Raw genomic sequence first — 72,089 nt, 5'->3', positions numbered from 1 at the left:
TGTTCTCCTCCTCTAAGAGAATGTTGAGCATTGTTTTACAATTTTATGTTTTTATCAGACCACTGTATTCCATTGCCCTGCAATATATTTTTTATTGCTTTTCATCTGATTGCTTCAGTGGAACACCTGGCTAAGGTTCTGGCTCAGGGAATACATTTGACACCGACATGACTTTAAATGCATTCAGGTGTATGTCTGTTTTCTTGATATTGTATGTTGAATTCCCCTGGGGTGTGTTTTACCGACACCTTCCTTATGTAAGATTTTATAGTATACCTGGCTAATGCCATAGTTTGGGACATATGAGTGACACAGACATTGTTTCAAATGCATTTAGGTGTAGCTATTTTTTTCTTCCTATCATTGAGTTCCTTTCCCCTGAAACTGAATATTCTTATCATCAATGTATCTAGTCTGTCCTGAGATTTGACACCTTCTAACCAACAAATCTATTTCTGGATTCATATGTAGCATTCTTGAAGTAAGACATTAAGTGATATTCTTGGCAAAACATAGAGGAATACAACACACACACCAAATATCTTTCTTTGTTGCATGATGGTTGACAGAGAGCAACTTCAATTTCCAAATTTTATCACAAAAAAGGACAGTTCTCATTGCATGGCAAAAATGAAAAAAAATCCTTCAGACGCATTGAGATATTCTTATTCATCATTCATCGTGCAACTGAGCTGTAAATGTGCATCACCAAGCAGTACTAAATACAGTGAAGTTAATACTTTCACTGTAACAGCTTCCATTGATCATTGAAGTCCTGAAGTGATGCGTGCATTGTCAATAGAGTGGGTAGAGGTGTTGAGCCCCTCATGGTTGTATGTTATTTACAATGTTCAATTTTTAGTCTTCAACACGGTTCTAACATTCACTTGAAATGTGTCTTTTCTGACAACTTCACTGTAAGTACTGTTCATTCGCTAATGCACTACTCTAGAGAATATCAATTAGGGAGGTAGGGGATCAAATCCATATGATGTTTTATTCCTTACAATACAAATACATATACTACATATATGTAACAGTTTTGTTTACAAGTTGAAATGCTTTATTAACAAGTTATTAAACCCTACATCTATGGAAGTCCTCATTCACAGTGGCTTGCTTATTCCAGTGCCAGTTAATCTTTCAAATACTAACTTTTTAGACAATTTAATTCCCATAATTGATGACTAACTCAGCGTTTCTGGTTATATATGCAATAGTTTTGTACTGATAACTTACATAACTTGTAACTGGGTGGAGTGTTACAATCACCTGATATTTGTATGTTGTTTTATAATGTGCAGTAATCACTTAGTAACACTGTTCTAACATTTCCCTGAAATGTGTTTGTTAGAAAACTTTCCTATGAACTCTTATCTGGAATGACATGCTAACACACTAGTTTAGAGAATGCCAGTGATTAAGACAGGTGTTTATATACATTTTTGTCTATCCTGTGTTCCATTTTCTTGAAATGATGCATTCCTATCATCTCTTTGGAATTATGTCATTGGGGTTTGGCACTTTCTAAACAAATATATATATATATATATATATATATATATATATATATATATATATATATATATATATATATTCATTTACCACTCTTGAGCTAAGACATTGACAAATATGGGCCCCGATCCAACAGCCATGTTGCTCATTCCTTATTGGCTCACCTTCTAGTCTGCTCTAAACTTGCTTCCCTTTTTCATCTCTCTACTATACTGTGGCCAAAAATAGATGCACACAACACACACATGTCCAAAAAAGAGCTGCTAAAGAAAAATATCATTTGTTCTACAGCTTTGCAGTGCATGACTGTTCACCGAGAACAACATTAATTGTCAAACATTACCAGAAACAACACACATTTGTTTTGTCCCAGGGAAAAAATGAAGAAAATGCAGTATTACGCACTAATAAATCACCAGTGGTCATACAACTAAGCTAAGTGACAATGGGCATCAACAGCACTATGAAGCGGGATACAACTAATGTCTATAGTCTAAGTGCTTCCATGTCAGTGCGTTGGATGGATGATTTTAATCCCCGATGGTTGTATGCTATTTTACAATCTTACACCTTGTTGTGACATTCCCAGGAATGTATGTTTCCTGTTACATGCACTATAAGTATAAAAATACTTTTACCAGATAAAGTATTTTTTCTCTGCCTTTTCATTAGCGACTGCTTATTCTCACCAAAAAGCGAGTTTCTAACTGCTCTACTACCTTTAAAAGCTTGTTATTGCATTTTTACTGTACCTGCACTTTAAAAGTTGTTTTTGTGTTAATTTAACTGTTTAGGCTGCCCACTCAAGTGCGCTAGCCTGTGTAAAGTATTTACAGTGTTTTCCTATTAATTTCTGCTACTGTTTTTGCAAAAAAAAAAGAAAAAAAAAACATAAATATCCTTGTTTCCCACCTTTTCTGAGCTAGAATAGTCCAGATTTCAGCTTTTGCTGAATTCTGGGCTTTGGTATAAGTTCCTGTGTTGCCCATATCCTTACTTGGATAAGAGGAAGCTTCTCTGTTCACCAGTGAGAGTGGGGAGCTTTGAGCAGCCTATATGTCCGTGGAGGAATGGTCTCTGCCCAGAAACTAGTAGATTATTGGCCATTTTGGGCTAATTCCTAGCTCTTTCAAGTTCCCACCTTAAAACCTGCTTTTGTGCGGTTTTGCTCGATATTGCGCATAGCACAACATTGTGCAACGTAGTGCAGCATCGTTTTAACAGTTTTAAACTTCTCCCAGCTCCACAAAGTCTACTCTTCAAATTTTCCCTTAGAACTACTCAAACTCTCCAGGAAACCTCTCTACTTTCCTCTTACAGTTCACCACTTGCCCTAGCTTCACAGTAAATGCAGATAAACTACTAGCACTTACCCCTTCGTACAAAACAGTAGTAATAGGCTCTGGATTCTCCCATTAACCAATATTTAGAACTCTCCAGGCATGTATGTCCAAAGCACAGTTTCAGTCATACTCTCCAGTCCAGCTGGTGAACCTGGGAATCCTGAGGCAATGTTACAATTGCCTCATGTACACAGACAACCCCCTCCTCCTACCATCAACCTCTAATGTATATGAGAGATGCAACTATACAGCCAAACTGGAGTCTAAGCCCTCTCAACCCAAGACTGGTACCACCAGTCAGGAGGAGAAGGTAAACATGAGCACTCCAAAACCAGTCACACATAGACTGATCACACCTGAAAACATGACACATAAACCCACAAAGACATACTCGGAGGCTCTAAATAAAAACTTGCCAAAACAGCAGAGACTTCCTAAGCAGACACACAAGCACTCACTACCCAACATTAACCATACACATACCCCACATAGACAGTGTGCCACACAGTCCCAGCCCTTAAGGCCAAACGACACCCCTAATACACTAGTAATAGGTGACTCTATTGTCAGGCACACTGACGTCCCACTCACCATACTGAACTAAGAGAAGGTCACTGTAAGTTGCCTGTCGGGTGCCAGGATCCACCACATAACTCAAGCACTCAGGTCACTACACAGCAAGTACAAATACGACTCTGTCATTGTCCATGCTGGTGTAAACGGCTTGAGACGTACCTCCCTGGACTACATGAAAAGAGACATAGAGGAGCTCTCTGATCATGTGGCCCAGGCCGGTATGACCCTGACCCTGAGTAGCATCCTGCCCTCAGCTAGAATGATGCCACAGTATAGAGACAAAATGATTGACTTCAGCAATTGGCTAAGCTAATGGTGTCATTCAAAGGGGATCCAGTGTCTGTCAGCCTGGGACGATGTGCTAGACAAGCCACATTGCTTAGCCAGGGATGGCTTGCACCTGTCACCCCTGGGCTTTCGAATACTGACCAAGGCTCTTGCCACCCCCAAAGTGCCTTTTTTAGGCAAGGCTCAAAAGACAAACCCACCTCCTTAGACAATACAAAGAATAAAAAACTAAGGGTAATGCTACTCAATGCCAGAAGTCTAAATCTAAAGATGCACGCACTCGAGGCACTCCTCAGTATGGAGCAAATCGATATCTGTGCAGTGACAGAAACCTGGTTAAAGACTCCTGAGAGCACCCCAACATTACCAGGATTCAACTCATATCATACTTTTCGGCCACAAAACTCGGACAATAGCACCAAGGGAGGGGGTGTATCCATCTTCATCAAGGACATCCACATCTCCAGATTAGTGGCATTGCATGAAACATCGGAAACAATTCATGTGCAATTAACAGTGGGCAAAACTGCCTTCCAAGTCATAGCCTGCTATAGATCACCCTCTCTGTCTCAAGACCGACACATGACCTTTCTGAGAACACTAGAGAATATGAAGATCCTACCAAACACCATAATATTGGGGGACTTCAACTACCCAAACATCGACTGGGTAAACTGCTCGAGTCCAAACTCATTTGCCCAATGGTTTCTAGAATTCATCAACTCAAAACACTATGGAAAAACTAGACACTGTTCCTACAAGAGGGGAAAATACATTAGACCTAGTCATTACAAACACAGGGGATCAATGTTCCACACCAGAGGTAAATCCCTCGTTGGTGAGATCGGACCACAAACTGATCACAATGGACATCCACATCCCAACCCCACCCCCAGCCAAGGAAACCACAGTGAAGAACCTCTCAAAAACAAACTTCACTCTCCTCAAGACAGAAGTAGGAAGCTTCAAAGCCCCTGAGAAATTGGAAAATGTTACCCAAACCGCAGAATCCTATACGAACGCACTCTATATGCACCTACAGGAATACATGGATCGTGCCATCCCAAGTAAAACCAAGGCTCGCTCCTCCAAAAATAGGAGACCAGTCTGGTGGACCCCAGCCATAAACAAGCTATACAACAAAAGGAGGAGACTACTACATGTCAAGGCCAAAACTCTAAAAGGGAAGGTATCCTTGATCAGTATTAGCAAGAAACTTTTCTCCACCATAAAAGCCTCAAAGGCAAACTTCGAAAGAAAAATTGCCAAAGACTCCAAAGATAATCACAAGGCATTCTTCAGTTATGTCAGGAACCTGGGAGGAAACACCCAGATCTGCTCAGAGGTAATACAAAATGGCACAAAATACACGGAACTGACTGACATTGCCAACATTCTGGCTGACAGGTTCAGTGCAAATTTTACCCCCCCTTCCCCCCAAAAGGGCCTGTGTCTATCCCGGATGAATGTAGTCCCCCAGATATCTCAGACACACAGGTAAATGCAGCCCTCTCCAAAGCTAAAAACACAGCGTCTATGGGACCAGACGGAATACCGAGCTGTGTCCTGTATGAGCTCCAGGGAGAACTAAACCCCCACTTAAATTCACTATTCCAACTCAGCCTTAAAACAGGTTATGTACCCAAGGAATGGCGTATAGCAACAGTGATCCCTCTCCACAAGGATGGCCCCACAACGAATCCTGGGAACTATCGCCCCATACGTCTGACTAGCCTAATTTGCAAGGCTATGGAGTGTATCATTATGGATCTCATAAACAAAGATGTCAGGAACCTCCAGACATTGGACCCTACCCAGTTTGGTTTTGTTAAAGGCAGATCCTGCCTCCTAAACCTGGTTGTCTTTTTTGAAACAGTCACCAAAGCCATAGATGAGGGTAAGGCAGTCCACACTGCCTATCTGGACCTCGCTAAGGCTTTCGACACAATACCACACTCTGGAATCATAAACAAACTAACCAGCTTAAACATCAACCCGTATGTCACAAGATGGGTTGGAAACTGGCTTATGAATAGAACGCACGTGGTCAGGGTTGGAAGTGCCATGTCCAACTCTAAACCTGTTACAAGTGGAGTCCCACAGGGCTCAGTCCTGGGGCCCCTCTTGTTCGGTATATACTTCTCTGAAGTACAGGCCAGCACAAAAGGACTGTGGCTTACCAAGTTCGCTGATGATTGCAAACTAGGAGCCATAATAGACTCCCCGGCCAACACAAGCATTCTCCAAAAGGGTCTTACGGAGACAGATGCCTGGTGTCAGAGCCATGGCCTCAAGCTTAACACCAAAAAATGCATAGTTATCCCCTTTGGGACAAGCAAGGTGCCCACTAATTACCACATAGGAGGTAACCAACTAAGTACAGAAGAAGTAATTAGGGATCTGGGGACCCAGGTTGATAGTAACCTCTCCTTTGACAATCTCATTGCCAAAATAGTCAGAAAATCCTTCTATATTGCCCATCTTATAACTAAAGGGTTCTCCTCTAGATCTAGAGAGGTCATTGTGCCCCTATACTCATCACTCATCAGACTCATAATTGAGTACAATGCCCCATTTGGGATGTACCTTACCCGGCACCTGCAGCAGCTGGAGAGACCCCAAAAGTTCCTTACCAAAAGGATCATGGGCCTCAAACAGTTGCCCTATGCAACTAGGCTAAAAAAACTACAGCTCTACTCAGTTGCTTAACGCCTGCTCAGAGGCAACCTCTGCCTGACTTACAAGGCCATGTCCAACCCAGAATTAATGGACATGCTCCACCTTAAAAAAACAAATCCATTAGAGCCACACGCTCCTTGGATTTAAACTTCAGCACAGCGATAAATAGGGCATGCTGGAGGGATAGATTCATATCCCAAAGGCTTCCCACACTCTGGAATAAAATCCCAATTTACGTAAGACAAAGTCCCTTGCTGGCCCTCTTCAAGAGAAATCTTGATGAGTGGATGGGAAAGTGTAATTTTGCACCTGGGATCACTCCAGTGGCACTACTGGACAGACGCTCTAGAAGTTAAATTATAAGGGTGGAGAGAGCCAAACACATTTTTGGCTAGGCTTATAAATGTCCTAGGGCAGATAGCCTAGTATAAACCTATGAACCTATGAACCTAAATACGCTATTCTAGAGCGTATCACTAGCAAAGGTGGGTGGGTTCAAGTTAAAGAGGTGTAGCTTGTAGCAATCTGAAAAAAAAAACATATACTGCAGAAATACATTGCCAGTACTCATATAAATAAGCTGATTGTTGTTGCATGTCAATATGAAATGAAAAAAAAATGTTGATAGTCTAACTGCTTCCATGGCTCACTGCAATCATGCAGTGATGTGTACAGTTTCAATCCATGGGTGGAGGGTTTTAGTCCCCTCATAACTGTGCTATTTTACATTTTGCATTTTTCACTCTGACAAAATGTTGTTCCATTTCCCAGACACATTTTTCCTAGGTGTGTTCTGTGGCATGCCTTGCTAACATGCTGATACAGAGCCTGTCACTATCCAAGGCATGGTTTCTAATCCATTCAGGTGTTCTCATCCCTGAAATGTATTTTTTTCTGGTAGCTTCTCCATCAGTGAGTGTGTGTCATGGGTGAATTCCTCTCCTGGATTCCTATTGTCATTTTTTACTGGCATTCACATTATTGTGCAGGTACAATTCTCAAAGTGTTATGTTATCACGAGGGTTGTAGTTCGATATGTCTTGTTCTTTTACTGTTCCCCTCTTTTCGGGTGTAAGTTTTACCTGCATCCACACTTCAGTAATATCATACCCCCCTTTTTCAGTCAGGTTTTACTGCGGAACTCCCTTTGTAGTTTGTTGCCCATTTCTGCACTTTCCATTACTGTAGGGTTATATCTACAGTCTGCTGTTAGCCATCAATTACAGTTTACCATTCACAGTACATCTCTCTCCATATATATATATATATATATATACATATATATATACACACACACACACACACACACACACACACACACACACACACACACACACACACACACACACACACACACACACACACACACACACACACACACACACACACACACACACACACACACACACACACACACACACACACACACACATATTGCTTTAAGTTTTTAAGTTGCAGCAATACTGCAGCTGCTCATAATGCAAGCCGGTCTAACACTATTTGGCTGTAGACCATCTGTAGTGTGGCTCCAATGAGAAAATCCTCATTAAACATAATGCCGTGGCTGCATGTATACATAATGAGCCTCGGCCGTGATTTGTGTATGTGGCATTTAGGAATCCCGAGGATAATCTCTCCCACCTAAGTTTTAGTGAATATTTCCTAACTAGTATCAGTTATAGTCACACAGAAATGAAGTGACATATTTTGAAAAAAAAAAAAACATGGAGTTAGCATGTTTAATTTCCAGGGGTGAGGGGGCAAAGCCACCCCAACATAAAAGCAATGTTTTTGTTTTGTTTAAGCGATTACAGATTGAAGCAGCTTGTTTACATTTGCAATCACTTTAATTTTTAATTCTGTGATTTTTTTTTTGCTTTAGATCTTTGTGATATATATATATATATATATATATATATATATATATATATATATATATATATACATATACACACACACACACACACACACACACACACACACACACACACACACACACACACACACACACACACACACACAAAATGTGTCTCTTACAACATGTCATAATGTGAGATGATCAACTGCTTTGCAATATAGGGATTGCTGAAATGCTCAACTTTATTAAAACTGAGCATTTGTACAATGGGAATATTGCTTATGGGTGGGTTTAATAAGTGGTTTTGGTTGTAATGTTTATTAGTGTGGGTAGAGTTGTACTCTGTTACTGCTGATGTGATTTTTTTTTTTTTTTTGTGTACTGGCAGTTATTGTAGTCTGCAGGGAGATATTTCTCCTCTTCAAGTGGGGACGAATATGGAGTAGGTATATTTAAGTCTGGGTTGTGGGATGCAGGGGGCTTGCTTGCCTTCAAAAAAATGTTTGTTATTTTTTTTTTGATTTTGTGATTTGTTTTGATATTCATTATTCGATATTCTTACATTTGGAATTTGCTACAATTGCTCTTTTGAGATGCCAGTTTTTTTTACTTATTTTGCAATTTGTTGTTTTGTTTGGTTTCATAAACACACACACACACACACACACACACACACACACACACACACACACACACACATATATATATATATATATATATATATATATATATATATATAGTACAAGTTGGTTGTTGATCTCTGAAACCTCAGAAGAATGTACTCTTCAGAGTTAGTAAAGCTCTGAAGGGCTAGGCCCTCAAACTTGTCTTTTAGTCAGCTCAGCTCGAGCTGCTTGACAGTTTGGGCATGTGGAAGGCACCCTGAAGCTTTGGAAGCTGTCTAGCTGTTATATCCTTGGCAGGATATAACTCCATATAGCTATGTCATTGCAGCAGTGATCAATATGATGAACAGAATGTGGTATATTGATTGATTTTTGTGATGACCAGCTATATTTCAGCAAAAAAAGAAAGGAAAAAATACATCCTGCAAATAAGTACGGCATTAAAAATACTTCAGTAACTTGAGTGATAAACACATCACTAGGTCTTGATAAGATTATATCACTTAATTTTGGCACATTTTTGTGAAAACATTGCTGAATACTTAGCTATAATTTTAAGTCATTTAATGAAGCATAGGCAATTACTGTCTAGTAATTTGAAGATATTCATAAGTCTGAATCAAAAGTGATTGTAGCCACTATAAAGTAATAAGCATAACATCATATATCAATATGCTTGTTGAGGCATACATAGAACATTCACATGCAGAGTATAATACAAAAATCCAGAGTGAATTACCCAATAGTTTCCTAAAGAGTATCTCTTATCTAACAAATGCACTGTATTTTTAAAAACATTTTAGCATTGCTATGAATGATGGATAATCCATAGGCATATTACATTTTGATTAAGGAAAACTGTTTAATAATCTTGCTTGTGATAATTAATTATATAGACTTTTTATTTCTGTTTGAACAGCATTTTACTAAGATCTACTCAATAAATAGTTCTGTTTCAGCAGCCTTTTATTTGGAGCTACTCAATATTTTTTATTCATTTTGTTGGGCTGCCATTCTCTCCAAAGTTAGAAACCTGTGAGGTAGAAGTGAGATTCACGGACTTCAGCCATCATTGGTTGGGCAGTTAATAGGTTTCCTGATGCCCACAGTAGCCTTTACCCTTTTAGCCAGTATGTGGGTTGGAATACTTTGCCACTGAAGTACATGCTTCTGCACATGGGGTAGAATGCTGTGCCACTGTAAGTACATGCTTTTGCACATGGGGTGGAATGCTGTGCCACTGTAAGTACATGCTTCTGTACACGTTGGCATTTCCTGGTCAGAGTTGCATCCCCGCATCTCTGTACATGGAAGTGCACTCCTGGGTTACCCTATGTAACATACTTTCAGTCAGTTCTCTCCCCTTCAGATGTGTGTGTTTGTTTAATCTCAGGACCACATGCCATCCTTCCTTGGCTAGCTCCTGCATTATCCATGCTGCTAGGTGGACTCAAGTCGTGCACTTCTATGCTGTGGAACCAGCCACCTTCCTCAGTAGTTCCATTGCAAGTCCAGTATGTACAAGTACGTGCAAATCCTGCAAATTTGCTGAATGGGTTAACAGCTTTCAGTTGTTATCTTAAACATCTGTATTAGGATCTTTTTTTACCTTCTGCTTATATGCTTTCTGTGTGAGAAATGGAGTTTTTTAATTAAATATGCAGGTGATAATAAAATGGTATCAGCTGATAAGGACAGAAGTTGTGATGCATAAAGTTTATGTTTATTTAAGTACTTACAGCTAAATATTGTACTTATTTTATTTAAGTTTGCTGACCAGGATAATGGACTGATCCCAGAGAATCTATTTTAGCCACAGCTTGGGTTTACAAATAATCAAAGTGATAAACATTAGGGTTATCTTTGGACAATTAGCAAGCATACAGGTTATATAAAAGGCTGTTTTGAACCAATGTGATGAAATATAATAAATAAAGCTAAATGTGAACATCATTAAATGTATTGCAATACACAGATTAGAATCACCTAATCAAACAGATGACAAGATATATTGCTATTACTACTTAAATTATGCACACTATTTGCAACAGTTAAAATCTGCAGCAGATGAAAAGACTGCTATGGAAGCATAAGGTTAGGCTGGCTGGTGAGAATAGGACTGGAGGAAAAGAATCCAGTAATTAGTCTTTGGTGGGTACAAGCATAAGCTGCTCTAATGGCAGATGGTTCTAGAATTCAAGTTTAACTTCATCAGCTGGAGGACTTGAACACGTGTCAAGGGGAAGGGAGTCCCATAGCCTGGGGCCTACAGTAGAGAAGGCCTGTTCAGAGGCAGTTAGTGAACTGGGTGGGCAACGAAGGATGGTCAAATGTCTATAATGTGAAAGTAAGAGGTAACTATTTGTGATCATTAAGTCTGGATGAGAACTGTGGACAAGTATGGCCTTTTATGACATCATATATGAGTAGGCTAACAGGGATAGACCTTATTCTAGCTGGGGAAGAGGAGTCCTTTTCCAGTTGTGTTGCTGGCTTCTTTGACAAAGCATTTGAAGATGAAATAACAGACACTGATTTGTTGATTTTAAGTCTGAGCTGCTCAGTGTGAGGCATCATGGATAAAGGGTCACGTGAGATATATATGTGTGTATATATATATATATATATATATATATATATATATATATATATATATATATATATATATATATATATATGGGTCTATCTCTTTTGATTGAATCTCATTTGATTATAAATGTTCTCCAAAACAAATATACCATAAAAATGTTTTTGCAGGGGCAGGCCCCTCTGCACACAATATGTGGAGCTTTGCCCCTCTATATACCCCCTTACTTATATGTAACGACTTCATGGTGGCACAACCATGGAGAAAAGAAAAAGAAAACACCACATACAATGAATCAGTGCTCGAGAGTAAACAAGGACATCTAAAGATGCTGGGGTACAACGTGATACTGACCATTGTAATTTACACAAACTCTTCTAGACTGACTTCCTTAATAGCTCCTATGATAATAAGAAATGAAATCACCTCATACTTTGTATATACTTCTAGACTTTTCTATAAAGTAGTTGGTCAAATGAGTTTTCTGTCAAATGGGTTTGACCATTTGGGATTCAATCAATTTACATATGAGCCATTGACAATCTTTTTTTCTGCTCACTGTTTATCGAAAATTAAATATTAAAAATTATGAGCTGAAAAACCTAACAAAATTTTGCAGGGGGGGGGGGTCAATCTGCCCTGTACCCCCCCAAAAAGATTATATATACCAATTCAATGGTTGCACCATAGGGAAGAAAAGGGGGGAACCCCCAAAAGTGCACCATCGGCTTGAATAATATAATACATTTTGGCAAAATTCACAGTGACATTAAGTTCTTGCACTTAAGCTGCTTAACCATCATCAGCACAGTGAACATCAGTAAGTAAGCCTATATATATATATATATATATATATATATATATATATATATATATATATATATATATATATATATATATATATATCGAAAGTGTGATGAGAGACTTAGGGAGACAGGTGGACAGTGGTCTCACCTTCGATAACCTCATTGCCACAAGAGTCAGGAAATCCTTCTATGTGGCAAACCTCATCACTAAGGGCTTTTCATCCAGAAAACAGGAGGTCATTGTCCCACTGTACTCATCCCTCATTAGACCCATTATAGAGTACAAAGCTACATTTGGTATGTACCTCACAAGACATCTGCAACAGTTAGAAAGGCCACAGAAATACCTCACTAAAAGAATCACAGGCCTAAAGCAGATGCCCTATGCTGACCGTCTAAAAAAATTCCAGCTATACTCTGTGGCATATTGTCTACTCAGAGGCGATCTCTGCATAACATACAAGACCATGTCAAACCCTGAGCTGCTGGATATGCTCCACTTAAAGAAATCCCAATCCCTCAGAGCCACACACTCCAGAGATCTAAACTTTGTCATCACAATGAACAAAACATGCTGGAGGGATAGGTTCCTGACCCAGAGACTCCTCATACTCTGGAATAGACTGCCCATACATGTCAAGCAGAGCACCTCCTTGGTCCTCTTCTAAAGGAACCTTGATGATTGGGTGGAAGATAGGAAATTTACCCCAGGGATCACGTCAGTCATCCTGCTAGACAGGGGTCCAGGGAAGTAAATATTGTGGGAAGAAATATCCAGGGAATTGTTATGGCTAGGCTTGTATAGGCCCCTAGGGCTGATAGCCTAGTGCCAACCTATGAACCTATATATAAATATATATATATATATATATATATATATATATATATATATATATATATATATAATATGTATAGATATATATATAAACATAGATATATAGATATATCTTTGTTTATTTATTTATTTGTTTGTTTTTTATTTATTTTTACCAGTGTAGTAGACTGATCTATAGAAGATCCATTTCAGCCACAACCCATGAGTTACAAAAGACAGTTCATATGTACCATGAGAAGAGAAGACCAGCACAGAACTGCAGTGAATACATACACACAGAATATAAAGTAGCAGTGTGTGGTATTTACACATTTATACTGTAGTACTGATACCATATTGGGCTAAATGGTTACATTGTAGATGGGGGGTAAAGTTGAGTGCTATTTCAAAATCTGGGAAGGTGGTAAAGAATATTTGTTTTGTTAGGGTTTAATGCAAGGTCTTCTTTGAGCAGTATATGGTAAAGATAGTTTAGATTATTCTGAATGTCTTTTTAGGGTGGAGCTGTGGTTAGGAGCTGATTTACAAGTGACAATGGCAACACTGTACATTAGGATGTTTGGTGTTTTGATTAGCTAAGGGAGGTTACTCATGGAATATTGAAACCATTTGGGGTCAAGGGTGGGACCTTGATGTACACAAGGGTGTAAATTAAAAATAAGACAAAGATAAAATTAAACATATTACAATGCAAATATATTGAGTGAGGCAAACTAGAAACTGAAGGACTGGATAACAAGATAGAATAATGCACTTAAGAATGTAATTAAATTAATATGCTAATTTAAATAAATAAGCCTTAAGAAATCTTTTAAAACCACTAAGTGTTCAGGAATTTCAAAGCCCCCTTGGCAGTAGATTGCAAAGATGGGGAGCACAAATCCAGACAGATTCAGGCCATATCCCTTGGAACCACCTGCAGCCACTAGGTAGCACAGGGAATGGTATAGACAGACAGACTGCAAGAAGCAATCAGCTATTACAGGTCTAAGGTAGGATAAAATACAAAGGATTGTATAATGCACACACACATTAATGTAAAATAGTAGAAACCTGTGGACTGACAATGCAAAAAGCTGATTCACAAAATACAGTTTCAGAAAAATACAGCAAGATGAATGATGCAAAAGAGAAAAAGATTGTGTCATAGTATTGAAGTATAGTATAATATAAACTATTGTAATGTTGCATGCAGTTCTTTAATATAGAAGCTTGCAACTCTTAGCATGCCAAGAGGTTTTACACATTTAAAAAAATGTACTGCTCTTGTGAAAAAAAAGTTGACAATGGCTGAGTGCCAAAAATGCTACATACCTTGGCAGTGATGGACAGGAGGAGGACACCTGCTACAGAAATAGTATATTTATTCAAGCTCCACGGGTGTGAGCAGTTCAGTACTAGACAAAACATTTCCATGCTGACTTCTCAGTAGCTTCTGCACTGATATAGGATGGATAAATTATACTGGATGCCATCCTTGAAATGCACCATGTAGCACTGACACTGACTCCAACTAAACTGGGGGCTTGCCCATGCCAGTAAAGACCAGGTTTGTTTCAGCACTCTGTACCACAGTCACAGGTGCCTCATGGGATATAATCTTGTACTCATGGGAGAAGGCTGCATGGATGCTCCTGGCCTGTGTTATGCTATTCATTATGTGGCTGCAGAAGAGACCGACAGCTCATCAGCATATAGCAGGAAGCTGAATGTGATACTCAACAGGGTGGGGAAGAGGATGATGCAGAGGAAACACCACTATTGTCATGCACTGCAAAATCATTACAGTTTGTCTGTGCAATGACATTTAATCAGTTTCAGTGGCACAATAGGTATCACACTGACCTTTGTGAAGAAGGCTGTGGGTTCCATTCCCACACCAGATAGATCAAAGCTTAAAAACCTCAGCTTTGGCCGGCTAAGAACTTGCTATATTCAACTGGACGTATAAGAGAATTTAAGTACCTTTATCTGCTCTTTTTTTCCCAAAAAATACAGTATTTAAATTGATTTTAACTGTGTGGAAGGAATATTAGTTGAACTGGAAGTTAGTCAGTGTTTGCTGAATTTTGTTATTTGCTAGTAATTACAGGTGTGGGAGTAGTCACATTCTTTGATTTCCTGTCCTTGCCTATTTAAGTGGTACAGTGTGAAATATTTTCTGCTTAAATCCTCAGCTTTGGCCGGCTAAGAACTTGCTATATTCAACTGGACGTATAAGAGAATTTAAGTACCTTTATCTGCTTTTTTGTTTTCAAAAAATACAGTATTTAAATTGATTTTAACTGTGTGGAAGGAATATTAGCTGAACTGGAAGTTAGTCAGTGTTTGCTGAATTTTGTTATTTGCTAGTAATTACAGGTGTGGGGGTAGTCACATTCTTTGATTTCCTGTCCTTGCCTATTTAAGTGGTACAGTGTGAAATATTTTCTGCTTAAAAACCTCAGCTTTGGCCGGCTAAGAACTTGTTATATTCAACTGGACGTATAAGAGAATTTAAGTACCTTTATCTGCTCTTTTTTTTCAAAAAATACAGTATTTAAATTGATTTTAACTGTGTGGAAGGAATATTAGCTGAACTGGAAGTTAGTCAGTGTTTGCTGAATTTTGTTATTTGCTGGTAATTACAGGTGTGGGGGTAGTCACATTCTTTGATTTCCTGTCCTTGCCTATTTAAGTGGTACAGTGTGAAATATTGTCTGCTTAAAAACCTCAGCTTTGGCTGGCTAAGAACTTGCTATATTCAACTGGACGTATAAGAGAATTTAAGTACCTTTATCTGCTCTTTTTTTTTCAAAAAATACAGTATTTAAATTGATTTTAACTGTGTGGAAGGAATATTAGCTGAACTGGAAGTTAGTCAGTGTTTGCTGAATTTTGTTATTTGCTAGTAATTACAGGTGTGGGGGTAGTCACATTCTTTGATTTCCTGTCCTTGCCTATTTAAGTGGTACAGTGTGAAATATTTTCTGCTTAAAAACCTCAGCTTTGGCCGGCTAAGAACTTGCTATATTCAACTGGACGTATAAGAGAATTTAAGTACCTTTATCTGCTCTTTTTTTTCATAAAAATACAGTATTTAAATTGATTTTAACTGTGTGGAAGGAATATTAACTGAACTGGAAGTTTTCACTCTGCTCTTCAGTTAGTCTCACCCACCCTCCCTCTTTTTGTTTTGGTGTTAATCTTAGTGGCCTTGCAACTGCCTGCCCCTCTTGTAAATTTGTGTTTGGATATTCCTTCTGAGCCCATCTCATTTGCTCACTCAACTGAGTGCAGTGAGATCATATTCTGATTTCAGGCACTCCTACTGTGTACAAAGAGAGCATCTGGGAAACAGAAAAAAAATTTAAGCTTGTTTCCTGCCTTTCCTGTTAAGTGGTATAGACTATTTGTAGGCTTCTGAGCCCCCAAGCCCTTCTGTGTTGGAGGGAAGCCTTCTAGCTTAGTTTTTTTTCTTATAACTAGCCAGTTTTCTAGTTTCAGCACTCAAATCTGTTTCTTTGATCTCAACACTTGTTCAGAAAAAAAAAAAATAATTCATCTGCTTTTACTGTACTTGTGTTTCTACCTACTTTTTTTTTACTTTTGCATCATCTTAAAAGTACTCAATTGTATTTATTACTGCTTGGTGTAACTCATTCTAAGCCTTTTGGTTTAAACACTTGGGCTTTCTGACCAGTTGTTTTGCACTGAGAGGGTTTGTGGTCTGCACTGTAGTGGCAGAACAGGCAGCTTACATCCTTCTAGGTTGGGAACTGCTGATTGAGGGCTCAGTGTCTGTTATTCTAAAAGTGTATTAATTCTGGTTTAAGCACTTGGGCTTTCAGGCCAGTTATTTTACATTAAGAGGGTTCGTGGTCTGCACTCTTGTGGGAGGAGAGGCTGGACTCTGCCCTTCTGAGCTGGGAATTTCTGGTTGAAGGCTTATAGTGCATGCATATCTGAACTGCTTCTTACTGAAGTTGGTGCGCCTTGTTTGCTGTGGCATAGACTGGATTCGGGCCTGCAGGATCTAGCTTTGTTTGTGTAACTTGAGCACTAATCCAGGCATTCTCTAAAGTATTCAATTGTATTTATTACTGCTTGGTAGTAACTTGATTAAAGTGTAGCTATCATTCTAAGTCTTTTGGATTAAGCACTTGGGCTTCAGACCAGTTGTTTTACATTAGGAAGGTTTGTGGCATGCACTGTGGTGGCAGGACAGGTAGCTTTCATCCTTCTAAGTTGGGAACTGCTGATTGAGAGCCCAGTGTCTGTTATTCTTAAAGTGTATTAGTTCTGGTTTAGACACTTGGGCTTCAGGCCAGTTATTTTACATTAAGAAGGTTTGTGGTCTGCACTCTTGTGGGAGAAGAGGCTGGACTCTGCCCTTCTGAGCTGGGAATTTCTGGTTAAAGGTTTATAGTGCCTGAATATTTGAACTGTATCTTACTGAAATTGGTACACCTTGTCTGCTGTAGCATAGACTAGATCCAGGCCTGCTGAATCTAGCTTTGTTTATATGCTTGTTTGTTTGCTTGTTATTTCCCTGGAACACTAATTCCACCTAATACGCTGCTTCTCAGCGCTTCTGTGGATCACTAGTGATATCTGCATTGCTTACTGTACTTATTTCCTTGTTTCACTTGAAAGAAAGTTACTGTTTGTCGTTTTTGCATTTAAGTTACCTGTAACACATTGCACTTAACTTACCTGGCACTTGCTCACTAAAGCAATTATATAAGTCAGCACTAAAAATTAAAAGCACTACACCCTCACTCCCCACTGGCCCTGGTTTTCAATTATTAAGGAATTCCCAATATTATTCTAGCATGTCCAAAGGTCAGTTGTCAATCTCCTCTCTGGTCCAGCTGGTGAATCTGGGAATCTTGAGGCAATGTTACAACTGCCTCATGTACGAGACAACCCTCTCCTCCTCCCAACAAATTCCAACACATGTGAGAGATGCAACCATATAGCCAAACTGGAGGCTAAGCTCTCTCAACTCAGTACTGGCATAACCAGTCAGGAGGAGAAGGAAACCACACTCACTACAATTCCAGTCTCACATAGACCTACCACGACAGCAAACCAAACACATAATCACACAAAAACATACTCAGAGGCTCTAAATAAAGATCTGCGAAGCAGCAGAGACCTCCAAAGCAGACACCCAAGCAGCCGCTACCCCAAAACAAAACACGTGCAACACATATCTCACAAAGCCAGTGTGCCAAACAGTCACAGCCCTTAAGACTAAACAACACACCTGATACACTTGTAATAGGTGACTCTATCGTCAGGCACACTGGCGTCCGCTCACCAGGCTGAACAAGGAGAGGGTCACGGTGAGCAGCCTGTCGGGCGCTAGGATCCGCCACATAACACAAGCACTCAGGTCACTCCAAGGCAAGTACAAATATGACTCAGTCATTGTCCATGCTGGTGTGAATGACCTGAGGCGTACCTCCATGGACTACATGAAAAGAGACATAAAGGAGTTCTCTGAGCATGTAGCCCAGGCAGTATGACCCTGACCTTGAGTAGCATCTTACCCTCACCAAGAATGATGCCACAATATGAAGACAAGATGATCAATTTCAACAATTGGCTTAAGTACTGGTGTCATTCAAAGGGGATCCAATGCCTGTCAGCTTGGGATGATATGCTCGACAAGCCACGATGCTTCGCTAGGGACGGCTTGCACCTGTCACCCTGGGCTTTCGGATATTGGCAAAGGCTCTTGCTACCCCATAGTGCCTTTTTAGGCAAGGCTCAAAAGACAAACCCACCTCCATAGGTATCACAAGGGATAAGAAACTAAGAGTAATGCTACTCAACGCCAGAAGTCTAAACCTCAAGATGCATGCACTCAAAACTCTCCTTAGCATGGAGAACATCGATATCTGTGCAGTAACAGAAACCTGGTTCAGGGCTCCCGAGAGCACCCCAGCACTACCAGGTTATACCTCATACCATGCTTTTCGGCCCCAAAACTTGGACTGAACCACAAAAGGAGGGGAGTATCGATATTCATCAAAGATACCCACACCTCCAGGTTGGTGGCAAAGCACGAAGCATCAGAGACTATCCATGTGCAACTAACAGTGGGTAAAACTGCCTTCCAGTTTATAGCCTGCTACAGACCACCCTCCCAAACCCAGGAACCCCACTCAGCCTTCCTGAGAACACTGGAAAATATGAAGGTCTCTCCAAACACCATTATATTGGGCGACTTCAACTACCCAAACATAGACTGGGAGCATTACTCTAGCTCCGACACCCTAGCCCAAAGATTCCTAGAATTTATAAACTCAAATGCTATGGAACAACTTGTTACCACTCCCACAAGAGGGGAAACATACTGGACCTGATCATCACCAACATGGGGACTCTATGCTCTAGACCAGAAGTGTATCCCTCACTGGTAAGATCAGACCATAAACTAATCTCACTGGATATTCACATCCCGACCCCACCCCCTGCCCAGAAAACCACAGTGAAAAACTTCTCTAAAGCAAATTTCACACTCCTCAAAACTGAGGTGGAATCCTTCAAAGCCCCCGGGCCTGTGGAAAATATGGCCCAGACCGCAGAATCTTTTATAAACGCATTCTATGAACACCTTCAGGAATGCATGGATCATGCAATCCCAAATAAAACCAAGACCCAATCCTCCAAAGGCAGATGTCCTGTCTGGTGGACCCCAGCCATAAACAAACTATACAATAGAAGGAGGAAGCTACTAAATGATAGAGCGAAATCCCAAAAAGGGAAGGCATCACTGATCAGTATTAGCAAAAAACTACGGGCACACATAAAATTGTCTAAGGCCAGCTTCGAGAGAAAAATTGCACAGGACACTAAGGATAATCACAAGGCTTTCTTTAGTTATGTTAGGAACCTGGGTGGTAATTCCCAGATATGCTCAGAATTAGTCCAAAATGACAAAAAATTCACCAAACCCACAGACATTGCCAACATCCTAGCTGACAGGTTCAGCGCAAACTTCTCCCCCCCCTCCCCACCAGAAGGGCAAATATCTATCCCAGCAGAGTGCTGCCCCCCTGACATCTCAGATGCTCAGGTAAGAGCCGCCCTCTCAAAAGCAAAAAACACAGCATCAATGGGACCAGATGGTGTCCCGGGCTGCGTCCTACATGAACTCCAAGAAGAGCTAAACCCAACATAAAACTACTGTTCAATCTCAGCCTTACTACAGGATATGTGCCCAAAGAGTGGCGTACAGCAGCAGTGGTCCCTCTCCATAAAGGTGGTGCCTCAACGGATTCTGGAAACTATTGCCCCATAAGCCTGACTAGCTTGGTCTGCAAAGCTATGGAAAGGATCATCATGGACCTCATAAATAAAGATATTGGGGACCTACAGACACTGGATCCTACCCAGTTCAGCTTTGTTAAGGGCGGATCCTGTCTCTTAAACCTGGTTGATTTCTTTGAAACAGTCACCAAGGCCATTGACGAGGGGAAGGTGGTCCACACAGCCTACCTGGACCTGGCAAAAGCCTTCGATACAATACCCCACTCGGGCATTATAGATAAGCTCACCAGCTTAAATATAAACCCCTATGTCACTAGATGGATTGCAAACTGGCTCAAGGACAGAACCCACATGGTTAGAATTGCTGGAGCCATGTCAGACTCCAAACCAGTTACAAGTGGTGCCCCACAAGGCTCAGTCCTGGGACCTCTCTTGTTCGGTATATATTTCTCGGAGGTACAGGCCAACACGGAAGGACTGTGGCTGACAAAGTTCGCAGATGACTGCAAACTGGGCGCCATAATCGACTCTCCAGCCGACACAAGCATCCTCCAAAAGGGCCTCATAGAAACAGACAACTGGTGCCAGAGACATGGCCTCAAGCTAAATGCCAAAAAGTGTATAGTCATCCCCTTTGGCAAAAACAAAGTGCCCACAAATTACCACATAGGTGGTAATCCATTAAGTACAGAAGAAGTAATTAGGGACTTGGGGACCCAAGTTGATAGCAATCTCTCATTTGACAACCACGTGGCCAAAGTGGTTAGAAAAACATTTTATATAGCCCACCTAATCATGAAGGGATTCACATCTAGATCAGGGGAGGTCATCGTGCCTCTTTACTCATCCCTCATCAGGTCCATAATTGAGTACAATGCCCCTTTTGGGATGTACCTTACCAGACACCTGCAGCAACTGGAAAGACCCCAAAAGTACCTCACCAAGAGGATCAAAGGGCTCAAACAGATGCCATATGCTGCCCGGTTAAAGAAACTCCAGCTCTACTCAGTGGCATACTGCCTGTTCAGAGGCGATTTGTGCCTGACATATAAAGCCATGTCCAACCCGGAATTAATGGACATGCTGCACCTCAGAAAATCCAAATCCCATCGAGCTACTCGCTCGAGAGACTTGAACCTCAGCACTGAAATAAATAGGACATGCTGGAGGGACAGATTCATAACCCAGAGGCTCCCTTCACTCTGGAATAAAATCCCAGTCCAGGTTAGGCAGAGTCCCTCATTGACTCTCTTCAAGAGGAATCTTGATGAGTGGATGGGAGATCGTAGGTTTACCCCGGGTATCACTTCTGTGTCACTGTTAGACAGAGGCACAGTATACTAACCTCGAAAAAGGGCATAGCAAAATAAATTTAAAATGGGTGGCGAAAGTCAAACACATTCTGGCTAGGCTTATAAATGCCCTAGGGCAGATACCCTAGTATGAACCTATGAACCTAATTGCGGACAATGCACTGCAGCATAAGGGGTATGCTACACTTCTGAGTGTGTCATCCTTCAGATGAGTTGTGAAACCAAGGTCCTGTCTGTCTGAGTTGGTGGTAGCACAGGGTTATGACACCTATTGAAAAGAGTAGGTGAAGTTCCCCGATGCCCTGGCTAAATTTCACTTAATAGTATAAATCCTACCTTGAGTCCCCCCTGAAAGACACTACTTACCTAGTGGGACTAACCTGGTTGGATAAATAAATAAATAAATAAAATGTCTAGCAGATCCAAACTTAATGCGTCATTTGGATCTATGCTGTATGTAATAGCAGTACTCCTGTCACATGATGAACAGTACCGCCCTTAAAGTAAAATAATGCCGATAAGATATATGCATCGCAGATATGACTAAATTGTAATATAGTATAAGCTGCCTAGTACATATGCTTTGTAAAATGTACATCTCCAAGGGCTTCCTTTATAAATGGACACTCATATTATTGTATGCACACAATACAGTCCAAATACAACAGTGCTGGGCCTCCTTGCAGGCAGTTTATGATGTGCATAAGGACTAAAGCATACATCATCGATAGGTTTGTCTGCCTCTGCCATGTCTAAGGACATTAGATGTGGACTAACCATCATGTGACTACAAATGGCTAGCAGCTTTACCAGAGAGAAAATGCAGCTAAAGCTGGTTGTATAGGTGCCTGGTTTGTGCTAGCATGTTTTACATCAGCATGAAAAACTGGCCAGCAGCACCCTGAACATGTGTTAATGCACCCAGTGGTATAGTAATTGCTTGTTGTGTCATACACATTCACCTCATATACAATATCTACTAAGCCCTTTACTGCCCCATAGCCTGTGTGTATTCTAGTACAGTCTGTGTGTTGTACAATGTCTCCAGAAACACTGTCTGTAGCATTCTGCTGTGCATGAAGAACATATCTTAACCCCTCTACAGTGGTAGGTTGTTGTGCAATAACTAATGCTCCATCACCTTGCAACACACCTTCAGTCTTGCCCTAGTCACACAGGACTGCTACTAAGTGGCATTGGTGGTAGATGGCTGGCAGAACAGGCTACTGCAAACAGGGACATGTGTGTCTGGTGCAGTTGATGCAGATGACAGTCAAACTACACTGTGACTCTTCCCCACTCCCTGTATGCATGTAGTGCAAGTGACATGACATGTAACTATCTGCTTCTTTCTGCTGTATCCAAAACCAGAACTGTTCTGAGGCAACAAACAGTAGTGCTGTATGTTTGCAAGGACACCAAAACCAAGAATGTAGAAATCAGCAACCCTAGGGACATAGCCCTCTGCTCTCTGTATCCTTTCCATGGCTGATAATATCACTGGCAGCCTGTAACACAGGCAGTTTTGTGTGATCTCTGCTGGCTATGTTAGACTGTGTATGCCTCTCTGTAGCACAGCAGAACTTTCAGTATCACTGTTACCTACTTCATCAGGTAAAAGGTGTGACACCTGTTCTACCTATTTTAGCTCATCTGTCTTTGCAGAAATGTGTGTAAATGAGATGTATATATGTTAAAACAGCAGTCAGCCTCAGAACATATATTTCAAATACACAGTCAAGCAATAGGTTCATAGGTTCATAGGCATATAATAGTCTATTGGCCCTAGGGCCTATACAAGCCCAGTCAAAAAGGAACCCTGGCTTTTGCCACCCAAGAAAATTATTTTCTTGTGCCACTGTTGAGCAGAGCCACAGAAGTGATCCCCAGGGTGAATTTCCTATTCCTATCCAATCATCAAGATTTTTCTTGAAGAGTGCTAATGAAGAGCTTTGGTTGATATAGATAGGTAGTTTATTCCAGAGTATGGGAAGTCTCTGGGACAGGAATCTATCCCTCCAGCATGTTCTGTTTATTGTGGTGACAAGGTTTAGGTCCCTAGAGCGTGTAGCTCGGAGGGATTGGGACTTCTTTAAGTGGAGCATGTCCAACAGCTCTAGGTTTGACATAGCTTTGTAGATCACCTCTGAGTAGGCGATATGCGAAGGAGTAAAGCTGGAGTTTTTTGAGATGGTCTGCATAGGGCATCTGTTTGAGGCCAGTAATCCTCTTTGTGAGGTATTTCTGCAGCCTTTCCAATTGTTGTAGATGTCTTGTGAGGTACATACCAAAAGGGGCATTGTACTCTATAATGGGTCTAATGAGTGATGAGTAGAGGGGAACAATGACCTCTTTTTTGCTGGATGAGGAACCTTTTGTGATGAGGTGTGCCATGTAGAAGGATTTCCTGACTACTGTGGCGATGTGATTATCAAAGGAGAGACTACTGTCCACCTGTGTCCCAAGGTCTCTTATCACACTTTCAGTGTTAAGTATACTACCGCCTATGTTGTAGTTCATGGGTACAGAGTTTTTACCAAAGGGGATGACAATGCACTTTTTGGCATTGAGCTTGAGGCCATGGCTTTCAATCATGGTTTTCATGGCCATGGCAATCATGGTCTTATTTATTTATTTATGTTTGAGTTTCCTTTTCAGCTATGAGTCAAGCCAATAAAGCAACAGCTACTTACATAAAAACATGTTTTATATATACATATATATATATATATATATATATATATATATCCATATATGGATCTACCTGATAAGGCCGATAACCCAGAAGACCAACAATGCGATGAACGACACCAGAAGGCCGACAGTTGAAATAGCCGACAACTGGAAACCCCGACACGCAAAACACTGACAAGCAAGACAAGCATTTCCGCACTGTAGTGCAATCTCGGAGTTGGCATATTAAAGTTACGGGGGGGGGGGGGTGCTTCGTGAAATGAAGTTCATTTTCTTTTTGTTTTAGTTAGTTGCTGTGTTTTGATTCCGGAGTGACTGTAGATGTCCTTATATGTTGGTGTTGTGTTTTATCAGGGTTATGGTTTGTTGGGTTTGTGAATTGTCGGCCTTCTGCATCGTCGGTGTTTTGGTGTTGGGTATTTCGTTGTCGGCGTTCTCAGCTTTTGGCTTTCTCAGGTAGATCCATATATATATATATATATATATATATATATATATATATATATATATATACATACAAAGGCAATAATAAAAGTAATATGAAAATCATCATCAACATATCATCAGGTAAAATTAAGAAGTGACAGCATGTAGCAATCTAAAACAGCTAAGCCACATCAGAAAACAGTAACATTTATAATTTCCCTAATATGTCCTGAAAGTTTTCTTCTAAACTCCAAGTAGTTATTGATTATTTTAGTTCTAGTGGTGCACTGTTCCATGATGCAGGTACTGCCTTGGAAAAGGCCCTTTTGCCTATAGTCACATGGAATACATGATGGTGAAAGAATGATGCTCCCAGACTGCGTGATCTCAGAGAATAGTCAGTATTGCTATGACATTATCTCTTTGCTTAGGGAGAACAATATTTATTATTACAAATGACAAAAATGTCCGTGCAGAGTAAATGCTCTGTTGTAAACAGCGAAAATGAAGTAAACAAAAGTACATACACAGAGCAAAACAATGAAGGGGTGCCAAACGTTCCAGCAAAGTTCCATAAACCAGATGGCATCAATCCATGTAACAAATAATCCAACGTTGTCCAAAGATAAAAACAAGGTTTATTGCAATATGAAAAGGTTAGCGCTTTCGCTAAATAGCTTCTTCAGACCTCAATGCAAACAGACCAGCAAACTACATTTCTTAAATATGCAAAAAGGCGCCAAACTAGCAAATACTGCTTAAAGGTGTATGAGCCCTTTCCAAAACACAATGTCAAAACATGCCTAATAAAATGCAACTTCAGGACTCTATTTAAAAATACAGAAATCACAATAATAATAAAACAATAAACACTGACATCATTATACAAAAATAACAAAATAAAAAATATATATAGAAAAAAGTGTTACTAAATATATATGAGATCTAAAAAGTATTATACTTGTTAAATATCACCCTATAATTCATAAATATCTCATTTATAAGATCTCAACCTCCTCAACTTTAATAATGGACGTAATGGAACCTTGCCATTAAGTCCCGGTGACGCATCAGCTCTAAACTTATAGATGCTGCTGACAATATAGCTAATGGAGACATGGTAGTCATTGGTAATGACACAGCCACTGTACAAATCAATGTTAAAGACCAGACACAGGTCTCTCATTCTGAACCTGTGGTTCGGAGGAAAACTACCAGTACAACAGCAGTTATCACAGGCAACTGTTCCAATGCAGGTACTGATAATGACTTGACTGCACTCAGTCCTGCACATTCCTTTAACAGTAAACACCCTTTCCCCATCCGGTCGTTCACCAGGGAGGTGAGGACGCGTTCCATCAGCAGGGGGCATCAGAAACGGAAATTATCTCCGGACAGACAGCCCAATCGGAACATCAAGAAGATGTGGGAGGGGAAGAAACTGACTTAGTATTTAATCTATCCAGTTATGAGTTGAGTTGTGATGAACTACAAGTTCTATCGAAAGGTCTCACGTTTATTCCTACTACTTACAGTAAATATGAAGAAACATTGAGAGACTTTAAATTATTTGTTAGGAATCTGTCATTGAAAATACAGTTTAATGGGATGGATACTCTATCCACCCATACTCATAGGAAACCTAGCACATTTATACCACCAATACACCCCCTAGTTGCAGCTTACAGCAAATTAGTAGAGGATGATTTGTACAAAATGAAGGGACAATATTGTCCCCGCAACAGGAACAAATGCAATCTTACTTTCAGACAAAGAGAAGCCCTGGATTTGTTATGTAAGAACAGGGACATTATTATACGTCCAGCAGACAAAGGGGGAGGGATAGTCATTTTCGACAGAGCTAGGTATGAACATGATATGATGAATATGTTAGGAGAAGAGAAGTTTTATGTGCCTATATCAGAAGACAGAGTCGATAGCATCATAGATAGGGTGCAGGTGACGTTGACTGATTTGCTAACAAATGAGGTGATTGATCAAGCTTCATTTGAGTTTTTGCATGTTGTACATCCATTGTTACCAGTGATACAGGGCCTCCCCAAGGTGCATAAGGACCCTATTGTTCCTCCTATGAGACCAGTTGTGGCAGGCAGAGGGTGGTCTACTGAACCACCTTCCATTTATGTGGAGAGTAGATTAAGACCTGTTGTAGAAGCCAACCGTTATATTCTTAAGGATACCAAACAGTTTTTGTTAGATCTCTACCAATATATTAATTCTTGTACAATTATATAGAAGTAATCAAACCACATTAACAAGTTCACATTTACAACCATTATATATCACATATATTGTGATATATAATACACTCTAAGCAACGTTACATAACTTATTCAATTCCTGACTTCTCTTAAACCGCATTCCTCCTCCATAACATTTTTCTGCATGCTTTGCTCCCACAATTTCCATTTTTCTATGTAATTTACTCCTAACCTTTTCGAAAGATCCTACTTTTTTTCTTATGTTACAATATTCACTACTTCATGTATAGTTGGTTTAGATTTTGATTTCCATTTTTTAATAAATGCTTTTTTGGCAGCCACCAGATTTAAACTTAACAAGGCCTTACTATGTCTATGCAATTCAAATCCAGTATTCCATCTTAAAAATTCAAATATAATTTCCTTAGTTACTCTCATTTGCTCACCCTGTGTTCCTGACAGAGTACACTGTATATAATTTTTAAAGTCTGCTAACTCATTACACTCCCAAAACATATGTTCCCAGTTACCTATTCCTTTCTCATCATACCTCCAACATTTGCCACCTACCTGAAGAAAAATTCTTTTTGGGGTATAAAACTATCTATGCAAACACTTCAAGGCAAAAATCCTAAATCTTCTTGACTTTGTTGCATATTGAGTATTTCAGAACAGGACTTACTACCATAGAACAATGTAATATTAACTCATTCCCACCAATTGAGCTCTGTCATTTTGCATTGTAACTTCCAATGGGCGGAGCCTAAGCTTTTTGATAGAATTAAATGATGTCCTCACATTTCAAACAAATGTTCATATCTCTGGAACCATAGGGGTTACTAAAGAAGTGTAAACGTCAAAATCTTCAGGACAAACTATTTTTATAGTGATAATATTTTTTAGGTTCTATGTCTTCAACTGGATATTATAAGACACAGTAAACACAGTAACTACTATTAATACAAATATAAGCAAGCAATATTTGACTCCTAGAGATGTCAGCAGGATATAACTGCAGAGACAACTGGAGGTGTCACTCAGCCATAATGAGATAACAACGTGTGTGCCATCTTAAAAAATATAAAGCAGACTGGTACAGATGCAGTCAGAAAAGTACTACTACAATACCAAATGTTGCTTTCCAGAATAATTAAAAATACTATATGTTACTTTTCTGCTGTTATAAAGTGCAATGCAAAATGTGACAACAGTAGTAGGGTTCCCTCACCCAACAGCTCCAGTCAGAGAATTTCAGAGTAGCATTTATTATAATAGGACCAGCATTTCTACTAAATAACCAGCAACTTGAAACTTTCAATTTTTTTGAAATAAAGTTTCAGACAGGAATTCTGCAGCCTGTTGGGAGTAATGCAATATTTCATGATAAAGACTGTTGTGTTCTTTGTATTATAAGACATAATCAAGGAATGGAATTCATCCACTGTTTGTCTCATTGGGATTCTTACTTTCTGGTCATGACGGGCTTCCACCATGTTTTAGGGACAACTCTTGAGCAATTTATATAAGTACTGACCTCTTCAACATCAACAAATGAGATAGTATGTTGCTAAGGCACTATTTTTACTTACTGTGTTTCTTATATTATGACATATATGTATAGTTTTATTTTATCATGTTTTATGTAAGATTAAACACATATAAATATTATTTCATTTTAATGCAATATACTAGCACATATTATTGACAGCTAATCTGAAATAATAAAAAATCTAGAAAGCCGGGGGGGGCAAAAATTGTCCATCCCTGAAGAAATTAAGCAAAACACTGTCACTTTTCTATATGAGAAAGAAACGTCCAGTTTTGTTAAACTTAGCGCAGTCTTGGTGTCAATGGTTACAGTATCATTTTTATATTACGTTGCTTGGTCAGGAACCTATCAACGGATCAGTAACCTTATAAGCAAATGTTGATCCAACAAATTAATTTTGCAGAAACATTTTTCAGCAACAGTGGAGATTTCTCTTTTCTATGCTGTTGTGCAGTTGCAGATTAGGTATATATATCTATATATATATATATATATATATATATATATATATATATATATATATTTATAAGTTCAGGGGGTGTTCCATGCATGAGGGGGTGCCAGTGGTGCTTGCCCCCTGCAAAAAACAAGTCTTTGCTCTGAGGTTTGCCGTTAGTTGTTTTCATGAATTTTATTCAGATTATCATCATTCTCTCAGTGTGTCATCAATCTATCTACATGAATATGCGTTGCAAAGGTATGGAGCTGCACGATGCTCTTCCTGCTCAAACTTTAACATGGTATTCTTGACATCTGTCAAATGGTCAGCATGTTTGAAAGAAACCTGGAAGTTGGAAACACAGTTCTTTATTACTATTCAAATTGCAAATTCACTGCATCTTAAGTCCCAGGTCTCCATAGTCCTTTGCATTGTTACTTGGGCCAGGGATTCCTGGAGTACTTCTGTTACATTGCATTACTCATTTTGATTAGAATATATTTCCTGCTAACATAAATTTACACTGTATTAGTGCATTACTCATTTTTCAGTAAAGGTTTATGTTAGCAGGGAACTCACTGACAGCTTGTACTGGGGTACTTCTCGGTGCATGTTCCTGACTGTCTGTCTGTCTGGAAATGGCAGGCACTGTTCTGTACATATTGTTCTGCCAGACACACAGCTAACACATACATATTAAGTCTTCTGAACATGTGCAGCCTATATATCACCTGCTTTAATAGGAGACGCATACCTATCACCATTGAGTTACACACAGCCACATCATGTCCCACCTGAAAACACTGGATTGGGCTGCTTATGCCATCAGACAAAGGAATTATGTCACTGATAAGGAGGAAATTGTTGTTGTCATGTTAGTAGTAGCACAGTTTTCCTGGAGAAGATTGCAGGCATCTGGGGAATGTCTGCAAATGTAGGTCACAGCAAAGATCAGTACAAACAGTAGTCATGCCTTCACTGGCTCATCAGCTTGTATTACAGCATCAGAGAGAGCTGTGAGACTCTCATTTTAGACTGCAAAGCCACAGGTAGTGGACATAATCTTGCCCCCTTCCTCAGACCAGATAAAAATATATGAGGCAGGTGTTCTTTGTACTGTATCAGATAATGCCACATGATATGCTATGTGGCTTCATCAGTTTGCATACTGCAGGATCTAGCACTGTTAGTATACCAGATGTGAGTCATCCCATCCAACAGAGCTGAACTAGGCCTAGCAGCTGGCACTCACACAGGGGCATGTACAAAGTCCCAGACACAGATCAATGGCACATAACATACATGGTTCTCACTGTGTGGTTGCCTAAATGGGTATCTCTGGCATATAGCACGGTAGCCAGCTCCAGGGCTGCATTCTCCCACCACCATACCTGCACTGCCAGGTGAGGGTACCTCTGTAGATGCAGACTAACAGAATCATGAGGTCTCTGAATCCCAATAGTACATCTGCTGTTGCACTGGCAGTGGTGCCCCTCCCCCACATACACCAAAAACTTTTGCAGTCCTCTTACAAGCAGCAAACAACAACTTCTGTCAAAACAGCAAACTGCCTGTTCCCATTGCTCCTGCATCGATGGTCAGTTCTGGCAGTAGCTTTATTACTACCATTTTGCTTTATCACAAAGTCATTAGTACTGCTCCAGTCATTAAACAGTATCCTGGGTGCTGGTGTTGTGTTGTAACCTCTACTTGCTAAATACTAACATTTAACCAAGTACGTGTCAAACTGAGTGCACAACTCTCAATTCATTTCTCAAGAATCAGAAGCAAACCAAAAAGTAACTGGGGACAAAGGCCCAAAATCCGGGATAATTTTTAAGAATTATACTAACTCATTTAAAAAGTTAATAAAGGAACACTAAAAGTAGCTACTCACTGTTTTTTATGCTTTATATACCCAGACAGAGAATTCAATTAAGTTAAACGTTAATAAATCTTGCATCATATTAGTACAATCAATAAACACATTATCAGCTAATGAAGAAAGTTTATATTCTATACCCATGATTTTAAAATCATTCAACGACAAACTCTTCAAAGCTGTTGCCAAACATTTAGCAAAAGTGGAAAAGTAGTGTAGTGTGGACATCATTGCATAGTCCCCCTAACAAAGCCCATTAATTATCACAACTCACTGGTCACCTTCATTTTAACCAATGTAGCTTCATACAATTTAGATGACAGTTTCACTAATTGCTGTGGAAAGACAAACACTGTAAAAATAGTGAACAGAAGCCCCTATCAACTTTATAAAAAAAGTGTTTTTCTCATTTATGCTCACCATTTTGAAATGGGATTCCCACTTTTTGCCTCTTTAATAATCAATAAAGTTTTAATGATGAGATCAAAGGTTTATTTCTCCATTACAAACTTACATTGACAAAAATTTACAAAATTAGAATAATGAGTCCTCATTGTCAAAGTCTCAGTAAATATTTTGTAATCCATGCTAAGGACTGAAATGGATTTATAAGTATAGGGGCACACTGGGTCCTTGCCTCCTTTAAAAATTATTGAAACCACCAATGTCTTCCAAATAAGCCAGTCCCCTGGTTATCACCCTCTTTATTACCTTAACAGTCACTGAACTAATTACTCATCAGTAAGTCAGTAAATTCCCAATGGAAGGTTATTAGGTCTCGAAGACTAACTAGCTGGTTGTCTGATGTTTTATTACTTCTGCAGGTTCCCTTATAGTTACTGATTTCACTGAGTTGAGCCTAGCTTAAGGTTTGCCATGGGAGCTGTAGTATATTTAAATATAAGGCACTAACCACCCTCTGTTCAGATGGTCTCAAGAGGGCATAACTTTTCTCACAGAAATTACCATTTCCTGCTACAGTATCTGCAGGACCAAAAACAATGCCTCAGAAATAGGAGTGTGCTGCCTTAAAACAAATCTATCATCCTGAGATTGCATCAACCTTAATGGAAGAGAACATTGTCCTCTAGATTAATTTTCAGAGTATTTAATTTTCTGTGTTTAATCATTAGATATTGAATGGCCTCCTTTGTTGCATCTATCTGTTACAGAACTGCAGAACAGTCAGCTATCATTTGGCTCTACATTTCTTTCAACCAGTTCACCCAGGCAACACTTTCTACTACTTTTCCTGATCTCTTGTATTAAGATAGATTTAAGCACAGCTCATCCTCAGAAAGAACTAATTAATCAAAGGGTTCCATTATGCAGGGGTCCAGCTGCAAACAAAAGCCTTAACTTGCATAACTATAGCATAGTATGTACTAACTTTCACTGTCACCCCACTGTCACATCTTCTCTTATAAGTATGGCATGGCCTAATGGCACTGCTAAGTAAGTTTCCATGCCGTGAGCCATATCAAGATGTTCTCTGCATAGAATGGCCTTATCTGGCTTACAAAACAGACTGAACAATGGGAAGTTTTACTGAGTATTCTTGTAACTCAGCTCTGTAGACAGCTATAAGTGCCATCAATTTAAATTAGGTAGACAAGAATTTCCCCCTATAGAGAGATGTCTGTGTCTTCTGTGGTTACCGTAGCCAAGAATTCCCCCTGTAGAGAGATTTCTATGTCTTCTGCAGTCACCTGGACTTCAGTAATATTTGACACCATAAGTCCATTCTTCACAGAAAAGTAAAGCATCATTAAAATATGCTACCCTAGAAAGTTTCTTAGCTTTGTTTATCCAATCACTGGGGAATGAGGATGCTACCCAAGGTCAGGTCAAATGACTCAAAATAATGAGTGTTTGCTTGACTTGAAATGACAAACAGAGGGGTATCTCTGGGACAAAACATGACCAGCCCTCTTCACCTTTGTTCTTGCTATGATGAAATGTGAATGTGTCGGTAGCCTGTTTTTTTTTTGTTTTGTTTTAGTTTAAGATGTTTGTCATTACCCAGTTGTATTTCCTACAAGTGCAGTTGTGGGTAATATGTTTTAATATAGGCAAGCCCACAAGCCCCCTTGAGTGGAGTAGTCAGTCTTTTGAAGCTCCAAGATAATATTGTCAATTATATCACATTACAATAAATTTATACTAAAAGCCTAGTCTGATCTATACCATCATCACACACCATTATATTACTTAAGGACCTGGGTGAAAACATCTTCCCCTCCCCCGAACGAGCATGCACGTGGTTGACATAATCAGAAAAGGATATCATCTTTTTCATATAAGACACTTGAAAAGCAAAATCTTCTTGTTTTTTTTTGGCTTTTTTCCCGGTTAGGGGTCACCACAGCAGATCACCTGTCCGCTCATGATTGGCAATGGAGTTTTCACAGTGTTAAGTTGCCAGCCCAGCACCCACCCTTCCACAGAAGGTACACATACACACACACACACACACACACACACACACACACACACACACACACACACACACACACACACACACACACACACACACGCACTCACGCCTAGGGCCAATTTAGACTGTCCAATCCACCTACAGCATGTCTTTGGGATGTGGGAGGAAACCAGAGCACCCGGAGGAAACCCACGTGATCACAGGGAGAACATGCAGACTCCGCACAAAAGGCACCCCAGCCAAGGATCAAACCGGAGAGCCTCTTGCTGTGAGGCGGCAATGCTAACTGCTGTACCACTCAAAAAGCAAAATAAATAACTAAATAAAATAAAATAAAGTAACAAATAAGTAAGTAAGTAAATATAAAAGCGGGAAAGTAAGCCAATAAATAAATAAATAAACAAATTTACCCTGACAGCTTGCAACTCACAACTTTAATTTACAGCACTAACACTAGCCAACCATTTTAAATGAATACATTCAGATGGACAGGAACAGTGGCTAGTATCCCTGTAATGGAGCTTCATTACACAAGACTGTCACCTCACCCTTAATCGATTACTGTCCAAACTCCTTGTGCTTTTCCACATAGGTGATTGTAGATAGTAGACTGCACATCAGTTCAGATATAAGTAATCCAGGTTCCCTTTAAACAGTATCACAATATAATGGATTTTACTCAGTACTTTGCTGCTTGTGCTACTGGACTTAGTTTCACTGAATTCACCACTAATGGGAGAATTACTCTAAATTCATAAATAAATCCAATTAAACAGACCCCCTCTACCTATTAGAAAATAGAAACTACCTCATTTTGATGCTAAATGACACATTTTAGCTACCAAAATAGATACTTTGTGTGGTTCATTTTCAGCTTCAGTAAGTAACTCAGACTAGAGTTCCTTTTCTCATCTTATCAGTAGACAATCACAAAACACAGTATAATACTCCATACATTACAAGATTCATTAATGGAGCTCGCCAAGCATTAGAATAATCACATTTTCTTAATTATTTAACATTTCTTCAAGTACGCTATATTTTCAACCTCATTTAAATGTTCAAGTGACCAGCCAAAACTTGATTTGATTTCAGTTTCCTAACATCAAGCCCCATTCAATGTATTTATAATGGATCACCAGTTAAGCATAGAGGAATGGACAGAGAATAACCAAAAGAAACATACTGAATTTTCAACTCCATCAATATCTGTTTTTCAAAAATACCTAATCAGCAGGAAATGTAATTAATATTCAATGTTTTACATTTGTACTTCAGTTATTCCTTTATATGATGTTCACTGTGCTTTCATTTTGCCCCAGTCTCTCAAGAATCCCTCCCACAAGTAAATGTAATCTTGAACCATGTCACTGGAACATATAAAAATGCTCAAGACTGCAGTTAAGATTATATTCTACCTTCCCTGGCACGGATTCAAGCAGGTATCCTTGTCTCCCTGGCTAAAATACACAGAAACTTGGCCCTCAGTTCAATCTTTGCTGCTGCTGTTTCAGGACTACTATAATATTTTCATTCTACACTAAGGTGTGATTCAGATAAATGATTAATTAATAACCAAAATGTGTGGGGTGGAACCCACATTGTGTCCCAAGCTTCCAGGGACTTGAGCACCTATCATTTAAAAAAAAAATGCTGACGAATATTTCTGCAGTGGTGGAGCATAAGATTTTGTACCCACTTAAAAGGTACCTATTAAAATGCAGCCACCCAAACAGCACAAGATCCTGCTGCTTTCTAATATATCTAAATCCAAACCCACTTGTAGGCACTAGATGTAGCATATCAGGAGGAATGACCAGAGGAGGACTGTCCTTTCCAGAATCACATCAAGACAACAGATCATTTAGGTGACATCTCAAATGATCTTCCAGCACATCATTAAGAAAAAATAAATTCCCTTTCTATCATTGTTATTATAAGACTAAGTCTATGGATGAGAAGACATATAAACATGCTGGGTGATCATCTTCACTTGCTTATGTAACGTAGCTGCTTTTCATTGCAAATGACTGTTAACATTCTATACAAATAAATCTTACAAATAGCTTGTGGTATAGCAAAAGTAATTGCCACCTCTCAATAAGTCTCTTCAGCTTTGTTTCATTCCTAGCTGGAGTTGGGCCTCATATAACTTTATAAATTTGTGGTCCTTTAAAGCAATACTCTCTTTAGTTTTCCTTAAACTGCAAGCAGGCCATGTGTCTTAGATAGACGAAGCTCTGACTGTGTCCCAGGTGACTTGAGCTTGGTAAGTGGATTGGGCACTAGAAAGTTGAGGCAGAGAAGATGAGAGTAAGTGGCTGATACTAACTCATCCTTCCTGCGGAATGAGTGGTGACTAGCACTGCTGCACTACTGCCCCCTACTGGTGAAGTAGAGGAACATCAGGACACAGTTGTAAGAGACACGGGAAACATGCGCAGCATAAACTTGAAGGAAGTCTTGGATGGCAAAACGCCTGCCTTACAAATTTCTCTGGGCCAGTAACATTATGTGGAGCTTCGTGGTTACTACATGAATGGCATTAGGATTAACCCACATGACTTCCACACTGGCTGCAGCATGATACTCATCTGGTGCTGTAAAGGAAATAATAGACAGATATGACTCTGTTTCACAGTGGGAGGAAATGGGCTGTATAGTTCTCACCTAGCTTGGGAGTGAGCCCGTCTCTCAGTCTTGTAAGAAAATGTGTGAATTGGTTGCCTGGAGGTAGCAGAAACCATTGGTTTGGGGGTGTGAAGGTAAATAAAAATAAATACTTTTAATTTGTAGAACATGAGCATATTATTCATGATGCCCAAACAAGTTCATTAATATTTTTTAATGCTCAGAACCATAGTTCTAACCTCATTAAAGCTTAAAGAGCCAAGGTTCTGATTGCATACTTCCAACTATTCAATGTAAATTAACAATCTCCTGGCTTAGGAAATAAATCCATAGTTAATATTAAAAAAAAAACTCGGCAATTGAGTGAAAACTATAAAAGAAACCAGAACATTAAGAGTACTTTACATCTGATTATCAGAGTTACTTGTCATTTCCCAGATGTAATGCCTTACTTTCTTTAGTCTTTATTCAGAGGTAGAACAAAGTACAAAGGTTATGGACACTTTCTTTGCTCAGATGTAGAAATATTCATTCATAAAGGTGTGCTTGTGCTATCTGTAGATAGGGCTACTAGAGCAGTTCCCAAATCCACAGAGGTTGTCTACATATAACGGCTGATCTAGGACCACTTGGGATAAGTTACTTTTGGTTTGGCAGGGTACAGCAGTTTGAAATTGAATCTCCTGGCCTTGCAGAAATGGAATGCTGGAAGGAAGATGTTTCTTCAGATTCTCATGGAACAGTCTGCCTCACATGGTATATAAGGCCTTCAACACCTAGGCTGCTTGTGCAGGTTCCAGACCAAGACCCAGATCTTTTCCTTTATATATTTGTTGTAAAGTGGACTATGATGTAACAACAAGTTGTATTATCTTGTTCTGTCACCCCAAATGTTCTTTGGGCTCCTTTCTGGGGGATTTCATCCAACAGGAGGTCAGTCCAGTCTTGCTAAAGGCTACTTATAAATGCTAATCATTCCATAGCTTCAAACATTACCAGCAGCCAACTAATCTGATGTTTTTCATTATGTTCTAACTTCAATGTCTAATAATTAAAGTTCCAAAGTTTATTTAGTAGCTGAGCATGGCATCTTTAGTCCCTTCTGGCATCTCATTTATAATATCTCTGTGTAGATATAATGTCTTCTGTCTATTTAGTTTTCCATACTGAGTTGCCCATAAATGCAAATATCATAGCATTCAATTTTTGTAGCATTACTGATGTAATGGTTAGTGTAGGCATGCTCTGGAACATTTTCCACAGGTGTTGTTGTAACTGGCTGCAGGCAGTTATAGAGTCCAAATGAACTCATGGCATACGTAGCTCAGTATATCAATTTATTTTGGGTTATTTCACTGCTTAACAATGTCTGTTAAGCATGAAATATTTATTAATCCTTAAAATGAAAGATAAAGCTCTAAATATGACATTTTCACTGGCAGATCGCCCTGTGGTTTTGTTTTTGGCAACGGGGGTGCACAAAGCATTTGAAGAGTAGCATTATCAGCCCACCCTATTCCCCTTGCCAAGGCACTTAATTCATCTAGTGATGAAGTACCCTGTCAACAAACGTCTCTTCTCTGCCCCTCGTCTCCCTCTTTAACTTCCTGCCCTATTTTACTACCCCGCCTATTTGCAACCTTTCCTCCTGTAGTTGCATCACTTCCAGCTCTCATTAGTCTCTGTGTTGGTTGTCTTCCTCCCTGTGCTGTAGCTGATCTATTTTCTTTCCCTCGTGTATTGTTTGTCTCTTTTATCTCTGCCCATACTGTCTGTCTGCATGCTACTCTGTACTGAACTCTCTCCTGCTATCCACATGGCATTAGCTCCTTCCACCCTTCCACCCTTCATTTCTTTCTGTTCCTGCCCATCCACCAGTATTTTCCTTTATTTATTCTCTGTTTTATATCTGCCTCTTCTCTTTTCTTCTTTCATCTTACGCTGTGTTATCCCAGCCTCCTATACTCTTCTGATAACCTCTGTATATGTTTTCCTGCCCTCTGACATGCCCTAGCTTTTCCCATCCAGTCCTGTCATCTGGGTCACAGTTTCCTCTTTCTCCTCAGTTTCACTTAACATCCTCCTCATCTGAGGAAGGTGAAGCACGGTTTTACCGAAAGCGCTAAGTAAAACATTTAAGTCTTTATCCGTTTCTTGTTTTATTGGTTTCCTTCGCTTTACAGTTTTAAAAGAATGTGCACTTAAAATAGCCTTTTTATGGTTACAAGTGACAAGTGCAAATAAAGTGTCCCATTCTAAAGTGCATGGGGCAGCATTTTGACAGCTAAATACATTTTTAACTGGGTGGGTGGTGGGGGTAACAGCATATGTTTTGAGTGCAAAATATAAAAGTCAGGCTACATCACTGATTCAGAGAGCTACCCAGCATGACTGGTATAGGAGAAATAGTGCAGTATGCATGGTATGCAAATGGCTGCATAATATTTTGCAAATTAGTGCCACCATGCCACTATAGGTTACTGCATATAGAAAGGATGACACTAACATGACAGAGTGAATTAGAGACATCTAACTTTGATGTGAAGGGTCATGCTGCTCATCTGTTCTGAATGCCAGAAAACTCCAGAATATATGAGCTTCACTCATTCTATGATGTTAGAAGTAGCAGCAGAATTAAATGGACAGCATGTCTTAGTAGCCAGTTTTGGGTCCAGTGCTTGAGATGTTATCCATCATCACACTTTTCATCATCAATAAGTCCACTTCACATAGTATGGGGTTTTAGAGGGGAGATCATCTGACATGTCATCATCTCTAGGGCCACAACATTCTTGACCACTACTATGTTGACAGAGACACCAAATGGGAGTTAATAGACAGGTGCCTTCCACGTATGGAATCAAGAGGGATGTGAGGACAGCCTATTGCAGTGAACACAAAGGTATGTGTAGCATTAACCTTTCTTACTATATGAGCCTTTCAGTGTCCAACAGGGAAGAGTCAGGTGTTTTACACTGGTCAGCCTCATGAATCCTAAACCAGATCTTTGACATGAGGTGGAAAAGCATACATGATTCCACATACAGGAGACGATTGAACCACCACCACCTTGTGGGCATTATGTACCCATTTCCTTAAGGGCCTGGGTTCACTAATTGCACCCACATTGACATTAGGCCCCATCCTGTATGGTCATTGTTATAAGGGCTTGCATTCCATCAACTGTCAGGCAGTGTGCAATGCACAGGGTATTATATACAATGCACCTCTGTATCATTCAAGCAGTTCTCATGATTCCCACATCTGGAACAAGTGTGACCTCTGCCAGCAATTTGTAGAGGGTCATTTTCTACAGTCATCTAAATGGTAGTGGCACACATTACCAGCTAGGGCACAAATTACCAGCTATGGAGGCTGAATATGCTATTCCTGGTGACATAGGCAGTAGGCTATTCAAAATGGCATCTACTGTTGTGTGCTCTGTAGGTGGAGCAGGATATGCCTTGGAGCCATGTCTGATGATCTCCCATCTAAAACCCAACAGCATGCATGAGATGATGTACGACAGCATGCATTTCAGACATAAAATATTTATCTGGACTCTTGAAGGCACACTTTAACTTCTTGGATCCATTTGGTGCACACTGCAGTATGCATCTGAAACCTGCAATAATTTTTTGTGGTGTGCACTGTATTACAGAGCATGGTAGAATGGAAGCAGCTACAACCTGGAAACACTGGAGTACTGCCTGACAGATCTAATACAGAAGAGGGGGAGGAGGAGATGGGTACTGAGTTATCCAAGGAAATGGCTGAAGTGGTATCCCATGCAAGGCAGAGGCAGACACAGTACATTATGGCACTAGTAGTAAAGAGGGGGCATATGATCCACAGCTCTGGCCTTGACAAGGACAACACACCATAATACTGATGTATGTGTTAACTCACTATGCTATGTATTGCAGTGCATTGACTCACCATGCTGTGCTTCAGATATTACCTTATCCACACAGGTGATAGGGGTGAACAAGGCACAGTCATCACTTGCAGAGGTGGGGTAGGGTACAGTGACAGATAACAGTAACTCTACCAAGGGTGTAGGGGTCATGACAAGAAAATGTGGTAGCCATGCAGAAAGGGTGCAGGTTGGATAGAGTCAGGGATCACATCTTTTGATGTTATGGTGGAGCTTCAATGTCATGAATTTAGAGCAGGTAAATCATGTGGTTATACAATATCAGGGATGGGTATGTTCTGTGTAAAGGATTTTGTAGCACATGGCAACTTTGTACAGAAGCCCTTCTGTGCCTTCCCATGTGATTAGGCAATAGATAGATGCTATCAATGTTATGCTTGGCTAGACATCACACTCAGTAGGCCAATAAAGGATAAGGGTTGGTGTGAAACTGTGGGAAACAATGTGGGTAGCCTGTGGGGGACTTCGCAGAGCTGTTACCAGATACCCACCTGCTATAGCCATGAGAATGGTGACACCTAGGTGTAGGCTGCTGTGGCCAGGGGTGACAGTGGTGCAGTCTCTAGAGCAGTGTGTCCCATCTGTTTAAACCTGGCCTGTGATCATTCACTATGAATCCAGACCACTTCATGGCCATGGTGAGCATTTGTCAGTTTCCTCATGGATACACTAATGGATGCCAAGTGGACCATCACTGTTTTCAGCAGGTGTGTTTACTCCAGGTCCTTATATGCCATGTCTCTTTGAATGTGGTGTAGGTCATGCCTCAGTCCATGCAGCAGTTGCATGTTCCTAACACAGTACAAACATCACACTCACCATCCCTGCCACAGTGTACACAGCAGCTTTATTTGCCTGGATCACTGACTAAATATCCACTGATTGATGGGAAATGTGGAACACAGGTTAGATAATGATCTGGAGTAATGGTGGAGATGGCCACCTTCAAGTCTCTGTCTCATGTCGTGTGCACACATCAGATACAGTGCAGCTGAAAGATGCCATCTGTGTTGGTGACTCCTGTGTAATTTGGTGGGGTTCACATGGACACTATGTTCATCATTAAATACAGGCAATGCTAAAGGTTTGGCTTGCCCCTCCACTTTCATCTTATCTGAGGGGGGTGTGGTATGTGAGTATATGCCATCTAATGTTAATATTGTTAACAGTGCCACTATGTCATCAGGCAGTGACATGTGTATGCTTCCATCAACATTATCATCATCATCATCATCATAATCATCATCCACAAGTGAACTGCTCACGTCAGGCATGTGTCAACCTGTTGTGCTACATGCTTCATCAATGGACTATGTGAAAGCAGAGAGATAGCATACATGTGACAGTGCTAGAAAATATGGCTCACTCCCCCCACCATGTGACACAGACTGTTACAGGCAGTAGCATAGCTAAGGTGGGGTGAAGGGGGCAACTGCCCCTGGCATACAGTGTTGGGGGGACATAATCAGACAATGCCAATCACTGTTTAATGCATACTGGCTTTTAAAAACTGGTGTTGTATTTGCAGTTGAACTTGGGTGCTCTATATGTGGTCAAAACTGTAGCAATTGCTTGCTGCATTGCAAGATATGTCTTGGAGCCATGTATGATGATCTCCCATCTAAAACTCCATACCATACTTTTTTTTAAATGAAACCTGAGCACTGTAGCACTCCATGTGGGGTATATCTACATTTGTAGCAACCAGTTTTCTACAAGAGAAAAGCTATGTGTCTTTTTTAAACTAAAGCCTGAGCATTGTAGCATTCTGAATAGGCTGTAAACTGTAGCAACTGTTGGCTACATTTGTAGCAAGTAGTTTTCTACAATTTAAAAGAGAAAAGCTCTGTGAGGCTTTTTTATTTTTTAAGCTAAAACCTGAATGCTGCAGGAGTCTATGCAGGGTATAAAATGTAGCAACTGCTTTTTACATTTGTAGCAAGCAGTTTGCTATGGTTTAAAAGAAATAAAGATGTTCCTTTTTTTAAATGAGAGGAAGGAGGGGCAGGGGCAGGGTGCAGAAACAGGACCTGATTTGCTGTGGCAGGAGGGAAAGTGGTGTGTCATGTGTCTGGCCACCTGGTTGGTGTACTGGTAAAAGGAGGGTAAGTGGTGTGTCATGTATATGGTCAGCTAGTTGGTGTGCTGGTAAAAGGATGCCTTTTTTTTGCTTTTCATTTGAACAGCTGAGTGGGTGAGGTGCTAGTTTGTGTACCAGCACAGGGCACTGGCTGAGCTAGTTATGCTTCTGGGTATAGGTCACTTATGTGAATAGCATATGGGCACGTAACTTCATTCTGCTGCATGTCACATTTGCAGCCCTGAGATACCTGGAGAACAGATCTGCATATGTGTTCTGCAGAATAAACCCTTCACACATACAGGTCAGTGTACCGCTGAAAATGACCATGCGATTACTAAACTGTTGCATCCTCTACAGATGCTTCGGCAGTCACCAGCCATCTCCCACATTCAGGCCACCACCACGTATGAGAATTTACTCACTTATCCCAGACAACGCTACTGACAACTCTTCTACCTCTGTGAGCTGCTTCTGTGTTGTTGGCCCTCTTCCTGTGTTGGATCTTTCCCTGTGATGCTCTGTATATTGGTCTTGCATTCTGTATTGAACTGGTAACACTCTGATCTATTCCTGTCATGGGCACCTAGACCATTGATGTCCTTCACTACTCCCTGCCACACCCAGTCCCAGCAGTCCTGCCATTTTTGAAGTATACAGATCATATATGCATACAGCTTGCATTAATATCGCTGTCTCCTGGGTGATAAACTTTTCCAGCCAGCTTTGTTCTTTTGGGCTCGTGAAAAGCTGTATACACCTGTGGGTTACATATGTGGGCCAGTGTGTGTGTGTGTGTGTGTGTGTGTGTGTGTGTGTGTGTGTGTGTGTGTGTGTGTGTGTGTGTGAATATATCTGGCATACCCTATCTCCCTGCACTGCCCCCAGCCTTCATTTCCAGGCAACATACTGGTCCGTTACTGTGTGACAGACCCCACCCTTTGTCATGCTGACAGCTGCAGTAAGCATGTTATCATTGCACAACATCTTCAAGCTCTGTGGTGATGCTCACTGGTGCTGTCCACATCCTGTGCCTCTTACTTCCCTGTCTGCACATGATCATGCTATGATGTATGTACTGGTGGAATTATTTCCCCTGTAGCATGTCTTGCAATCTTTGAGCACAGGCCAAAGTGTGCCCCCAGACAGTAATGCGTTATGTCCTTGTGCTATGTTCACTGTCAGGGTGAGTGAGTCTTCCCACACCTGCACAGTAATGTGATCTGCCCTTGCATTCAGTTCTTTATTCAGGAGAGTCTCCAAGATGGACAGAACCCTGAAATACATATGTGTTATGTTCTGTGTCACAGGGAGCCCTCACAAGTGGACAGCAACCTGGTATGCCCATGTGCTATTTTCTCTATCAGGGTAAGCCCCAGCAAATCCTAACAGTAACCTGTCATACTCCTGTGTTCTATTGTTTTGTCAGGGTGATCCTCATACACCTGTACAAGAACCTCTCATACCCTTGTGCTATGTTCTGTATTATGGTGAGTCTCCTCCACACCTGCATAGTAACCTTTCATACCCTTGTGCTCTGGTGATTGTCAAGGTGAACTCCGCCCAGTGGACAGCAACCTGTCATGCCCTTGTGATGCTCCCATACCTCACCTGTTTTCATATCTGTCCCTTTTGCTTCCATGCACCATATATGCTCAGTACAGTGCCGAGGCACATTACTACTTGAATAATCTTTTTTTATTAAGCTATACTGCAGTTCAAACTCTTCTGCACAAATTCCTGCTTGTGACTTTCTTGTCTTAACATGGCATACCTCTCAACTGCACAGATTTCTGAAGAATGTCCATATTTTTGCCTCATATTTTTGATCTGTTCCTCATAAAATTTGTGTTTTTTTTGACAAATCAGTGAGATGATCTAAGGAATAAAGTCACTAAATAATGGCATGCATTTGAGTTTTAGACTTCATATCGCTCAGAAAATATATGCTAACACAAATCCTGTTATTCTAGCAGCTTTTTAAGTTTATAACAGCGATACCTAAAATGTGTCTCTATTTTTGGGCCTTTGTCCCCAAGTTATGTCAGGCTTTGTCCAGATTTCTTGTGCTAAGAGGTTGAGAGATATGTAACATGGACCCCTGCAATATGACAATGATATATGTTATTGTAGTACAACAGACCTTGTAGCATGGTGATTATGCTAATAAGGTAAGTTACAATGATCATCTGTGACTCGCTAATGTAACACATTGCGCCATCACTCACAGCCAGGACTACCAGGTAGGAGATCATATGCACTCTATGACCACACACCGAGACTGCAAATCCAGTACTGCTGCCACTCTGTGCTAGTAATACATTTCATAGTGCACCCTTGTGGCCCAATGGCACATGTCACATGGTGTCCATAACATGAGGTTGTGTGGCTGGAACTAGCTTTTTGCTCCTTGTTCTGACCTGCTGAGTGGACATAAACTCTTCAGGCAATGGGTTCTTACATGCTGCTGCCAGGAGACTAAAATCTTTTTATATACACTGCGCTGGAACTGTGAGGAAGACCTGCCGGACCAGTATGATGCCCATTATATGAAACTGACATCTGGTGCCAGCCTGCCAGGTCAATGAGTGATGTTATTGACATCACCTGCACTGGTAAGCAGTGCAGCCATTGGCATTGTGACCTGCACAGGTGCCACTTTGATATTCTATGCCAATGGCAGGCAGAAGTTATAGAGAGTGGGACAACATTTCAGAGTAAACATTGTATTTAGGTTTCTGCAAAATCTTTTCTGGCCTTTGTCTGTTGCTTGTGGTGGCTGTACATTGTACTGAAGAGTATCTGTTGCTTTTACCGTAGCTGAGAAGATTGTCAGGGTCTCTGGTTTTCTCCTATATGCATTTGCCTTGGCACTTGTTTGCTTTTAAGTTTGACCTTATTTGGGACCCACCACTGATGTAACGGACATCAGACTTTTCATAAGACTGTTCATTTATGTGGTACTGACCAGCCCAGTGCTGCAATTTGATAGTTCACTGCCACATGTCATGTTCAGCCCACAATACAAAGATCTGTATTCCTGTGCTGAGTTCCCAATGTCTTCAACTGAAATCAAAACCTGTTTGTGAACATAAACATAATTGTATGGGTTGAGTAACAGCCCAAGAGAAAACATGAAACAAAATCATAAGATATTTATTGCTTTTATCATCGTTGCTGTGTCTCATGGAAACCTGCTTAGCAGCAAGAGAGCACAATTTAATCTGGCTATACTTTGTTTTTTCTTTTTATTTCACATTTTTGTCTACTGTTTCCTACCTATACCTTGCATTGTGACATTTCCTGAATACAGTATGCATACTTTTCAAATCCTTTCTAAAACATTCTGCCAGACACAGGGAGCAAACTGACTTTTGGGCAGTTTTTTCAAATTCTATTTAACTTAGCCATAGCATTAAATCTTACAAGGATTGTTAGAAAATGTGCAAAATCTAGGAGACCATTTAAAATAAGATTTGACGTCTGAGATGCTTGCTAAGTTTTGCTCCACTCATATGCCAAAGTAGGATACCAGCAAAACTGAAACCTTGCATCTCAGCTGCTTAGTTATATATAAATGTATAGTAGAAATATGCATGGGCAATTTTTTTTGGTACAGGTGCAATTGCAGTGGTTAAATCTGGATTAAAATGTTTATTTTTCTCTTGGACTTCAAGGCGTAATGTACTTGACCAGTTGTCAGTTCCAAGCAATAGAATTGCATCTGTTTTCTTGCACTATTATAAAAAGCCACCAGATAGCAGTCAATGAGCATGTAAGAAATTCTGTTAGCATCCAGAGCTGTATATTCAAAATGCATTTTCTGAAAGAGCTCATTATGTTACCTGAAATAAATCTTTGTAGCAGTAATCACTAGATGAGAGTTAATATTCTTATCCTGACATATTTCCCTCTACTCCCACTTCCTATTTAGTCTTATTGTTTTATTAAATGACCTATTCTGGTGCATTAAGTCCAAGCTTACTGATCTCAGGGCTTGGATTGTATCAGGTTTGCAATGTGCCGTCACCATGTGATGCTTATCATAGACTTATTATGTAGCAACGACTTTGAAAAAAGTCAGTAGAACTGGTAAACCCAGTCATATTACAGTTTAGATCCCATAATCCAAGCTAAGTATTTCAAATATTTAACAAAATCTGCTAACTCTTGTGGCTTTGCCATGTGCTGTATTTTAGAATACTGGCAGTTTGGCTTAGGGGAGTGGTATACTATTCAGCAATGAATATTGCATTACTAGGAGAAAATAATGGGTATTCATACTTTGCTGGGAAATTCCTTGTAGACATTAGCATGGGAAATGCTAAAAAATAGGTTTACCTGAGACAATTCATTTATTTTGCTTTTCCATTGATGCAGCTCCTAGTTTGCTGTTTCCAGATGTACACCCTTCTTTCAGCAATGTGTCAGCCTTACCTGGATAAGAGAAAATGTCATTCTTTCTCCTCTGATTGTTCTGAAGGTTGTTGAAGAGCAAATAAAAAACAGTGCAGTGGCTTCAGCTGTAAGTGTAAGTGGGCTACACATGGTGTCTAGTAACAACTTTGTGTGACATGGTAAATAGTAAAGGAGAAATGTTGTACTTGTACTGTGACAGAAAATACTAGGACACAAAGGTGATGAGATAACATTTATTGGAATAACACAGGTTTTACGGTAGAGCATGCTCATGTTTGCAGACTACACACGTTCTTTTTGAGGAGCTAATAAATTGTTAGTGCTACACAGAGTTCTTTAATAGCCATTTGTACACAAGAATGCGATACATAATGTAAGGCAGCTGTTCCCCATAATCACTTTGGTCAGGTTAGACAGAGAAAACCAGCGTGGAAAAATCGCAGCAGATTAGCTACAGTGTGAATTAGGAAACGTCTAGCAGCTAGATAAAGAAGGAAAGGACAAGATATTTAGTATGTAATCTTGCACCCATCTCCAGCAGATCTGTGTTTCAGAATATCATTTACAGAGTGCGGCAAACCTTTTAGATTTTGCAAAATTTGTCACACCTCCATCCAAAGAAGGACTACAAAATAATAATTGAGCAATATGAAACTGGATTAGTCGTTACTGGAACTCTAATACCTGGAAAAAATAAGAACAATGACTACATACTGATAAACTGTTTTAGAGAATTAAGCTGCCCATTTTCTGGAAACTGAAGTCTTATCCTGTAACAAGCTGTCCTACTCTAGAACAGTTTGAAAACAGAATTTTCAGACATTTAGAATGGACAGTTTTGGAATCTTAATTTAAAGTTTTATAAATTCGGACTGGAAAGTTTAGCCACCAAAAAGTATTCTTGCAACTCATCTACCTTTATTGTATTGGGCTGGGCTGGCACATTGAAAAGCACTAAAGCTAGCATGCCCTTTAGAGTGCAGAAGTACCAGAGATTGAATGTAGTTCTGTACTAGAAGGTCTTTACCCCACCTTTCTCAGTGCTTGCAGCATTCGTTGCCTTGCAAGAGTTTTGTTTTTCAGGTAATTCCATCAGCTAACATAAGCAGAAAGGGAGCTCATGGCAAGATTTACACTGAAAAGGTTACTCCAGGTGAGGTGAGCAATTAGAATCCTGTTGCATGTTGGTAGGCTTCAGAAATGGTGGTGTGCAATTCATACCAGCAGGTGGCAGCAGAAGCATAGTACACAGTGGGGTGTACAGCTCCCTCTCAACTGTTACAGATTTTCGAAGAATGTCCAGATTTTTGCCTCAAATTTTTGGCCTGTTCCTCTTAAAAATTGTGTTTTTTTTTGACAAATCACTGGGATGATCTAAGGATTAAAGTCACTATGTAATGACATGTATTTGATTTTCAGACTTCATATCCTTCAGAAAATGCATGTTAACACAAATCCTGTTATTCTAACAACTTTCAAAGTTTAAGACCAGTATTTAAAATGCGTCCCTATTTTTGGGCCTTTATCCCCCCATTTTGTTGGGCTTTGTCCAGATTTCCTGCGCTAAGAGTGTGAGAGGTATGACTGAGGCACAGAACAAGTAATACTTATGATGAATTCTCACACAGGAAAACACAATGCTTCATGCATATATATGCAGCACAGTATCCAATGCACAAGGATCTGAGCCTTTCAACATAAGACTGATAGTCATGGCACCACTATATACGTCCTGAGGGGTACCTACCATAATTAGAGCACACTGTTTCATGAAGAAAATAAACAAACTGTTATGAAGTTCAGATCTTGGTAGTATTTCTTTTGGGATCTGACATTAAATGAAGTAAGAGGAGATATAATATATTAAAAAATGAGTATATTAGATAAAACTGGTTTAGTAAAATAAGTTAAAAGATATAGGTCGGCAAAGTACATATTTGAGAGACAGCACAAATTGTGGATGTGATGCATTCAAAAGTGTTTATCGTAAATACTTAGATGATGCTAATATCAAGGTATGTAAATGAGGCAACAAAAAGAAAAATCAGAGAACAAGATCAATTTGGATATGTACTTGGATATTTACGAACAGGGGAGTCTCTCAGGGCTCTGTATTACGGGTTCATAGGTTCATAGATAAGTACTAGGCTAGCTGTCCTTACGGACCATTTTAAGCCTATCCAGTTTCCCTTTTTGCGCTCAGATTAACTGATCCCATTTGTTTACAGATTGGCCTTTCCCATCTCATGGTCAATAATTATGTATTACCCCTAATGAGAATAACTGGGATCATACCATAAGTAATTTAGGGGACCCGTACATGGGATAAAGCATTTAGAAGCTGCCTCTGTCCATTAGTAGTTCTCGTTAGTATGTTGTTTTTAACCCTGCCAACATCTCCAAATGTATGGCTATCTAAATATGTGATGACTGTAACATAGGGATAGAGAAAAAAAGACTCAAAGGATATTTTATTTATTTATTTATTGACATCTGATTACCTGAAAAGTCCAACTGGGTAGAAGTAAATTTTCAGTGAAGCCTCGGGAAGACAAGCTCCAAATTATTACAAAACATTTTAAGAACAATAATTTACAATCTTCAAAAATAAAACAAAAACATCTGCAAACTAAATAATTATAACAAATTAGTGATAATATAAAACATTGAGAATCCATACAAGTTATATGACAATAATTTAATATTTATTGAAATCTGTACAATTTGTAGAAAAATTAAAGGTAATATAGTCTAATACAAACAGGAACTGCAATATGAAGTGAGGGAAAAATTGGTTTATGTTATATTTAGAGAGAAAGCCAGGGAAGGGAATTTCATAGATGTAAGAAAGTAAGTGAAGAAGGGAGAATAAGGAGGTATAAGGAATGAAAAGGTATCTGTTCACATTTAGGGATATAGTTTATCCTGGCTTTGAGCAAGAACAGAGCCAGAATTTAGTTAGGAAGTTTTTCAGAGTGGTTTTGAAAGATGGGAGGGAGGGTATTGATCTGATGGATACAGGAAAGGAGTTACAGGCTTTAGTAACCTTGTACAGGAACAGACCTTACCCAGCAGATTTGATAGTTTTGTAGTCAGACAGGAGTTTTTGGTTACTGGATTGCAATGACCAACTGAGAACATAGTTGTTTTTAATGCTGGACAAAAGAGTTAAATAAGTACTTAATTAGTCTGCAGAACTGGGCTGATAGTTTAGGATCAAGGTTCAATACTACCAAAAACAAAGTAATATTTTAGGTCATAAATCCAGTACTAATATTGATCTAAAATTAGGAAACAAACATCTGGAGATCATAAAACAGATCAGAGACCTAGGTACTATAGTTTGCTCAGCATTTAACTGTAAATAAAATTTACTGGAGATAAAAGCAAAGGCATTAAGTCATCTGGGTCTAATTTTAATGATAATGTATTGAGAGATCCAATTATTTAAGACCTGTTACTAAGTATGACTTGAATATATATGCTCACTCTCTAAAGGAGAGAGCGACAACAATGGAGAGTGTACAGAGATGATATACAAAGAGAATAAATGATATTGATGGTCTTACTTATACTGAGACTCTAAAGTGTCTTAACTTGTACACTATTTTATGCAGATACCTAAGCACTAAGCAATGTTTAGCTTACAAGGCAGTGACCAATTCTGCTTTAAGAAAGGAATTAAATTGATCTCTTTATATCCAGATGTAAGCAATAGAATGTAATTTTTTAAAATACGTAGGAATAAAATTATTAAAAGGTTTTCTTATATAACTGAAATTATTACAAAACTATGGTACAAAATAGTTGTTTAAAGTACAACACTTAATAAATATCATTTAAGGAAAAACTGGATAACTAATGGGAAATATCAAGTATATGCCAGGCCTTGTGAGTATGTGATATAAAACGTTTAACTGACTGCTTGCAGCACACACTGAACTATTTACATTTTGAGATTGCTTCTATGAATCTATGTTTTTTTGAAACAATGTAAAGTCTGAGTTCATAACTTTGCATATACAGCTATACACACTGAGCCGAGTGAAGGAGGGGCATTGACTACAACTCTGATCTGAGATGTATAACAATAAGTATTCTGTTTTGTTTGCTTATTTTTACTAGTTATTGCTTCTAGCAATTTATTTATAGCACTTTTTTATTGCCTGCTGTATACTTTTTACTATATTTTATTGCTATTAACTAATCTGCACGGTTGAACTAAAATTGCCTGCCTTACAGGGCCTGATAAATAAGGTTTTTACTGTCACACTGTTTATAAAGCTTTTTAGCTAATTTCACTGTGTGAAAGGTATTAACTGGAAATTTTCTCTACTTGTTAAGCACCTGTTTGTTTGTTCTGATTTCCTGCCAAGGAGTGTATCATATAACTGATTTGTTTGCAGTTAAAAGCATTCTGTAGAGTCTCCTTGCTCCTTTATCTGCTTAAAAACTTTCATTTTGTGGATCACTGCTGTTCTTCTGCTGTGATAAATATTTCTATAGTGTTTATTGTCTAAAAGAGTGTCGGCTAGTAGCTGTAGTATTGTTCCCCACCCTCCCTCCTTGTTGGTGTCTTGCTGTTATACTTAGTGGCTTTGCAGTTGCCCCCCCCCCCACTGTAAATTTGATCTGGGACACTCCTCCCAGTCTAGTGTCATTAGCTCATTCTACCTAATACAGAGAGAACATTTGAGAAGGCCAACCCACTTAGTTTCCTAACCTTGAATTATCTTCTGCTTCTCCTCACTCCCTTTCCTTTACAAAAAAAAAAAATAAATAAAAAAAAATAAAAAACTTTACTAGAATCTCCCTGTGGTCTTAATTGTAACAAAAAAAATTATGCTTGTTTCCTGTCTTTCCTGTAACTAGTCTAGTCCACATACAGATTTGCTGTATCCAGGACTGTTTGTAAGCTCCTGAGCCCCCCAAGCCTTTCTGTGTTGGAGGGAAGCCTGCTAGCTTATCAGTGGGAGTGGTAAGCACTAGGTAACCTATCTACCATATAAGGAGTGGTTTCTGGCCCAGAAATTGTAGTTAATGGCTGTTTGGGCAATTTTTCCATCTCTCTCAACTTTCTGATTTAAAAGCCCGCATTTGCACTTGTTTCTTTCCTGTAACTAGTCTAGTTCAGATACAGATTCATAGTTTTAGCACTTGAATTTGCTTATTCATGCTTGGCACTTGTTCAGAACTTGTTGTAAGCACTAAATAAGCTACAAATGACTACAGCACTCAACCTTCATCATTACCTAGAGGAAAACAGTTTTTGTACTTACTTTCCTCACTTGCTTAGAGAAAAACAGCTCTTGTACTCACTTTCCTCACTTGTCTAGAGGAAAACAGTTTTTTATTCAGGCATGTCCAAGGGTCAGCTCCCAGTGTTTTCTCCTGTCTATTTGATGAATCTGGGCATCTTGGGGCAATGTAGTAATTGCCTCATGTACACAGACAACCCTCTCCTCCTACCACCCAACACTACAACCTCTGAGAGATGCACTTATCTAGCCAAACTGGAGGTAAAGCTCTCTCCAACCAAGACTGAACTTGACAGTCAAGAGGAGAAGTTAAACACTTGCACCACACCAAACTCATCACATAGTCCCACTAAACCTACACCACCAAAATCCACACATAGAAACACAAAAACATTAGCAGAGGCTCTCAATAATAATCTACTCAAGCAACAGAGACCTCCAAAGCAGAAATGCAAGCAATCTCCACCCCCCAACACAACTCAACTGACACATAGCCCACAATGTGCCACTTAACCACAGCCCATAAGGCAAAACAATGTACATAACACACTATTCATAGGTGACTCTATAGTCAGACACATCACCAGGCTAAACAAGGAGAAGGTTACTGTCAGCTGCCTGTTGAGTGCCAGGATACACTACATAACCCACACACTCAGGTCACTCCACAACAAGTAGATATATGACTCTGTCATTGTCCAGGCTGGTGTGAATGACCTGAGACATACCACCCTGGACTACATGAAAAGAGACACTGAAGAGCACTCCTATCTTGTAGCCCTGGCAAGTATGACCCTAGCCCAGAGTAGCATCCTGCCATCACCCAGAATGATACCGCAGTACAAGGACCAAATGATTGACTTCAGCAATTGGCTAAGTGTCTGGTGTAATTCTAAGGGGATCCAGTATCTTTCTGCCTGGGATGACACGGTCGACAGACCATGATGCTTTGCCAGAGATGGCCTGTACCTGTCACACCTGGGATTCCGGATACTAGCTAAGGCTCTTGCTACCCCTATAGTGCCTTTTTTAGGCAAGATTCAAATGATAAATTCACCACCGTAACAGGAACAGGCAAGCAAAAACTGAGGGTAATGCTACTCAATGCTAGAAGTCTAAATCTCAAAATGCACTCCCTCGAGGCACTCCTTAAAATGGAGAATATCGATATCTGTGCAGTGACTGAGACTTGGTTCAAGGCTTCAGAGAGCACCCCTGCATTACCAGGCTATAACTCATACCACACTTTTAGGCCATCTAACCTGGACCTGAACAGCAAAGGCAGAGGTGTGTCCATATTCATTAAGGATATCCACACCTCCAGGCTAGTTGCCCAGCATAATGCATCCGAGGTTATCCAAGTGCAACTAATTCTGGGCAAAACTGCAATCCAAATTGTAGCTTGCTACAGATCCCCCACCATGTCCCAGGATTCCCACTCCTTTTTTCTTGATATATTGGAAAATATTAGGGTTCAACCAAACACCCTAATAATGGGTGACTTCAACTGCCTCCACCATTGACTGGGAAAACTACTCATGTACCAACTCATAAATTCCAATGCCCTAGATCAACTTATCCACACCCCCACCAGGGGCAACAATATCCTATACCTAGTCAATATCAGCATAAGTGACTGGTGTTCCACACCTGAAGTCTACTCCTCATTGGTCAGATCCGACCATAAGCTAATCACCCTAGATATCCACATCCAACCCCCCATTAGGGAAACCACTGTAAAAAAATTCTCCAAAGCCAACTTCATGCTTCTTAAGACAGAAGTGGTGAACTTCATGACACCCATGCAGATGGACAATACAGTTACAACTGCTGAATCCTACACAAATGCACTCTATAAGCACTTACCCAAGTGCATGGATCTGGCTATCCCAAACAGAACCAAGATGCTATCCTCCAAAAAAAAGGAAGCCAATCTGGTGATCCCCTGCCATAAACAAACTCTACAAAAGAAAGAAGAAACTGTTGCAAAAGAGAGTAAAATCCCATGAGTGGAGGAGCTTCCTGGTCAGCCTCAGTAAGAAGCTGAGATCCCTTATAAGATCTTCCAAAGCTAGCTACGAAAACAAAATCACCACTGATTCTAAGGACAACCACAAGGCATTCTATAGCTATGTCAAGAATCTCAATGGCAACACCCAGATCTGCCCTGAGTTACAGTACAATGGCACGAAAACTACAGAACCAACTGATATTGCCAACATCCTGGCAAATAGGTTCAGTGCTAACTTTACCCCTCTCTCACCCCCTAATGGGCCCATATCTATACAGGAAGAATGCAGAGTCCCTGTAATCACAACTACACAGGTAAAAGCTGCACTCTCTAAAGCCAAAAACACAGCAGCCATGGGATTGGACAACATCCCAGGCTCCGTTTTACACAAACTTCAGAACAAACTGGCTCCCCACCTAAGCAACACATTCAATCATAGCCTCACATCAGGCTTTGTGCCCACTGAATGGCACACAGCAACAGTTATCCCACTCTACAAAGGGGGAGCCATCACTGATCCTGGGAACTATCGCCCTATTTGCCTGACGAGCCTGGTCTGTAAGGCCATGGAACGTATCATCATGGAACTCATAAAGAAAGACATTGGTAACCTCCAAACTCTGGACCCCACCCAGTTTGGATTTGTGAAAGGCAGATCATGCCTCCTGAACCTGATAGACTTCTGCAAAAGCCACCAAATTTAAACTACAAACCAAAAATAGGGTGAGTGGGACAAAACAGTTTCAACAGAGATCTAAGCAACAACTAACAGTACAAACTTCAAAACCAAAAAAATATTCTCAGCTCTGTATATTTGCTGATCAGTCTCTCAGAACAGTGAGACAACAGTTTCAACAGAGATCTAAGCAACAATTAACAAACTTTATAACCAAAAAATATATACTCAGCTCTGTATATTTGCAGATAATCTGAAAGGCAGTCTCTCAGAACACAGGTTCCAGCAATTCCATGTGAATGTCCCTCTCCAGTGTCAGTGGTGAGGATTCAGGCTCCTTAATTATTAGCCCAGAGAGGGGACGTCACATATTGGTGAGCAGTAGTGTGGATATTATTAGGGGCATATAGCAGTGCTGCAGCAGGTATATCAAGGTATCAGATGTGTGCCTTCAGGACCCAAAATAATATTGTGTTTCTGCATGGGTGGTACTTTATGTTTCTGAACATTGGACAGGAGTCATACGCCAGGGTTTAAGGAGATATCCAGCACCACCTGCAACAAACATATTTTGGGAGACAGTGGCTACCTGCACATTTACTGTATTTGCACATGTTTTGGTTGTACATTGAACCCATATTACCAATCAGGTGGCCCTTGGGGGAAGTCACCTTGCTGGGAGTGATGGTACAGGTCACTCTCATACCAGAATGCCACAAGGACACAGTGATAATAACGTTCATGGTATTGCAGACTACCTGGCACTTCTGGGAATGGCAGCCCTTCCTCTTCTCATACATCTGCAACATGGAGTCTTGTGGGGCCTTATTGCTATCTGTGCAATTTATGGTGTCCACTACCCTCAGTATAATGGCATAAAAGCCATACATAGTGGTGACTGTCTCGTCTGCTGTCCTGGGAAACCACATATTGTTAAGTACATGGGGGCTGAAACCTGTAGTATACCTAATATGCCCTTAGTTGACCACTGAAATGTCCTGGTAGTCATAATGTTAAGTGCTGCACATACCTTGGTCCCCAAAGGGATGGACATTCCTCTACTGCCTGCATCTCTATGGCACATTCATCTCTCAGCTTTCACTACCTCCTGACTGATCCTGAAACAATTGCTTATCTACTGACCTGTCCAGTGGTGGTAAGTCAGATGTGGTCTAAATAGTCACTGCCATGATGTGCAACAAAATGGGACAGGGCTGTAACCAGCCACAGTTACTAAAACAAGAAGCTGCTGTGCACAGACTACTGTGACTTCAAGTACCAGTCTGCTTGCAGTTCTAAAATTTGCTGTATGTTATTTCTCTCTACTGAGCTGCACAGACTGTATAGAAAAGTACTGTGAAAACATCTGGGACTTGTGACGTTTGGCAGGGTGCTTTCACTGCATCTCATTATTCCTGCTTTTGCCTGCATGGCTTCATTCACATCTCTTTCTTTGCTCATTTGCATACAGAACACTGCATTGCTGTGCAGCATAGCTTAATGAGCTGTTCCCTCCCTGCACTTCGCCACAAATATTGCAGACTGCTGCTATGTACATGCAGGTCATTTATTAATCCCAGCCCTGGTGTTGATTCATTACATGAAAATGTAAGAAAAGTTATTGATTTTTTTTTGAGCCTTTAGCATATGATTGTCCAAGTTTCATCATGTTATAAACATCTCTATCTATAGTCTGAGACAAACCAGCACCGCTATCTACCTCAAAGACATCTGTGTGCATTAAGAGTTTCTTGAAAATATATGGAGCTGCTAGTCATGGTACTGAGCACAGTACATATTTTAGTTGCCTAAAAGCATGTTCTGCTTCAACTGTCCACTTAGCCTTGAAAGGAGCCTTACCCTTGCTAAGGCCAGTCAGGGAGCATGCAGTTGCAGCAATATGGAGAATAAATTTACAATAATAGCTAGCCAGGCTAGGGACCAAGCTAGGAAAGATGTGCAGCAGGTAAGGGTGATAAAGGATAATGAGGGAAATGTACTCACAAGCGAGGAGAGTGTGTTGAGCAGATGGAAAGAGTACTTTGAGGGGCTGATGAATGAAGAGAATGACAGAGAGAGAGAGAAGGTTGGATGATGTGGGGATAGTGAATCAGGAAGTGCAATGGATTAGCAAGGAGGAAGTAAGGACAGCTATGAAGAGGATGAAGAATGGAAAGGCTGTTGGTCCAGATGACATACCTGTGGAAGCATGGAGGTGTTTAGGAGAAATGGCAGTGGAATTTTTAACCAGATTGCTTAATGAAATCTTGGAAAGTGAGTGGATGCCTAAGGAGTGGAGAAAGTGTTTTGGTACCGATTTTTAAGAATAAGGGTGATGTGCAGAGCTGTAGTAACTACAGAGGGATAAAATTGATCAGGCACAGCATGAAATTATATGAAAGAGTAGTAGAAGCTAGGTTAAGAAGGGAGATGATGATTAGTGATCAGCAGTATGGTTTCATGCCAGGAAATAACTACAGATGCGATGTTTGCTCTCAGAGTGTTGATGGAGAAGTACAGAGAAGGTCAGAAGGAGTTGCATTGTGTCTTTGTGGACTTAGCGAAAGCATATGACAGGGTGCCTACAGAGGAGATGTGGTATTGTATGAGGAAGTCGGGAGTGGCAGAGAAGTATGTAAGAGTGGTACAGGATATGTACAAGGGTAGTGTGACAGCAGTGAGATCTGCAGTGGGAGTGACAGATACGTTTAAGGTGGAGGTGGGATTACAACAAGGATCAGCTCTGAGCCCCCTGTGGACTATGATGTTTGCAGATGATATTGTAACTGCATGTCCTCCCTGTGTTCGTGTGGGTTTCCTCTGTGTGCTCCGGTTTCCTCTCATGTTACAAAGACGTGTTTGAAGTATTTCTCCCCAGGCCTCTGCTAAAAACTGGCTTCATTCCAAGTTGGAATTTCCCGGTTAACAAATGTTAAATAAATAAAAATAAAGAAATAAATATTAGTTAAATAATGCAGTTTTTTCAAGAGGAATCAGATAATATTCATGTTGGGTTAATCGGTCATTGTGAGACAAATTAACATGTCATTTTTCCTTAGCTGTAACAGTTTTAAAAGACTTTCAAAGAGGCACATTTTCCTGTGTATAAGATTCCTTGGAGTCTGAAGGGGCACATTGTCCTGTGTATCAGATTCCTTAGAGTTTCAAGGGTGCACATTGTCCTGTGTATCAGATTCCCTCAATTCTCAAAGGGGCACATTGTCCTGTGTATCAGATTCCTTAGAGTCTCAAGGGAGCACATTGTCCTGTGTATCAGACTCCTTAGAGTTTCAAAGGGGCACATTGTCCTGTGTATCAGATCCCATAGAGTCCCAGGGGAGAAGCTCTTTGTCTTGTGCAGATTGGAATTTGAGTTGTGCCTAAGTAGGAGATAGGTATTTATCTTGGATAGGGATTCTCTGGAAGAAGGGAAGGAGGTCCTCAGTTACCTAGAGTTGGATGTTCTAGAAAAACTGTATAACTGTAATTCTGGAATATGATTCTGTTGGTGAGAACATGTTCATTAGCAGCATCAACAGCTTTAACATAACTAGAACAAGAGTTTGCTGCATATCTGGACTTTTTATTTAAGTGTTGGAGAAAACTCTTCAGGACATTTTTCTTTTGTTGAGGCTATATATTAATTTTTTTTCTTTTTTCTTTTGAATTTTCTGTGCAAATTTAAATAAAACAACTGAGGTGAATAAAGTTATGTTTCAGTTACTTCTGAGTCTGCCAGTGTTCTGTTGTGTGTGTGTATGTGTGTGTGTGTGTGTGTGTGTGTGTGTGTGTGTGTGTGTGTGTGTGTGTGTGTGTGTGTGTGTGTGTGTGTGTGTGTGTGTGTGTGCGTGTGTGTGCTTGTGTGTGTGTGTACGTATATATACATATATATAAAAAAAGTCTCAGACCACTACTGATGGCAGTTTAAATGCTTATTCCTTTTGACTCGCATCTCCGCTGAAGAGGGTGGTCAACTGCCTAAGAGAGGACCGATGACTGACAGGCGGTAGGAGCAAAATGAGCAAAAAAAAAAAAAAAATCACAGAATAATTATTTATTCAGGGGGTCAAGACCTGCTGTTCCCCTATTCTCATTACTTCTCAGTGTTTGCTCCAAGATTACATTATAGTGGAAAATAGCCAAGTAGTTTAATTTAAGTGAAATTAACAGACTTATGTTTTTTCTCTGACACAGAGCAATTTGAAATCCATTGTCAAAGAGTTTAGCTCAAGCAACACATACTTGACCACATATAGAGTGACCAACAGTGGCTTTCTCACATCTGCTACTAGTGTGTATTGTAAATGATGTGGAGGGGACACCATTTAAACTAGCTTGATCCTCAAAGGTTTTGTAATTTATTTTATAGAGACACATTTATTTAATATTTATTAAAATTAACTTTTTATAAAAATAATTTTTCAGGAAAGTCAAAAGCCTGTAATATATCCAACAAATGGTTAGTTGTCCTGTATGATGTATACCTGTCAGACAAAGTCACCTACCCAAATCACAGTTTAGAGTTTTCAAGCAGTCTTTCTGGAGTGCTGATTGCTTATTTTGATGTAGATAGATTAGATTTACTTGAAGTGTGGATCAGTACATTTTTGATGCACTATGATTAAATAACTTAGGGTTGATGTTCTGTGTTGAAAATATGATTAATTATATATGTGTGGTTGCGTGTTTGTGTGTGTGTGTGTGTGTGTGTGTGTGTGTGTGTGTGTGTGTGTGTGTGTGTGTGTGTGTGCGTGCGTGTGTGTGCGTGTGTGTGCGTGTGTGTGTGTGTGTGTGTGTGCTATATGGATCCGTATCAGTTGATCACATTTTCAGAAACTTGAAATTCATATCGGCAAGATGATATGATTAGATTTCCAAAAACTTGAAGTTTTTGAATGGAGATCACAGTAAAGTGAGGATCGGGAAGTTTACCGGTTTCTGCGATATAGTACGATCTCAGAGTTGGTATATATATATATATATATAATTTGCAGTGGGTGTTGGGTGCCACGGGGCAAAACTGTAAAAAAAAGATTTTTGTGGTGTTTCTGAAAACACGATCAACTGACATAGATCCATATATATATATATATATATATGCCCTCATATACACACATAAACACACACACACACACACACACACACACACACACACACACACACACACACACACACAAACAAACAGCGAAAGCAAAAACTATAGTCAGATTAAAATGGCAAAAAGATGTGTCAGAAACTATCACCACATGAATGCACAACACACACACACACACACACACACACACACACACACACACACACACGCATGCATATATATATATATATATATATATATATATATATATATATATATACACATACATGCGTGTGTGTGTGTATGTGCATGAATCTTTAGAGTTAAACACACATTTATTTTATCTTTCAAAAAGTATATTGTATTATTACCTGAATACATGCATAAAATGCATCTAATTTAATGAAATGAAAGCTTTTCCAAATGCCAGTTGGCATTAATTCTGCTGTAACATTTTTAATATAATTGTGGATTGTGGACGTTGTTTGAAGAAGCCCTTTGGAAAACGTAAACCAGGATTCTATATCCGAACGAATGTTCTCACATGAATAATGCGCACATCCTCCTGTCTCAGCTTGGAGAAGAGCTGCATGATTTTTTTCAGGAAAGTAGGATGAATCAGATTTAGGGATGTAGGTGTTCTATAGGAGTGCAGAGTGTATTAGTATTAACTTGCTATTTGCTCATGTGACTAGTTCTGAGTATGCAAATAAATAAAATAATTTGACAAAGGAGCACAGCTGTGCATTGCACATCCCATACATTCTGTTTAATCCCTGCTTTTGTCCTTGAATAATTTCTTTTCTTGAAAATCAGGCCTATTATGCTTTTAGAATTCCGAGAGAAGATATTGAATTTGTATTACTATTTTAGTCCAGGTAACACACGTAACAATAGCTGTTTAAAAAGCAATAAACCAAAGCAGAGTTGTTAAGTTCAAGGAACCTCTCAATAGGTGGTTTTGAGAGGTGCCTTTTCATTGTCAGCTTTGTCTAATCAGGAGTGTAAGAGTTCTTCTAGGTATGAACCATCCTTGACCTTTGAAGCTGAAATAATTCAAAATAATGTATAATAATCAAAAATTTAACCGCTTAATATTCTGTAGCTAATGTTTCCTTTAAATATGGCTGACATGGATTGTATTAGAACTATCTTGTAGCTGTTGTTGTTGTCTTTCGGCTTTTCCCGGTTAGGGGTCGCCACAGCGGAACTCCTCTCCACTAATGATTGGCAGTAGATTTTCATGAACGCCGATGTGCAAGCTCGACGTTCAACATTCAACGAAGGCATGCCCATTTATGCATGTCTTTCGAACGCCCACCCAACCGCGGGGAGGACATGCAGACTCCACACAGAAGGCACTCCCCGCACTCCAGCCGAGAATCGAATGGGAGAACCTCTTGCTGTGAGGCAACAATGCTACCGCTGCACCACCGCGGATTATCTTGTAGCTAATTAGAGTAAAGGAGTACACGTCTGTCATAACACGTAGCTTCAGTGAATGGCTGTTTGCTCTGTGATATGCAATGGCCATGCATCATCATATAAAGAATACAGATTCAAAGCAACAAAAGTAAAGTTCTTGGGTAGGGGTGTAAATAATTAGGACAGACAAGTCTCCTAATATGCAATCAAGCATATCTTCCTTCTCACATATTTTTCATTTCTTTCTTTTCTGCTTGATTCTGTCTTACTCAGTTTCTTTTTTGAAAGTTGGACTATTTCACTTGAATCCATCCATCCATCCACAACCCCATTTCCCATTTTTAAACATGGGGTTGGGGTGTCACTTCCACGGTGACTATCATCTGGAGCCAAGGTTTACACTGCTGGGTGGCTAGCCCTGCTGCAGTGGTCCTTCCACACCACACTTGTGCACACACTCATACCTATGGCCAGTTTTAGATTGTGTAATCCATCTATTGCATGTCTTTGGAATGTGGGAGGAAACTGGACCTCCCAGAAGAAACCCACATGAACACAGGGAGGACATGCAGACTCCGCACAGAAGGCACCCCAGTACAGAATCGAACTGGGTGACCTGTTGCTGTTGCTATGAGGCGACAATACTATCCACTGTGTCATATGAAACTCAATGCATTTACTATTTACAGACCCACATATGTTTCTGTTACTTTCAGGGAGCTGTTAGAGTGGTAGAGGCCTTGGACTTACTGAAAGCAGCACTAGTGGTTTAGTTTTTATGGCTGTGATCTAATTAACCTTCCCGTTTCAGTGGCCTGGTGGGCAGAGACTAGAATACTGAGGTAACAGAGGAAGAGAAACAGGTCTGTGCTCCCTTCTACAATTATGCCAGCAAGCAGCTGAATTAGGATTCAGCACTGAGAGTGCAAGAAATGCCTCCTTTTGATAAGGATGACAATATCTTCAACCCTGATATTGTGGGATTGTGCCAAGATTCAGAGATACTAAGAATACATCACAAGTGTGAGGCAGTCAGGCCTCGAGATCATCAATTTTGTTAGAAGTGGAATCAACATTAATGCGAACAAGTTTTAGGTCACCATGGTGGGTTGGTAGGGGAGCAGGGAATGAAAACCATGTGAAATGGGTTAGGGAAAGTGGAGAGAGTTTCTAGGAAATAGAATAAACATTTACACATGGACTTAAAGACTATTGCTGTATAAGAAGGAACATGAATTCACCATATGAGATACATAAGAAGGAACATGAATGCACCATATAAGATGCAATCTACACCAATCACTATTTAATAATCAAGATTTGATATGATCTATGTTGTTACTATGTAATACAGCTTTTTATTTCTGCTCATCATGTGGATACCTCAAGCATGTATAAAGGCACATCACTGGAATAACTCAAAGCTTTAAAAAACATATTTTCTAATGGTGCTGTCAGTACAAAATTAGTGCTACAAAAGTGCAAAAGAAGCACATATAACTAAAGTAGAGTTTAATGAAATTCAGTGCACATAAAGGTTTGCTCCAGTAGGATGTCATTTTTTCCTGCCAAAACACAACTGCGTAAATTGTACAAATATAAGCACTCTGTTTTGAAAGTGATGCTTTTCTCCGAATTTACAGACAAAAAGATAAAAGCAAATAATTGGTTTGTTGTGAAAAAGTATATGCCTATTATCTGAGTTATAGTTACTATGGTGACTATGTTAAGCATCAGGGAATCTGGATAGGGTTTGCCTCCCTGTCCCACATAAAACATAAATTTCAGACAAATAACTATTCACAAGCTTTTGATCACAATGTTGTGCATTCCCAACAGTATATTTTATATTTTAGGAGCTATTTTCCAACACAGTCATCTGATTTCAGAATACTGTTTGTGTCTACCATTTGACAGCAGGGAATTGACATAGTTTTGTCCAATGTGAATGAAAATTGTTTAAATCTCTCCAGTGCTAGCAGGAATTAAATTTAAATATAAAACCAGATGAATCAGCTGCTTTTCATGAGATTTGTGGAAGTGTATGATGAATTATTTTCTCACAAATAATAAGATGAACCAGTAGAGATACTAAAATTTTTACAGGTAAACAAAATTATCACACTGGGCAAAATAATTGTATCTGTGACACATGAAAGTAAAAACATAAAGTTACATTTAGATTGTGTAATACAAGACAACAACAGTGAGAGGTAAAGACAGAATAAAAAAGAAATGCATTCTGTTCCTAAATATGCCTACAGTGCATTTGTGTAGGCTACCTTGTCTCTTTCAACCTGGCAGTGCTTGAAAGAAAGACCACACAAAGTGTTTTCTGTTTCACTGTACCTTAATTGTGGCATTGTATTTGCAGTATTTATTGTTGCTATTAAGCACATTAAATGACAGAACATGACTTAAAATGAACAAGAAATGCAAAACACTGTTTTTTTTTGTTCAGTTGAAAATATTTTTTTTCACATTTAATTTTTATTTTTCACTTTCTGCTCTAGGCAGTTGCTCTACAGTCTGACAGGAATGCAAAACTTTATTAACTGACTGCTGGCAGGTGTTAATGAGTTAAGAAGCTCTACATGTTAAATAAGGATGATAATCTCAACTACTAAAAGAAGTTGTCATGCCCACTAGTTAAGTGAGTATTTTTCTATATATAAAGTAAAACTAAAGGTCATAATGGTAAAAACTTAACTAGAACCAAATAGTTGCTTTCATTTCTGTGAAGCCAGTGTGCTGCCATCATTCCTACACCTAAAACTGAAACTGAAATACAAAATACAAAAATACAGGCACATTGTTTAAGGTAAATATTAGTAGATGGGATATATCTGTGATGAGACCTCTTTACCCCAGGGCAGTAACTAAGGAGTCTCAATCCTCACCACTGTCTCCAGTAAGGGAGTGTCACTAAAAGCAGGTATAGAAATACACAATTTCCACTAAGAGTACACTGGGAACATGTTCCAAACCTGGGAATGGACTATATGCTTCACTCCAGGTCCCCAAATAAGTCTTCACACTAACCACTGCACAGCACTGTGTCCCAGTTCTAGGTAACTGACACACTCACTCTTAAATGCCTGAGATTTACACATATGCACACATTCTTGGGAAAGACTGACACAGATTTACCTGCTGTGTTTCTTTGCCCATATTACAAGGTAATGGCTGTCACCAGTCAAATACCACAGTACCCTTCAAAAGGGATATTAAATCATATTGAGTAAAATAGATATTGAAACAAATGGTAGCATGTATCCCAAGCAGTAAGGCTTTTTGGAATGGCCCTGTTGTTATCACAATAAGTGTAAACTTGTATTTATTATGGATTATTTAATTAATTTATTATTTATTAAATAAATAAATACATTCTCGGAATGCCCTGGTGTTATCATAATAACTATAAACACTTTCAAGTTATTAAAAATATGAACTAAATAAACAGCCACAATGGCAGGTAGTAAAACATTTAATAATAAATAAAAGGATTTAAAACATGTAAATACTGACTAACTGATTCCAATAAACAACACAGTTTCACACACAGGAAATATTAAAATAATACTATAGGATAGATCTTACATTGATTTTAGAAAATCTCTAACTATCTAGCTGTGGTTCCCTGACTATCTGAAGATTAACGATCCCTATCTAATCTAAATACTTTAGCAGCAAGATTATACACTTACTTCTGCAAGGTAAAATGAGAAATTATGTCCACACTCCAGGCTGTTGTCTATCCTCAGTGACTGGAACAATTACTCTCCTGGAAACAACTGGACTACTACTGCTGAACAGCTCTGGAAAACAACTATTAAACAATAACTGAACAAGTGATTCAGAACCTGCTTTTTATAACAGATCTTTTTCAAAAGTAATAGGAAGCTTCCATGAGAATTCCACTATCATATCAGACTTTAAAAAGTAAACAAACAGCTGCAGTGAAGATTCTATTCCCCCAGCCCTGGCACACAATGAAATCACATCTAGGTCAGCTGACTCTGGCATAACTCACATTCAGAATTCTCTTTAGAAAGAATATGTATATTTGGTCAGCCAGAAGAACACTCAAAAACATTCAAAAACGTCTTGCATAAATCAGAGTGATAATCAAAAGACATAAACTTATTTACAAAATTAATAGCTAGTCATGCTGGCATATGTAACACAGGCTAACTTACAATTATTTACAGTCATTTACAAAACTTCAGCCAGTCATGCTAGCACAGATAATAATATGCGTAGTAATTTTTTCACACATAATGTACTGATTTTCCAGGTGATGTCTACTTCTGCCAAATGCCACAAGGCAATGGACCAAACACTTCCAGGAATTGTAAATATACCATTGCATCAGTGTTATCATTGTGAAGGGTAAACTAAACAAGTGTGGATAGAAAACAAAATAAGCATGACTTTTTCATCAATGGCACTTCCAAATTTGACAACAGTCGGTTATTCTTGCCATCCCTTTGTATGGCAGAATTTATCAGTAACTGTGCAATAATTGCTAAATATATTTTTTGCTTTTTTTTTAATAAGCAGGGTTTACAACTTATGAAATGTATTATTTTATGGATCAAAGATTCGATTTTATTATTTTAGCTGAAACTGATACTTTAAACAAAAAAAAATCAAAGAAGATTTGGTATTTAATAGCTATGAGGAGTTGTATTTCAATGTTTTAAAAAAGAGGAGAAACACTGTGTACTTATTAGGGACAGGAAGATGAAGAAAATCAAAAGGGACCTTGCACAATATAGGGACAATGTGACTTATGTACATAAAATTAACAACAATAAACACAATTTGTACCATTCACAAATAGCAAAGGGAGACATGCACCTGAACATCAAGCCAATAGGGTGGATGTTTATGAAGTTAATACAAAAAGGAATGATTTTGGTTTAGACAGTCTAGATGACCCTTTAGAGTCCACCCCCGCTCAGACAATCACAGAGATTGGTGGAGAAGAAGGGGCAAATGGAATGTCAGTGGTTTCAGAATCATGATCACCAAGGAAATTGGGGACGTTGGATTTCCATCAACAAAGGAGGGGGGAGAAAGAAGAACACTGATTACTATGGATGGTGGAGGGATTATACTAACACAGAAGGGTTTTGAAAAATGTTAATTACAGACATTTGAATATTACCTCCACCTGTTTTAGTTTATTCCAGAAAGGTTTCAAATTTGTTCCCACAAAAAAGTTTGATATTGTGGATGCCATTATCGAATTAAAATTATATACAAGAAAATTGAATTTAGCTATATTGTTCAATTCAGATGGTCAACAATAAGTAACTCTAAAGTAAAGGTGTAAAAAGAACAGTATTTTTAATCCTACTCTGTACCATTAGATGTCAGATTTTGAGAAATCATGTGAATCAGATAGTCACAAATTTGCTGACCAAAATAATTGGAGATTGTAGGTCACAAAACTCAATAAAGTGGGGGAGTGTTTTTATTTGTCAGCATAGAATATTGCAGCAAAATGTTTGAGATCTTGCAAAATGATGCCACTTATATTATTAGTTCTAGGAATGAGGTGAATATAGCCTACAGGAAAACAGATTTTCACTTGGTAGATCATATGTTGCAGGGTTTACTGACACCCAATCTATTTTACTTTCTTACCAACACCTCACCCCAAATTGCTACTGTATTTGGCCTCTCCAAAATACAGAAATGTGTGTTTAACCTCCCATTAAGACCTATAGTTGATGCACAGGGCTCAAAAAATTATCCTTTAGCAGTTTTTGTGGACTGTATGTTTAAGTCTGTACTGTATATTCCTTATTCAAACCGATCAAACAGAAACTTCACAGTGTGGAGGGTGTGAAGTTCACGCCTTGAAATATGTTATGCACCTCGTTCACTAATAAAAATAAAACTTTAAAATACGTATTACAAAATAAGAAAATAATAGGTAGTCCACAGTTGAGTTAAAAATGGAATATCCTTTATTTAAACACACAAACAAGTGATTCTAGTTGATTATAATGAAAAGCATTGAAGACATTCATTATTTATATATAATCAGGTTGTTTGGAGCAAGGGAGAGGTTGCAGAGGGTGGTTTTGTTAAGAGCAATAAAAGCATTAAACTCGTTCCTTTAACCAAGTCCCCTTCCCCCTTAACTGTAAACTGAGACTGTGCTACCTTAGAATTGAAAGAGACATATTAAAATATTTAATAGAAGAACAACTTATTAATGCTAACCTACTAATCCAAACTTTATTAATTAAGAAACCAACTCATTAACAAAATGACTAACTAATTAACTAACAAAAAGATCTACCACTAGACATCTATCAGAATAAATATTAGCAACTTATAAACTGAAACACTTTTAACAAAGATCGCTTTGGTACCAAATAAATGCTTCATCAGGTTTGTGTGTAAAAAACATATCATAGTATTAATAAACATGTATAAATCTACAACTGAACACCTAAGTAGGCTGAAAACCATAACTATAATTGCTAAGGTGGAAATACAGTGAAAAATAAAAAAAAAAAGCATTAAGGCCCTGGGGTTCTGTTCAAGTATGGCATCTAACTAAGAAAACACTTAGTTTAAATGAGTAAAAGTATCATAAAACAGCACCAATGTCAGTTATTTCCATTGTAAAATATTTACAGTGTTTGATATTTGTTTATAACAATATTAGCATGTATAATATTAGCACGTAATGTCAGCATTGATTAATCCCATATCAGACTTTTAATAGTCTTTCAAACAGTGGAGCAGTTTTCTGAGCTCTACTATGCTTTTTATGGAGCAGTAATAATTAAGCCCCGGTTTTTTGAAAGAGTTCAGTTTCAGCTGCCACAGTAGTTCACTTTTTTCTAAAAGATTAGGGATGTCTCCTTCCAGTTCCAAAAGGGCCACATGATCAATAATTAGAAATTTAAAGCCAGTGTGTCCTTTGTGAAGCTGCAGGTATTGAGCCATTGCATTATTCTTGCATTTAGCTCTAATTTCGGAAAGATGGCCAGAAATCATTTTTAAGTCTGTTCAGCATTTTCCCCACATAAAATGTTTCACAGTCATTGCAGCTTGCCCTGTAAACCACCTGCATTGAGTTACAGTCACCTTCTGCACTGGGTTTAATCAGTTTCTTTAAATAAGGGCAGAAAAACATGTCTCCCTTCTGTATGTGCTGACAAAAAACACTGTTGGCTCCACACTTATTGGTGCATGTATCCAATGGTCTGGACCTTCCTTCAACCCAATTCCTGATGCTTCTAGCTTTCCTATACATAAAGGAAGGAGCTTCTCCAAGGATGTCCATTAGATACAAGCTTTCAGTAATTATGGCCCAGTTCTCTTTAATAATATTAATGATACTGATATAGTCAACAGTAAAAGTCAAGATACAACTGTCTTTAGGTTAGTTGTTCACAGATTTCTTTAAAACCCTCCTATAAGAACTTTTAAGTGCTGGTGAATTTGTACTTTTTAGTTCAATTATACATTCCAGAATGCTTCTTAACATATTGCTTTCGTATCTCCTCACCAAAAAATCATTTTCAAGATCATTTAGGTTCTTAAGGAAGGGTTCCATTTGTTATAAACAAATATCAAACATTGTAAATATTTTACAATGAAAATAATTAATATTGGTGCTGTATTCTGATAGTTTTACTCATTTAAACTAAGTGCTTTCTTAGTTAGATGCCACACTTGAACAGATCCCCGGGGCCTTAATGTTTTAGTTTTAAAATTTTTCACTGTATTTCCACCTTAGCAATTATAGCTATGGTTTTCAGCCTACGTAGGTGTTCAATTGTAGATTTATACACATGTTCATTAATATTATGATATGTTTTTACACACAAACCTGAAGTATTTATTTGGTACAAAAGCGATCTTTGTTAAAAGTGTTTTTTTGTCAGAATTTGACTTTAAAACTAATGTTTAATGACAATAATGATGCTACTAACAGACCGCAATTCAGGCATCCAAGTGTTTTTGTTCCATCTATGCCTTTACATGTACAGCTTTTTATAAAAATGTGTGAAAATGAGTTATGTGAATATATGCATGGAGAAAGGGCCAAGGGCTGTAATAATTTAATAGCATCACAGCACCGAGCCCTAAATGATTTAAAGAATAATCAAGCTATAAGCATCAGACCCTCCGATAAAGGAGGGTCTATAGTAGTCATGAATCATAAAGATTATAATATGAGTATGCTGACCATGCTGAATGAGGATACAACATATGTACAGATCAGCATGGAGAGGGTAAGATCTATTATTGATTATGTATGTAGTGCCTTATATGAATTATTTATGGAAACTTCCACTGACCGTGACTTGTTTGATTTTTTGTATGTGACTGAACCTAAGATACCATTGATAAAGGGCCTTCCCAAGGTTCATAAATCTTTGACTAAACCTTCCCTATGTTTGATTGTGTCAGGGGAAGGATGGGTCACACAAACATGTTCTTTATACGTGGAAAGTAAGCTTAAGACAATGTTGGCTTCAGTCTCTGTTGTACTCAGGGACACTGAGCAATTTTTAACTGACCTCTTCATATTTTTGGAGAGTTGTGGTGATATAACAGGGTTTTTTCTTGTGACCCTTGATGTAATGAATTTATTTATGTGCATCCCAAATGAGTGTGGCATTGATACCATTAGAGAACTGTTGACACACAGAGGGAATTTTGACAACAGTCAGGTTGATACGGTTTGCTGCTTGTTGGATTTGGTTCTAAACAATAATTTGTTTTGTATGGTGACTGCTTATATGCACAAAAATGGGGGGGTGACCATGGGCACCCCTGTGCAAATTCATATGCAAATGCATTAATGAACTCATGGGAGGAGCAGTTTGTGCTCGACAATAACAATATATACAGACCACACATTAGATTTTACCATTGTTTTGTGGACGATGTTTTTATCTTGTGGGGAGGGGGCCAAGAAAAATTATATGGTTTTCTTCACTACATTAATCGTACCACTGAATTTTTGAGGTTTACCATGTCCATGTCACAGAAATGGGTTAGAGAGATACCAATTTAGTCCGAAAGGGATGTTGGAAAAATAGTTACTTGTCCTTTGATAGTATGCACCCCAGGCATACATATCCTAATGTAGTAAGAGGCCAATACATGAGAGCCTGTAGGCTATGCACACAAGAGGAAGCATTTCATGAAAATATTGATGCACTGAGTCAACATTTTTTGAAAAGGGGCTGTAAGAAGGACCTTCTGATACAGCACAAGGAGAGGGTGGTCAAGGATAGAAAAACCACTGCATCTAGTGCCCATAAGGGTAGGAGCTTTGTCAGTAAACTCAGATTTGGTTTGAAGTATACAAATGATGTAGGCTCTGTATGTAATATTATACGAAAAAACTGGGGAATACTCACTAGTGACAACAGGACAGCTGAAATAGTTGGGAACAATCCCTCTTTTATGTACAAAAAATTGTTTAAACCTGAAACGACTACTGTGCACAGGGAACTGTAATACTAGGTCAAGTAACTTGCTATCTGCCAGACTTGGTACATACAGTTGCAGGCAATGCAGAGCCTGTACATATATTTCACAGGAACAAGTGTTTAAACATCCACGGATGAAATATATTTTAGTCCCAGATTCTATGCAGATTGTAGTACAGCAAATGTGATTTATTTAGCCACATACAAGTCCTGCATAGGATTCTATGTTGGTAAGACCAACAAGAGATTAAAAGATATAATTTTTAGTCATTCCTATGAGATTAGTACTCGCAGTATGAACAATGCACTAGCTAAACATATTAAAGAAAATGTTGGACATGAGTTTGTTTTTAGAGTACTACAAATACTGCATGTGGGTCACGGGAGGGGGTGATCTCACTAACTATACTGAAACAGTAGAACTTAAATGGAACTTGCGGCTACAGGCTGATAAACATCCTGGTATTAATGCTTGTGTCCCTTTAAAACCTGTACTGAAAGGGAGGAAATTGGTTTAATGAAGTGATCAATTAACACAGTTGATTGAACATCTACTGTTTTTAAACTGAGCTGCGATTTTGTGTTTTTATGATCTGAAGAAGCGTTGATTTCACGTGAAAGCATTTATCTGGTTCATTTTTACAAATAAATACTTTTACTGTGTGAAGCTGTGCTGTTCCTGCCAATTTTTATGCTTCAGATTTGCTTACCTAGTATCTCTGACAAAGCAGTCTGCAGGGAATCTTTAAAGTCTGCCAACTCATTACACTCCCAGAAAATATGTTTCTATTTACCTCTTTCTTCTGCATCACACCTCCAACATTTGCTGTCTACCTGAGGAAAAATTCTTTAGAGTTTACTTGGTGTATAAAAATACCTATGTAAATACTTCCAAGCAAAGATCCTAAAACGTCTAGACTTTGTTGCATATTTGGGAGACATACATATAGTCCCCCATTGTTTCTTTGTGAATTTCTTATCCAGTCTGTCTTCCTAATCCTTTCTAACCTCCTCTGATTTATTCTTATAGTTATCATGCAGCATTTTATATGCCCTACTAATTATTCCTTTTTTAACGGCATCTTCTGTTCTAGATTCTTCTAAAAACTCTACCAGTCCTGGTCTTTTGTTTAGGACCCCCTATTTCTTTCTCTTTGACTATACTCTTACATCAGTCCTTGATAGGGGAAGGCAATCTCTAACCTGCAGTCCAAATAAATTCTTGGCTTTTTCCCATTCTATTTCCTTTCTCTTTCGAGTTATTTGCACACAATACCTTGGCTCCTTTGCCAGTTTTCTCCAATAAATTCCAGCCCCCTCTTGGCTATTGTCTGTACCCCTAATTGCAGTCATCCCTATTGGCAGAATCTCCTATCTCCATTCCCATGCTGGCTTAGTTCTTATAGGTTCATAGGTGTGTACTAGGTAATGGCCCTGGAGCCTTTATAAGCCTAGCCCATAGAAGTGCCCTGGCATTGTGCCACCCGACGTTACCTCCCAGTGCCTCTATCAAGTAGAGTCATTGGAGTGATCCCCAGGGTGAACTTTCTATTTCCCATCCACTCATCAAGATTTTTCTTGAAGAGGGTCACTGAGGTGCTCTGCTTGACATGTATGGGAAGTCCATTCCAGAGCATGAGCAGGGTTATGAACCTGTTCCTCCAGCATGTTCTGTTGATTGTGGTAATGAGGTTGAGGTCTCTCGAGCATGTGGTGTGGAAGGACTGGGATTTCTTTAGATGTAGCATTTCTAACAGAGCT

Source organism: Protopterus annectens, chromosome 1.part0, assembly GCF_019279795.1.
Source record: "Protopterus annectens isolate FY-2018-M chromosome 1.part0, PAN1.0, whole genome shotgun sequence".
NCBI classification, from domain to species: Eukaryota; Metazoa; Chordata; order Ceratodontiformes; family Protopteridae; genus Protopterus; species Protopterus annectens.
This window is presented reverse-complemented; position numbering follows the sequence as displayed.